Source organism: Notamacropus eugenii, chromosome 2, assembly GCF_028372415.1.
Source record: "Notamacropus eugenii isolate mMacEug1 chromosome 2, mMacEug1.pri_v2, whole genome shotgun sequence".
Lineage (NCBI taxonomy): Eukaryota > Metazoa > Chordata > Mammalia > Diprotodontia > Macropodidae > Notamacropus > Notamacropus eugenii.
In genome coordinates, this window is record NC_092873.1 from 217,690,446 (window position 1) to 217,762,534 (window position 72,089).

Below are 72,089 nucleotides of genomic sequence, written 5' to 3' on the forward strand. Positions count from 1 at the left end.
GAGAAGAAGAGGAAAGAAAGCATGCACAATTTTTGTTCTAGGAGTCTGACTGAGAAAGGAGGGAGTCTGAGGGACAGTAGAGACTATTTTTTTTTTGAATGAGGATGGAAGATTGGTATGTCTGCAGGCATGAGGGAAACAACAAATAGAGATGGAAAAGAGAAGGGGGAACATGACTAGAGTATATGGCAGTTTATGTCAATTAAATGGGGGAAAGACAATCATCCATATGTTTTCAAATAGATAATGGGAGAGAATTTTCACAAAGATATGGGACTGGAAGAGAGCGGGAAGAGACTGGGGAATGAAAAAGAGTCCAGTCTGGCTGATCCGGAATGTGAGAAAAGAGAAGTTTACCAAAATTAGGCTGAAAGGTAGATTTGTATACAATGCATTTCTGGGGACAAATTAATCTTATTTATTAAAGCATACACAGTGGAACCTCTTTTGACAACACTTGGCAATTTAGGTTATTTTATTTATTGGGAAAAAACTATATTTTTTAAGAAGTACTATACTTCAAATTATCTTCCCAGTTGTGAACTGCTTTACTCTTAATTAATTCAAAATAGTGAAAGGGTTTTACTGTGTGCTTTTAAAGAAGATTTCCACATAAACTGAGCCTGCAAGTGGAATTTCTATGAAATAGGAATGGTATGCTGCATCCATTTTACATTTAAAGAGTAAAAGAGTCAAGAAACTGAATCCAAGACAATTTAAATTATCTTTATTTTGGCTGCATAGTTACATTTCACTAAATTAGATAATTTTGTTTCCAATTAAAGTCTCATAGCTTGCCATGTAAACAGTGCATTCACTATTAAACTGCTGTACAAGAACATTATAAAATACAGAATCAGAATAGAAAGAATCCACTTTACAATATTTCAGATAATTGCACTAAAACAACATTAATTAAAAAGACTAATGGGTTCACTGGAAAAACACTTAATCCCCATTCTAATGAAGGATGATACAAAATGGCACAAACAAGAAAGAGCAAAACAATGAAAACAGGGCAAACTAGCCGGTGTAGTCAACAAAGTCAATTTTGATCCATGAACATAGTGACTCCCCAGTCAGATATGAAGGAAGGTAAATAAGAACCCACCAGAAAACTTAGGTTTCTGTATTCAGTGTAGTCAGTCATACAATGTGTTAAGCTCTCTGGAATCCAAAAATTATCAGCTAAAGCATCTTCATAATTTTTTCTCCAACTGAATGGTAAACATTTACAAAGATTATACTTCTCCAAATAGAGTTAAGAGCTAAATACAGCCTACATAATCACCACTGCCCATCACTACAGAGGTATTTATCAGGCACGCTACAGCAAATGCTTAATAAATACATAAAAGAAGTATGAGACAAATTAAGAACATGTCCATATATTGTTTTTCTGAGTTGATACAGGTATCAAAAGAAAGGATAATCCAAGAAAAAGTATATTGGCATCTTATGTCTTGAACTAAGCAGCACAGAGATTTGTTAACCAGTTTTTAAAGTTGTTTGACAATATTTCTTCCACTAGCCCAAACTGAAATAAAAATCAGATATTTTTCTTGGGCGAACAGAAAATTAGATATAAATATGTACAGCAATAGAGATGCACATATGACGAAGAGTTTTTAATAATGAAAACTAAGAGTCAACAACTTAAATAATAGACTGATAGTAAATTTAAATATGGACAAAAATTCAGTAACTGCTAAATTGAAGACTATGACAAGAGCAGAAAATTTTAGAAAACATTTCAATATTAGAAAATATTGTTTTTAAACCAAAGGAAACTTCCCAAATAAAAATGACAAGGTATGGAAACCATAATTTACTCCACAGCTATACAACAATAAAAACTACAATTAGAGCAATTTTCCCACATAATTGAGATGATGTAGTGCAACACTGCCTTCCTTTTAATTTGCTTTCAAAGATCCCCAAATGATGACTCCAAGAATCACCAGTCCAATGACAACAATAAAAATGATGATGCACAGGGTTTTTCGGGACTTGCGCTGCAGGTAGGAAAAAAAAAAAACACAAGATGAAAACAGTCATCTTGTTCTTTATCTTCATAAACCTAGCATATAGTCCCTATATTGCAACTAACAGAAAAAAAACCTCAGATGTTAATCAAGTATATATTTCTTACATTGCAACTGATAGAAAAATAAGCCTCCAGATGCCAATCTTGTCTTATTTGGAGAAAAGACAACTATTATTTTTTATATCTTCAAACAACATTTTGAAAAACTCTTCAATTTCTGTATTGCCATTGTTTATCCAAAAAAATGTACTTCAATTAGAATTATAATCAAGTTTCTAATTCCTAAGTGCAACAATTTCTTCAAATTCAAGGAACTTCTAGGTAGAGACTGAATGTGCTTAATTTTTTTTTAATGGTTAGGAAACAAATGAATAGTCTATGAACCCCATAATTGTGTTGAAATTACTTGTATTCTTAAATTTAGGTGTTGCTTAAAAACACAGAAATAGACATTTGCTTAATATGATTAATATTAGATTGCAGACTAATGTTATCTTTAATGGAGAAACACTAGACATCCTCCCAAATCAGGCATACAAAGGAAGGGTGCCCATCATTAGCATTATATTTGCTCTGTTTATAGAAATACTGATTATAGTGATTTGATAAAAGGAATAAGTATAGGCAAAAAAAGAAGCAAAATTGTCACCTGAAGACAATATAATAGTGTACTTAGAGAATCCTAGATATGGAAGGCAAAAAAAATTACTGAAACAATAACTTCAGTAAAGTAGTAGGATATAAGAGCCTCACAAAAATCAGTAGCTTTTTTGTATGTTACTAACAAAATGCATGAGAGAAAAACAGAAAAGAAAAATTCATTCAAAATAACTACGAAATCAACCTATCAAGGCACATTTAGGACTTAAATAGAACTACAAAAATTACAGAAGTAAAGGAAGACTTAATAGGAAAACATTAACTGCATGGCTGGATCATGTCAACATAATACAAGATAATGCAGTTACCTAAGTTACAGGTTTAGTGTCATGCCAATAAGGAGTTACTTTAGAGAAGTAGATATAATAACCAAAGTCGTCTGAAAGAAAAAAAAAGATCAAGAATCCCCAGGGGAAGGTGGGGTAAAAAAGGAGAAATGATGGGGACCTAATAAGATCACATGTCAAATTATACTTTAATAAAATAATCATCAGTAGTTGATACTGACTCAAGAATAGAAAAGCAGATCAACGAAGCAGATTAGGTATGTAAAGGAAAGCAACATTGAAAATCTTCATAACTCCAATCAATGCAGTGAGTAATCATGACTTCATTTCACAATATGGACAATGAAGCATTTCTCCCATCTTTTGGCAAAGATGTGATAGTATAGAGTATAGAATATAGACATGCCATATTCTATATACATATTAGAGTACAGAATAAGACATACATTTTTATTCATGGCCTATGTGTTAAAGGGTTTTGCTTGACTATGTTACAAGGGAGAATTACTATTTGGGGTCAGGAGGTGAATTAGTAGAAGTGATAGATCTGCAAAGAAAAAAGATATCAATAAAATGCAAAAAAAAATCACAGAAGGAAAAGTTCAGAAGGTGACAAGATAATCTTATTACTGCCTTGTTAAATGTAATGCATAATTTTATGAAACACAATGTATATACTAAAAGTGCATGGTTTCATGCACAATCAATTTTATCCACCTTTGCATATTGTTTCTGATTGATAAGTTCATTTAAAAAAGAAAATAAAAAATTAAGTGTTGTCATTAAATACTATTATAAGATTTCTTGTTTACTTTTAAAATTTAATGTTCTTAAGAAATTACTTGAGAAAAAGTGTTTTTTCTTAAAATATTAGCATTTTCAGAAAGGGCAGAAAGAAGGATGGAATGATAGAACCATAGTGAATCATGGAAACCCAGGGGTTTGAATTCTGGCCCAAGAGCAAAGAGGTGTATTGTCAAAATTTCTCATTTTTTAATGTAAATATAATGTTTGTCAACATCTTTCCCATCAACAGTACAGAAACCAAGTTAGAAGTTGTAAGTCCAAGATAAAAATGTAAAACAAAAAATTCCTAGATGATACATCAGACAGCATAAGACATTATGGGGTTGCCTTTTCCCATGTCCATAGGTTAGGAATTATGTTCCATTTCTTCAATCTGGACTCAAAAACAAGTTTTCACATTTCTTCTGTCTTAAAATATCATACCAATATGGAAAAGTCATTTTTCTTATTTTTAAAAAGAATAGAAAGATTTGTTAATATATTCCAAAGGGAATAGGAATGCCACAAAGGCCAAAGTTAAGCCTTTAGAATACAAGGATTTTGAGAATTCCAGAGACACAACCACTTCTCCCTTCTCCCCTGCCCCTAGAAGAACCAGATACATTAGATTCAGTGACACCTCCAAAATTATGTTATTGTCTTTTATAAAATCCCATCTCTTGCTAAGATCATAGAAATGATGACCTATGTGAATAAATAAAAGTATTTTAGGAGACAATGGTCCTAAACCTGCCCTCCTCATTTAGTCTCAGTTTCTCTCTTTCAGATCCTGAAGTTGTACACACTACGCTTCATGACTATTGAACAGGTTTCTAACTTCACTAGGGAAAGTCTTTGGCTACTAATGTAATAAGGATTTATAACAAGTTCCAAATCATTTGAGAATAGCTTTCATAGCAGAGCAGGTTTAAAATTAGGGCTCTCCTGAAAAAAAAAAAAGTCTTCTTTCTCTCTCCCATGTTCAATCCAACACAGTCACCTCTCCAAAATGTTTATTTTTTTTAAAATCTTCATGACAGAGAATATCTTCCTAATATCTTCCACCTAAAGAATCACTTTTACTTGAGGGAACTACGGCATGTTTGTTTGTTTTTAAATAAAAGGACTGTTAGCTTGAACCCTAGGGCTTTGCGTGAGGCTTTGTAGCAGATGCCTAAAGGAGAAAATCATCTATCAAATAAGTATGACCTTCTCTCCATCCACTTTTTAGAATCCTCTAGGACCAGATCTCTCATAATACAGCTCTTTGTAAATGTGTGGACCAGAATTCAAGCCCCTAAACTCCAAAGATTCATAAAAGTTCTATTTTTCAACTTACACCCTCTCAGGATCTCCAGAATCAACACGGTGGTAATTTTTTTTTAAGGACAGGGGTGGTGTTGGTTAAAAATGAACTAGTAAAATGTCCACCATTCACTGACAAAACTAATAATACTTGGTTGGGTACTACAGAGCTTACCAAGCTATCTGACCACCACTGTGCTTTCTGAATAACTCTAGGACAGAGAGCAGCAATCTCTTTAGTCTCTCAGGCTATTAAACAGTGTTGTGGGTGTCACCATTAGGCCCAAGGAAACAGACAAAAAAGGAGGTAGAGAAAAAGTAAGAGTAGATAGAAAGGAGAAAGGGAAAAGGAGAAAAGAAAGAAATGAAGGTGGTTCATTGACATGGAGTAATGGAATGCTATAGTTAAATGCGCTACTCTTGTCTTGAGTTACAAAGGCAATTCTGCTTTGTATTCCAACCAGTCTACTATTGTTAATAAGTAGGCCTACACTTTGCAGTCTCGCTGATGGCATGAAAAGAAATTAGTTATGAAACTTTTTCTAGGCTCTTTTCTGGTCCATTAAGTTCTAGATCTCCAAACCCTGCCCCCACCCCCCCCCCCGCTTTAAGATTTTTGCTTTAAAAAAGGAAACCAAAAATATAATTAGAAAGATTAATATTGAATATTGTAAGAGAAATATGTGAATTTGTATCATTACCTGATAATTCGCAGCCCTTGACAGCTGCTGGTTTGCCTGCTGGATATGTACCTCAGTATTTTCTACATTGGCTTCTATGCTGTCTTTAGAAAAACACAGACATGTATACATTAATTATGTTCTCCAGATGTGTACTTTCCAATTCTGGAATGACCCCAAGCGCTCCTCTTCACTCCACAAAGGTCACTGAAATCTTCAGGTTTCCTCAAAGCTGACCTAAGTTTGAGGTGATCTGAGTCTCTGGTTTTCAAAATGTAGTCATTATTGTTTATCACTATCTCAAGGCCAATACTGAATAATATGAGGAATAAAAATATGATCATTTACCTTTGTAATGGAATCCGAGTTCTTACTCTATCAATCTCTAATAACTCTCACAGAACAGACTACAAAATATGGTAATTAATATCAGGACTCATCGCCACCAGGAACCTAACAATTTATTCCCATCTCTTTCCCATCATTGAAGTCTTTACTGAATAGAAGTGAAATAACAATTGATCCTTCCCAAGAATGATACCTCACTCAGGACAAAGAAAACATGGACACCAAATGGAAAATCTGTACCACTCCCTGGTTTTAATAACAATAATAGCCATAATAGTTAACTTTTATATAGCATTTTAAGATTTGTAAAGTGCTATGTACATGTTATATCATTTTAAGGACTAAATGTTTGCCCATTGAACGTAGTTTGTTTTAGATGGCAGATTCCTGGATTTGAAAGATTATGTTCTATTTAATTTTTGAGCTCTCTTTCTCCCCCCTACCCATGTACATATATGTCTTTAATAATTACTATTTAAGATAAAAGGAACAGGAAAGTGTGTCATTCACCAGGTAATCGGCCCCAAGACTAATTCTATAAATTCTTGGGATGTTTTTCAGTGTCTTGCTGAGGTAGCAAAAAGGAACTACAGTGACTAGATTTAGTGTTTTTAAGTCACACAGCAAGGGTTAAAGTTGAATAATGTGACAATAAACACAAACTGGATCTGCTTTTGGATCACACATGGGATTGAAGATTAGAACTGGAAGGGACCTCAGCTCATTTAGTCTCATCCTTTCATTTTGCAGAGGAGGAAATTAAGTCCCCAAGAAATAAAGAGAGTTATCAAGATCTCACATACAGTCACTACAGACCCTGTGTTCTTTCCTCCATATCATTTTACCTTTAATATATGTCTTTCACATACTGGAAATGTCAGTTCCAGAAGTAGCTCAACTCAAAAAAATCATTTGAAGGCAATAAAAATCATTTACTTTTTAAAAAGACTTAACTTTAAAGAAAAAATACACATAAATAAAAGAATTCTCTCAAAAGAAATGCTGGATTAATCCACCAAAACCCAGTTTCCAAGACTGTTAGCCAGGGAGACCAGAACAAGTTAGTTATTAGATCAACTCAAATTGAGGTTGGGACAGGGGAAGGGGCTAGGAGATCTTACTGAGAGCTACTGAAAGTCAGCTAAGATTGTGCTCTTTTAGCAGGAGCAGCAGAAGGCCCCCTCCCTGGGTCTCCTGACATCATGATGCCTTTCACTACTGCCAGCAATAATCACTTGTGCCTCCAACAAATACAAGCCCAAACAAAGTCTGTTCCCATATGTGCAAAGTGCTGGAACTAAACAGCACAGTCAACATAAAGTCCTGTGAGACTGAGGAATGGGACTGATGTATGCCCCCAAGGGAGCCAAAAGAGAGGAAAAAAACAAAACCCTGGAGGGAAACCATTTATGAAATCAACTCTATGTTGAGGCATCTAAATCACATATGCTTACCTATCATATCTCCTTGTTCATGTATCATCATTCCTAAATCCTTAAATATTTCGTTTATATCCATAATATCAGCCTGATGAGGAAAGGATATGGTAGTTAGTTAGCAGCAGAAACTAAGACCTCACACCACCCCATTCCTACTATCTTGCTCCACCCCCACAAAATACACATAAATATACGTTTGTGCATTGGTATATGCCTCAAATCTGTAACAACATAGATAATTCCAGTGGAAAAGTTACTACTAGATTGAATAATTGAGAAACCACTCATCACCAGAGCCCAACCTCCTGAGGTATGGTTTGTGGTTTTTATCATGTTGCACAAACCATCCCTACTATCTATGATGGAAATTCTTGGGGCTCTGTTTAATAGCCATTGCTTCCTCCTTTACCACATGAAGAAGTTTTCCACCTATCTCCAAGTTCCTGTGTGCTTTATCCTTATTATTTACAACTGTTGCTCTCTGCAAATGAAAAAGAAATCCTTCCCCAGCTTGCTCACATTGCGCTCTAAGTGCTACACTACTCAGTTTGCCCCTCTCTTCCATTTTCCCCTGCCATTATGCTCCTTGGAGCTTCTATTTTGTGATTCACTAACATCACAAACTTTGTCCATGAGTTTCACCTCCATTCCTTTGCCTTAACTAAAATCTAACTTTCAGTTAAGAAAGACACCACTCCTCCTCTGTAAGGGTGCCCCTCCTCCTTTATCTTTTACACCGCTTTCAGAATTCTTTTACCACTGCCATCCAACAACTGTGCCTTCTTTGGAAACCATGCCTACTTATATTAACTCTCATCAAACCTCACTATCAAGTGACCTCCTTGACATACCCCACTTCCTACCACCATCTTTACTGACTTCAGCAACTATGATGATGGCTCTGATGATAAGCCTCTCTCAATGAGGGTACATTTCTGGGACATAATAAAGAACATGACAATTTTTCTGAAATGGTATAACGAGTACCCAACTTGATGACTCACATGGGGATAAGTGATATTGCCAGAAGAAAATTTGGAAAGCACTATTAAGGGATTATAAAGTTATGAGGAAGAAACCAAAATTATAAGGTCACACAGGTGGTGTTTTCTTCGCCACTGCCAAATGGAGACAGAGGCTTCAAATAAGAATGGCACTTTGTGAAGGGAACAGCTAGTTAAGAATATGTTGTCTGAGAAAAAGATTTGGATTTCTTGACCAGGATGAGTGATACCTTTGGGTAAAAAACAAATCAGCTGCACAGTGAAGATAGGGAAAACACAGCCAGATAATAGCTCACGTGAAAAAGACCTAAGGTTGATTTTTTTGTTTGTTTGTTTTTTGGGCATTGTAAGCTCAGTATAAATCAATAATGTAAAAAGAGCAAAAAGAAAAAAAAGTGAAGTCCATCTTTGTTTCCAATCATAAAAGCATAGTATCTAGAAAAACTCTTAACCTTTTTCTGGTCTCAGGATACCTTTACACTTTTAAAATTATTGAGGATCCCAAAGGGCTTTCATTAATGTGGGTTATATCTATCCAGGTTAACTATATTAATGCTTATGACTTCCCTATGAGATTCTAGTCAATTTACTCTGTATATACACAGCAAAGTCCTGATTAGTGTGAATAATTAATCCCCTCAAGTAGTTATTATTCAAAATATTATTCAAATTCACACTGCATATTCCCATTGAGCTTGAACTGTCACATTTTTTATAATCATAACTTTTATTAATGTACATTTCAAATGTATATGCAACCATTTCAGAGGACTCATTGTTTGCAGTAATAAGGACCTATAAATATCTTGTTTGCACATACTTGTTTGAATGATTTCTCTTCCATTAGACCATGAGTCTATGAAGGCAGAAATTATTTTTCCTTTTGTGTCCCTAGTGGTTAGAACATGGTGGGGGTACTTTGTTGTCATTACTGCTGTTGGAGATGCAAAAGCAAACAATCTGGGTATGATCTATATGGGAATTCTCTCTGAGAACACAGATTGCTACTCATCTATGAATTAGACAAGTCCTAGACACATAGAGACTAAGTGACTCATCCAGGGTCACAAAATTAGTATCAACAGTAGAATTTGAATCCAAGTCTTACTGATTCTAAGCCAGATCCCTCTATTATGAATTAAGAATAAGGCAATAGCATCTGTAATTATTTTAAATCAAGTGATTTTAAGGTAACTGGTATATTTAAAACATAAAAGTTCATTATAGGATCATCATCATAATGATAATGATCCTAATAGATCAGATTTATATAGGTTTACACAGCATTTTGGGTCTAAGAGGAACCTTACAGATCATCTAATTCCCCTTTGTATTTTACAAATGAAAAAATAGAGACATGGAAAATAAATGGTTTGCCCAAATTCACACAGGGACTAAGTGGCAGAGATTTCAAAGTCCAGTGATCTTTCACCTATACTATCCTGAATGCAATATCTTCCAAAGCACTTTCACTACTTATCATGAATAAATTAAGACACAAAATCTCTTTGGATCTCATCAATCATCACAGAACTATAAAATACCTCATAGGAAAATCCATTCCTTCTTAATTGTTTAAAGGTTTCCAAGCAAGAACAGTCCTTTGACCCCAGCAGAGGACACTGAAATGCACATGCTCCTTTCTTTCAAACTCTGATGAAATTTCTCCTAAGGCAGGGATGAGGAACCTGAGGCCGTGTGGCAACATGAGGCCTTCTAGGTCCTTGGGTACATGCATGCATGCTTCTGACTGAGTCCAAGTTTTATAGAACAAATTCTTTCATTAAGGGGATTTGTGCTGTGAAGTTTGGATTCAGTCAAGGGGCCACACTTGAGGCCCTAGAGGGCCACATATACCCTCAAGGACCACCGGTTCCCCACCCCTGTCCTAAGGTCTCTCCCTATCAGATTTTCACCTGGTCCCTCTTCAAAATTCTCATAGTACTCTCTGGAACTCTCTTCTGTCACTATAATGTTCTACTCTGCATCATGTTTATAATTATATAAATGCTTTATTTTCCACCCTGCACCCCAATTCATCACTACTTGATAATAAGCTTTTTGAGAATCAGTGCTATGCAATTTTTCATTTCTACCTCCCCCCCACATAGTGAGTGATTAAAAAATGTTTGGAAACAATAACTGGGTCACTGGTAGAAGAAAAATAGATTCTGCCAGAGGCCACTTAGAAATTTTTATATTTTGTTGTACCTTAGATAAGTTACATATACATATAAGACATTATCATACTGAATAATTTTCAGTATCATGAGGATATCTATATATAGAAAGTAACAGAAGAATTATGTAGTTCCAGATTCAAAGTAACTCAATGAAGGGAACCATCCAGAATCCATAGACTCTCCTTTGCATGTATTCCTCACAATTATTTTCTTGTGGTTCTAAATCACTAGGGGCTACCATGCTCATTTGATTGAAAAATATCCAATAACTTGACCCTTGACTTTTTTCCATAAATGCCCTATATGGTATTGTACCTTTTGTCTAAGTACAGCTTTCTTTTCTAAGAAAAATAGTCCATTTTTCCAAAAAGGAATGATTTTAATGTCTATACTTTACAGGTGACTTACTTATGTTTTTCCCTGACATTATTTTGCATCCTTTCCTCTCAACTTACTGCTCATCTTTAAGGCAATAAACCAGCCCTGGGAAGACCTTACTGCAAGTAGATTTGGCTGTTACAGATGGAGCAGACAGCAGAGCTTACTTCAAGCTGCCTAATGGAAGATTCTCTCTCTTGAATAAGGCGGAGATCATCTTCTGTAATGTCTTCATCCTGCAGCTGAGCTTGGGGTTGGGTGTGACTAGAGAAGAGGGAAGGAAAACACAGGTTGAATTTAGGAGAAAAAAAAATAACTAGGCTCATATTTTATGTATGAAGATTTGCTGGTGTAGAATTGCTTATGTGAAAGTTTTCTTAATAAAACATAAACATCAAACATGCCAAATTAATCTCTCTAGTTACAACACATTATGCTATTTCAGTTCACATTGGTCTTAGTCTCATTTCTACGATTCTGAGAAATATATTTGGAAACTGAATATTTCTTCAGGATTTAATTCATTATAGATTTGGCATATTTTTTTAATTTAAAAAAAACCCAGTCATCAGTTGTCAGCAATAATTTATTTTGGCCTTACCAATTTCCACTAAACCAAAATACTTTTTATTCAAGTGTTTTACAGATGACAATTGTTCTGAAATTTTTCTTTAAGGAATGGATGTTCAACACTTGTTTTCAATTTATTATCATCTTCGAAAGATGTTACATTCAAAGTTTTAATTTTGGCTAAAAGGGTTTCATTTCACTCAACAGTTACAAATTTGAACATATCTTTCAATTAACGTAATGGCAGGGCTCTCACCTACCTTTCCCAAGACACAAGATTCCCATCTTTAGAACTATCTTCAGGAAAACCACCCTGTATGATTTAATGATAAGATGGAATGTAAAGAGGGAAAAAGAAGAGAAAAATAGAAATAGGGAAGAAAAAGTTATGGTTATTTTACTATAATTATGAAAGTTATTGTAAAAAGATACCTAATATATGCTGTTATAAACCAGAATTTGTTTTAAATTCACCATTCTATTAAAAGAAACACAAAAAACTTAACTTAGTAATGTATTCGTAACATATGCTATGTAGAAAAAATGATAAATACTAATCTGACAAACATACAGTACTTCCTTAAAACCATTATCATCATTGATATCACTTCTATTCCTTTTCTAAGACAATTTAAAATCAGAACAACTGAAATTTTTGTGGTTTTATTTTGGATTCCCAATCTATCAAAATCATTCTTCATGATCATATTAATTTTATTTTTATTTATATAACATCTTTACTCAATTTACTTGAAAACTTTTCGTAATAATCATATAAGAGTGGCAGAACCCACAAAAAGACAGAGTAAAACAATTTTCCAAACTTAGAAGAATGGCGGGAAAGGTCTGTTGCACCAGGGTGTGAGTGAGAACACAGTTCAGAGCAGCCTGTGCCAGTGCAGACTGGGTCCCAGGAAACCAGGAGCAGGCCTTATGGTGACTGAATCAGTGACAACAGTGACAGTTTCCAGAACTCTGAACCCACAGATGGTGATCAGAAAATGCATCAGAAGGAGATTTACAGGGGTCTCTTTGCTGGCACCCGGTGCAGGACTCTGTTACATAGCTTATACGTGGATATGGGTCACAGACCTGGGTCTTAGTTACAGTGAGAGGAGGAGCACTGGCACAGCGGAGCTTGCAGCTCCGAGGGAATAGGGACCCCAGTCATAGTTCCGGGGTTGAAAATCCTGTACAGGTGGCAGGGCCAAAATGGTGGAGTAAAAGCAGGGACTTGCTCGAGCTTTTCCCCAAAAATGACTCTAAATAAATTCTAGAGCAGCAGAACTCACAAAATGACAGAGTGAAACAAATTTCCACTCCTACACAACCTGGAAGATAGACAGGAAAGGTCTATTGCTCTGCGCTGGGAGACGAGCACAGTCTAGTGTGGGCTGCGTAAGCACAGATGGGCCAGAACAGGCCTCAGGGAATGGAAGCACTGGCAGCTGTGGTCGTTTCCAGACTTCTCAACCCCAAAATGCCAAAGACAGCATAGAAGGTCAGGAAAGATCTGCTGGACCTGTGTGAGTGAGCAGAGTGGTCCAGCCCCAGGGCAGCAATAGTGGTGGGTGGCAGCAGTGGCATGAATGTGTCTGGAGCTCTCAGCCTGCAGACTGGGGGGATTGAATGGCTGATCAGAGAGAGACTGCAGGGATCTCTTTGCTGGCGCTGAGGCAAGATTCTCTTGCTTTGCCCATGCTTTGATTTGGGTTGCAGTCCTGGGTGGTGGTCCTGGGGTAAGGAGGAGCACAGGCATGGCAGAGCTTGTGGCAGCAGTGGAAAGTGAATTCTCCTCACAGTTCCAAGTCAGAAAAGAGTGCTTATGGTCACTCACAGACCAGAGCATGGACCAAGGAAAGTAGAAAACACCTCATACCAACTTGGAAGAGCTGAAAATTTACAGGTCCCTAGGAATATCTCAAAACCCCTGCAGCTTGGGATGGTACACGTCCCACAGTGGAAGCAGAGCCCTACCTTGACAAAGAATCAAAAAGTCAAATAATTGGCTGGGACAATGAGCAAACAGCAGGGAAAAAATCAGACTATAGAATTTTACTTTGGTGACAAGGAAGATCAAAACATATAACCAGAAGAAGACAACAAAGTCAAAATTCCTACATCCAAAGCCTCCAAGAAAATCCTGTGCAAAAGAAATCAGAGCACAGTATAGGGGAGTTGTAAAAACACCTCTCCCTAGGTCATACTACCCTGGAAAAGCCAAAAACTTAAAAGTCCCTAGAACTACCTCTGAAAACAGCTGTACAAAAACCCTTAAGCTTGGGAAAGTGCCTCTTCCACTCAGGAAGCAGAGCCCCACTTTAGCATACAGTTAAAAGTCAAGAAATAGGATGGAAAATGAGCAAACAGAAAAAAAAATTCTGTTACTATGGTGACAAGATCAAAACACACACTCAGAAGAAGACAATAAAGTCAAAATTCCTGTATCCAAAGCCTCAAAGAATAATAATCACACAACCAGAGAGGCAAGTATTAGCATCATTGCTTACGTGCACAAAACTTGACTGTGAAATTCAAGTTTTGGGCTGAACCATCTCCAAGAAGGAGGTACTCCACGAAGGGCAGGCTATTTGAAGAATTCTAAAATGTACTGACAGTGGAATAGACATAGGAATTATAAAATGCATTCTATTCCTTTGATTCTATAATTAGGTAGAGAAGAGGTAAAAATAAAAGAAGATGAAAGGCTTCTACTTTCAGGATGTACTTAGACCACATGCTTCAGAATCTGAAAACTTGCAAAGAAGAAATTCACCAAAATCTTCACTTTGCATGTGGCAGGTACTCAATAAACATTTTCTAAACATATGAATTTTAAAACTGTCAAACACTAAATGATTAAGAACTGAAACCCACACTAAGTAATCCTTAAGAAAGGATCATGGTATTTTTATTCTAACCATGAATTTTCAGATACTTACAGAGACCCTGGAACTGGCTCTTACTCTGGCAACAAAATCTTTCTCTTTTTCTGCAACTTGTCTTTGGACCTTCTGGAAGTTTGTTAGTGAAGTTGTGAATTCACCAACCAGGCGGTCTTTCTGTATTTTCCTTTGACGCTGCAGAAAAGAGAAATAGATTCGCTAGAATTAAGCTGTCCAGTCAACAAGATGTGCTAACATTTTGTTTTGTTTCATTTTTCCCTATTTCCACATTCATATTTAGTCACCAAAGAAGCAATTTTCCATTGGCAAAATACAAAGTAATTCTCAAGAGCATGAAGTTATTGCTTAGCTTTGAAATATCCCTAGCAACTTGTATATTACTTTGCATGTAGTAAGAATTTAACTGTTGGATGAAGAAATGAATGAATGATTTTTATTAGCATCCCCATGTGCTATGCATTTCCAGACTGCTGGATTTCTTACTGATGCTTACTATGCAGCTAGGTGTAATACTGGATAGAGTGCTGGGCTTGGAATCAGGAAGACTTAAGTTCAAATCTGGCCTCAGACACTTACTATCATGTGACTGTGCATAAGTCATTTAACCTTGCTTGCCTCAGTTTCCTCAACTGTAAAACAGGGATAATAACAGCAAGGTTGTTGCAAGGATCCAATGAAATAATACTTATTTAAATGCTTAGCCCAGTGTCTGGCACATAGTAGAAACTCTATAAATATTTATTCCTTTCCCCTTCCCTCGGCAGCACACTGAATAGGGTTCCGGACTTCGAGTCAAAAAGATCTGAGTTCCAATTTTGCCTCAGATAACTTTGTTCACAGGCAAGTTACTTAACCTCTGAGGTCTCCATTTCCTCTTCTGAAAAATGAGAATAGTGATTGCATCTACCTCACAGATTTATTGTGAGAATCAAATGAGATGATTTGTAAAACTCTGCAAACTTGAATTTTCTTTGCAAAAGCTAATTGTTGTTAACTTCTTAAATACTACAAAATGGTTTAAGAACTTTTTTATTAAAGACAAACACTCAATCACTTATCTTGGTGACACCTTCCAAACTTCACAGTATACAGACAAAACAATACAGAAAAAAAAGTAAAGAATACCCTAATCTGTAAGGATTGAAAGCAAAGTGTTTGGTGAACCAGGAACAGAAGCATCATGTATGTGGTTAATAATGGATTAGGGCCACTGCTTAGAAATAAATTATTTTTCTCTGTGAACTAACCTGCAACAACATTAAAAAAAAATGATGGGCAATATACTATTGAAATAAATTACAACACAATTCAATAATCTATTTTATTGTAATCGTCTAAAATGTCTAAATATTTCTAAAAGCTTGATTGATACCTGTTCACTCGGAGTGGTAGGCAGAGATCCAAACTCTTTTATGTACTTATCTGTTTCTTTGGCAAGTTGGTTTGTATACTGTTGCTTCTGTTGCCTGGTGAAAAAACAAAATTATTATAGTCAAAGAGTCCAGGAATACATTTAAGTCAACAACTCTGCTGTCCAAACCAACTCCAATGAGTGATTTTCTACATAAGAATTGTTTAAAGAGGGCCCTAAAAGACTGCAGAAAAAACATACTACGAGGTCTATTATATGATAAATAATGAGTGTCTATTCTGCTTACGGTTATTAATCACTGCAAGGTAGAAATAAAAACTAGTTAGTAACCTAAGGACCAGAGAACATCAGAGGTGGCAGGGACCTCTGAGTTCACCTAGACCAGCTCTGCCATTTTACAGATAAAGAAACTAAGGGTCAGATTGGACAAATGACTTACCTGAGTATAAAGCATCTTGTTAGTAACAAAGCCTGCAATAAAGTCAGGCCTCATGATTCACCGTCCAGTTCTCTTTTTCCTATATATTTTCAGAGAGACTAAGTTTTCATTTTATTTGTGTAATGTTTGTTAATAGTAAAGACTGCATTAATATTATCTGTGTGGAGACATTGAGAAAAGCAAAATATAACTTGTAAAGAGATGAGAATTTGGCAAAAGAGCACATGGAGCTGGAGAATGGGTGATAAAAATGTGCATTTAAGTAACTTTTTGAACTGTACCTGGTAATTCTTCTTGCAGCCGGCCAACAGTTCCTAAGTCTTGGATCTCACAGTTCAGTTTGCCAGAATGAAGACATTCAGGAAGTTTACTGAATTTCTAAAGACTAAATTATTATGAATTGGACTGCAGTTCTAATGGAAACCATTATGGTACTCATGGACTCAATGTTAATTTTCTCTGCATTTCTAAAGACTAAATTATTTGCGTTAGACTGGCTCAAATGGAAACCATAATGCTACTAGAAAATTCAAAGTTATGATATTTATGAATGTCCAGTAACTTTACAATATATTTATGGCCTTAGCAGCTGTCCATGTGCCAGGGGGGTATTCCAGTTGGCTATAACTGGTTACTTGGTGGTAATAATAATGATAACTGACTTATGCATTTTAAAGTTTGCTAAAAAGTTTATATGCATTATCTCAATGTGCCAGGGAGAGGCTGTACTGTTGACATTAAACAGATAAATAAATGAAGGCTCAAAGAGTCTAAAAGATTTGATCATGATCCCACAGAGAGTGTCAAAGGGAGGATTTGAATACAGGTCTTCCTGATTCCATGGCAGCTAGGCGACACAGTAGAAAGAACGCAGAGCCTGGAGTCAGGAAGACCTGAGTTAAATCCAGCTTCACACACTTATAGCTGTGTGACCTTGGGCAAGTTACTTAACCTTATTGGCCTCAGTTATCTCATCTATAAAATGAGCTGGAAAGGAAATGGAAAACTGAGCCAGTCTCTTTGCCAAGAAAATTATTAAGAGTTAGACATGACTAAAATCACTCAAGGTCAACATCAACAACTTCCTGATTCTGGGTCTAACAGTCGATCCATTACATTATGTTGCCTCATACTTCTAAGAAGAGGCTATCTAGTTTTTGTTTAAAAAACTTCAGTAAGAGTGAAACTACTGTCTCTAGGGCAGACCACTTCTACACATCTCTGTTAGTAAGTTATTCTTTAAATGGAACTGAAATAGTTTTCTTCAAACTTCTACCATCTAATTGTTTCTTCTACTGGATTCTGGGGCCAAGAACCCTCTTCCACATGATAGTTCTTCAAATACCTGTAGAAAGCTATCATGTCCCACCTTAATTTTCTCATCTTCATTCTTCAACTAAAGAACGTCCTATTCCTTAAATTACTCCTTAGGTGTAATGATCTCAAGGCAATTCACTATCTAGACTACTCCTTAGATAATCAACTTTTTTCCCCCTAAATGTAGTAACCAGAATAGAACATAACATTGCAAATGTAATCTGACCACAGCAGATACTCTTATCGCCTTCCCTTACTTACCTGGATACTATTCTTCTCAATGCAGCCTAACATAAGGTACTTTCCCTTTAAGATAATGCCCTTTTCATATGGAATAGTTTAGTGCAAATGGGGGCAGAAAAAGTAATATGTTAACTGCTAAAGTTGATAGTGTTGCATATTTTGATGTCTGAAAGGAGTGGGAAATGAATTCAATAAAAACTGGGAATAAATATGTATGTATATACATATATAAAGAAAATATTCAGATATGATTTAAGCAGCGTTGGAAGAAAATTAACTGTAGCACAAAGATAAAAGACTTAAATTACCTTGTGAAGAATGTAAGATGATGACTAACATTGTGGTTCAGGATAACAGTGGAACTAGGGAGGCATGAGTGAACTCATTCCTTCTACATATACACTCTAACAACACTAGTCAGGGCTGTTATGAGCAAGGAAGTTTTGGTGCATGCCTAAGGCAACTGGGGTTAACTTTGCCCCCAGATAGACTGATCTGAGACCTAATTCTGGACCCATTAGACAAAGACAGTATAAAAGTAGTTTTTGAAACATTGGCTGGGAGCACCTGACACCCCAGGGAATCTCCTTGTTAACTGAGGTATTAAAAAATGCTTTACTGAAGTCTAGGCATAACATTCCCCTTATCTTCCAATCTAATACTCTCATCAAGGGAATGGGGTTGGTCTGGCCTACCTTGTTCTTGAAAGACTTAACATCTTCTCTAGAGGTTTATTAGCTGTTCCTTTAAGAATATACTCTACAAGTTTTTGAGGAATTCAGTCAATAAACAAATAATTAACTGACCCATGTACCGTGTGGCAGGTATCATGCCAGACACTGGGGATACAAGTACAACGAATGAAACAATGACTGCTTCTAGGGAACTTATACTCTAATGAGGGAAAGGACAAATACACACACAGACACAATAAAGAGAATTAATACACCACACACACACACACACATATACACACACACACACACACACACACACACAGAGTAAAAGACAGCCCTAGTTCTCAAGAAGCTCACAGACTAATGGGGGAAACAATGACTAAAAAAGATATATGCAAGATAAATTGGGGGTACTCTACCCAGAGAAGACACTGATATTAAGAGGCGTCTGGAAAGGACACAAACAAATACAGCTGAGGGAACAGGAAAGGTTTTGTGTGGAAGGTGGTACTGAAGGTATATCTTGATGGAACAAAGAGATTCTAGGAGGCAAAGACAAAGAGGCAAAGCATTCCAGGCATGAGAAACAGGTGAGTAAATGAAAAGTCCAAAGATGGGAGATGGAGTGTTGCATGTACGGAACACAGAAAAGGTGAATCTGGCCAGACTGCAGAACTGCAGCACTTGAACAGGGGAATAATTCCAGTGAGGTTATAAAGATTTGTTGGAGTCAGGTTATACAGGGCTTTAAAAAGCTAAACAGGAGTTTATTCTATTTTATCCTAGAATAAGTAGGGAGTCTCTGAAGTTTAAAGAGTAGGGAAATGGTATGAGTAAAACTGCGGAAAGGAAAAATCACTTTGGCAGTTATTTCTCAAAGGTGGACTGGAGTAGGTAGAGGCGTGACAGAGAGACCAATTAGGAAACCACCGCAATAGTCTAGAAGAGAAGTGAAGAAAGCCAAAATCAATGTGACAGCTGTGTGAGTAGAGAAAGGGGGTAGATGTAACAGATAGTGTGGAACTAGAAATGGAAAGATTTAGCTGCTGATTAGATAGACAGGGTGAGGGAGAGGGAGGGGTTGCCCATAATGCCAAATCTGAAAACCTGCAAGAATGGATACAAACAGGGAAGTTTAGGAGGGTGGGTTTAACTAGGTAACTAGAGCTCATCAAGGGGAATCTAAGTCTGTCTCAGTCTTTATCAGCCCTTTTTGTTCTGTCATTTTCTGTGAAAAGATTTTTTTTTTTTTTTGGCAAAGAAACTAGGTGGCACAGCATATAGAGTGACGGACCTGGAGTCAGGAAGATCTAAATTCAAATCTGGCCTCAGACACTTAGAGCCATGGGGTCATTTAACCTGTCTGTGCCTCAGTTTCCTCATCCCTAAAATGGAAATAATAATAGCATTTTTCTTCCAGGGCTGAAGATTAATTGAGTTAATAAATGGATAATGCTTTGTGAAGTTTAAAGAGGCACACACACATATATATGCATATATGTACATATGTATATATGTTATATATAAACATATACATACATACATATACATTATATATAGCTAGCCAGAGCAGAAATGAACAAAATATGACTTGAGCAGCTCTTCCTTCTCTTAGTCACTTGTTATTGATATATTCACTTTTAACAGTGGTTCCATCTTCTCTTTCACTCTTTTGTTTTCCCCAAAATAACTTTTTAAAAATACCTTTTGGTCCTTAGGTTTCCTTGCCAGCTCATTCTTGGCTTCGCTAAACCTGTTACTATTATCGTAGGACCAATGCACTCTTTTGAGACCACCTTCCGTTAACTGCTATTGCTTCTATCTTCTGAGTATGTCCTTAAAAATGATCTAAGATGATTGAAGATTTCTCAGTTAATCGTCACCAATCTCTTTAGACTTGTTTTCTTTTTTCTTCTCTTTGCGTCTTCCTCATTCTTGAGAGTTTCTCATTCTTCCCAGCCTAACATCCCTGTCAAAAATTCAGCACAAGGTCCCTACCTTTTCTCTATTTCAACATTTTGAAACCTAATCTCCCATAATCTAGGGTGCACAAAACTATATCTGTTAATATTACATCTATACATATTCTTTCTCTGGCACAAATTCTAATGTGGAATGGTCTCTTTCCTCACCCATGTTATCAGTAACATCATCTTCCAAAATTATTTCCTCCTTGTTGAGAATCAAACCCAGAATAAAATTACTCCTAGTAGATACGTCTTTTATCTTTTGAGGGATAAAAGAATCATTAAGGAAAGGAAAGCAATTATTAGCTATTCTGTTGTTGGTAATGAGAGTTTCGATAAATGTAGAGGTAACTGAAGTCCACTATCACTATATGTCATACCTCTCTGTTGGGCTTGTGATTTCATCTTTTTTTTTTCTGTCAAGATATATCTGCCTACAGACAAATATGAGTTCATATGATTTTATTAAATTTCTTGGTATTTTACTTCTGTGAATTTCTGGAAATCACTAATGGAATTCTCTCTGTAGTTTTCTCCTTCATCTTCCTTTTTTCAGTTTAGAAACTTTCTGATTAAATTTCAAGGCCCCAGGGTAAAAATTCTTGGGAAAGGTTTCCACTCATTGCCACATGCATAACTAAACACAAGACAGGTGACCGATGAGTTGCTACATGAAAATGTTAATCAACTTGCTGAAGTTTTGTCAGCATTTCCTAATCATGCTAAGAAAGTCCAATGGGGAAAAAAAGATGAAAGATTGCTTAAACAACTTCTAAGAAGCATAGAATCAAATATTTCTTGTCACTTAAATACATTTTACTTGTGTGGTATTCCAGCACCTTACAACTTAGATGGTGGATTTTTTTTTTTTGATTCAGCCCCAAATACTACTTTAGACAGTAGATGTGAATGCATTTTTAATAAGTTGGAATATATGTTGAATGTGAGTAATCCTAAGAGAACTGCTGGCTTATATATTAGTGTTTTCAACAGAATTAACTGAATGAAGAACAGTAATTTTCTGATTTGAGATAGAGCACAGGGAATTTACTTTGTACCTACTCATATGTAATTGGTATCTCCTACATTAGAATGATAGTTCTTTATAGGTAGGGATTATTTCATTCATTCCCTTTTTATCCCTAGTGCCTGACACAGTTCTAGACACTATTCATATTAAAATTCCTGATAAAACTGAAAAATTACAAGAAAAATGTCTTTCTCTGGTGATAGTGACAGGATATAATTGGTTTTGGAGCTGGAAGACTGGTCACAATCTTGGTTTTGCTACCTTCCCTTTGTTACCTTGACAAGGAATTGGATCTTGCTCAGCTCCCTCATCTGTAAAATGAAGGGGCTTGCCTGAAGGAGCTATATACATCCCTTCCTTCTTTAAACCTGCATACAATAGATTCATAGATATGAATCGAAAGGAAGTGGTAAAGTCTAATCTTGATTGAAATCTGACTTCATCTTTCAACTTTTAGAAGTCATAAAATTATAAAATCCTGTAATTTATTAAAGTTCAATTCTAAACATTTAAGACTTCAATTTCTTATTAGCTTCATTGAAATAGCTTTAAACATAAAATGCATCACTCCCATTAAATTTTACTTTGTTTTCATGTTGTTCAGTTATTTCAGTTGTGACTCTTTGTGACCCCACTTGAGGTTTTCTTGGCAAAGATATTGGAGTGGTTTGCTATTTCCTTCTCCAGATCATTTTACGTATAAGGAAACCAAGGCAAAGAGGGTTAAGTGACTTGCCCAGGGTCACACAGCTAGTAAGTATCAGAGGCTAGATTTGAACTTCGGTCCTCCTGACTCCAGGCCCAGTGCTTCATCCACTGTGCCACCTAGCTGCTCTTTGTTTTCGTAAGCTTTCCCCTAAAACTGCAAATTCAAACTTTCCTTACACTCTTTCTTTTCTATTGCCTCCACCTCCACCTCTTTGTGTCTACTCTGAATATATTTTGTATTTAATTTTCAACATACATGCTATTTTCCCTCAATAAAGTTTAAATTTCTTTTGGATGGGAATTCTTTTTTTTTTTTTAATAGTGATTCCAGCACCTAATATGGTGCCTGGCACAGTTACCTCTTACTACATATTTAAGATGATAGTATCAAAATAGGTGACAGTCAAATTGTCAAGTCACACTTGGCCCTACTGCTTGTCCTCTTCTTTTTCTCTGCCTTATAGGTTTTACTTCTTGATTTGAATATTGGCTAGGAAATGCAAAATTTATTTACTTGAGATCTTCATTCCTCTGAAAAATCATTTCTAAAATTATCTGAACTTTATAAAATCTTATTAGAATCATAGAACACTGGATTTGGGAGAGAACATTAGAGGTTTAGAGCTGAGGCCCTGAGTAGGGAAGTGATTTATCCATGGGAGTTAAGAAGAAAGAAAAGGAACAAGTATCTTGACTCCCAGACTTGGACCCCACCTATCAATCAATGAATAAATATTTGTTAAGTGCCTAGTATGTGCCCACTGGGAACAAAATTACAATGAAGGACACAATCTCTACTCATAAGGACCTTACATTTGTTGAAAAATTAAGGTAAAATGAGGCAATAAAGTTGAGAGCATGTTCATTTTATTGGTGAGACCAGTAGCCAACAAGAAAATGATCTTGGACTCCAAGCCAAGACCACAAGATGGGGCTTACTAGCCTTCACATAGTTTTTTAAAACACACGAGAACAAAGAACAGGAAGCTACAGAAGGAAAACAATATGATTGGTTACAAAGTCTGAAGTGCCAGAGATGATGGGAAACAATATGATTGGATGGCAATCTGGAATGCAGGGCTAGCAATAATGCTTCCTTCCATCTTGTTGTTATGGAAAGCTCACTGGTGGTGTCCACCTGCATGGTTAGTGTCCTAGTGATAACAGATCACACTTTCTTGAAGGACAGCCAGTGTTGCAGAGATAGTATATCAGACTCCTTGGCATCCACTTGTACCCTTCAAGGATAACAGATTTCTTTTAGTTGTACAAGGGCAGCTAGTGGTACAGAGATAAAGGTTTTCTTTCCGTTAAAAAGATTTATAGGAAAACAACTTTTAAAACTTAATGCAGAAGAGGAAAACTGAACTTCTGGACTCATGAATTTCTGAACTTAACTCAGAGACAAAGAAACATGTCTCAGGTAGTTACAGAATAGAGCCAATTACAGAATGGAATCAAATATCAAATCAATGTTTGTTTTTCTCACAATTTAATATAGAAGATAATAAGTATGTATTATACGGAATGAATCCCCCATTATCTCAAATAGTTTTCTATATTCCATATATAGAATATATATATTTCTATATATACAGTCTCTTGAACACACTAATAATACTAAACCAGAAGTTTTCTTAGGATTATTCACATTTAATATGTTTCCAACTAATTAAAAATTTGGTGACTTATAGCATCAAAAGCAACATTGGGGCAGAACAAACCCCCACCATGTAGTTGTAAGGTGATGTACTATCACAATAATAAAATGTATGAAGGTGGCAAGAAACATTTGAGGGTGTAATTAGTGGCATGGCCACGAGCTGCCCCTTACCCCTCTCTGGGCATGAAGAGGGTAGGAAAAAGGAGTCATTTATTCCCATTATCCACTGAATGCTGCCATGTGACCTTTAGATCTTTTCACAGAATCTAATTTCTACCCATCAAATCCATAGCAGCCTACATAAAGAAAGAGCCCTTTGGCCCCTTCAGGCATAATGGCCTTCTCTGGAACCTACCAGAAGTCTTCTAGATAGTTTTTCAGAGAAGTCCCAGAACTAGATGAGAACTTGCCCTTGAGGTGACCCAAGAAGCCTGTGGTCCTACTCTAAGAGCCTGAAACCAACTGTTTCAAAAGTAAAGGTCCGCTAAGGTCCATGGGTATCACAATCATTTGTTACAACAGCTTATCCTAAAACATTTCCCAAATATAAACTTTGCAATCAATTTTGGAATGATGTGGTTTTTTTTTTTTTATAAAAGAGCAATAATGGATTTTAATGGAAAAGCTTGCATTTCATTTCATACATACTTCTCTTTAAACTAAGCCCTAAATAGCATATACTGCAAATAACACACTATATTGCAAAAAGACAAGGATATTCTTTGGTTGTTGGGGAAAAAAAAACACTTACAGTTGTTGTCTTAATTCAGGTGAGTCTTGAGGTGTTCCAAGTTGATTCAAAGATCTTTGTATTTCTGCAGCTAATAGAAAGAATGAGGAAAAAAAGATCCAAGTCAATAAATTATTTTGTGAAGAATGTTGCTTTATTGTATCAATAAAAAGTTTTTTGTATAATCAAAATGACACAATGAGCCATGAAATAGGGAATATAGTGATATAGTCACTCAAAAAATGTAGAAAGTCCATTTTGTACTAGGAATTCTCTTTCAGTGAGGTCTCCATTTCACAAATAGTCCAGTTGCTGCTTAAAAAATGTTATTTCAAATTCACCTGAATCAAAACTATTTTTATTAGTATTTTTAATACATGTAAATTTAGCTATGAACTAAATCTCAGCAGGTAGGTTTTATGTCTGAATTATTACTCAGAACTAATTTTCCATTAATTCTAGAGCTGTAAGCAATTTTGGAATTTATGGAGATCAATCTCCTATTCAACTTCCTATCTAGTACCTCTACCTATCACCTTGATTCCATTTTCTTCTACCTTTCGGGGACTTAGTTATAATACACACACACACACACACACACACACACACACACACACACAACCCCCTTCACTCTCAATTTACATTGTTTCCTTCAAGAACTTTCTTCAATCATACTTCAATCAATTGGCTGCCCCAACTTTTTCCTTCTATTTGATGCTTCCATATCCATGCCATTTATTGAACAGTTTGACTTTCAGTCTCCTCCCCCATTTTACTGAACCTATTTTCTCAAAGATCACCAATGATTTCGTTATGAGTAAATCAAAGATCTTTTCATATTGACTTCTCCTGCATTATTAGATACTACTGAACATTTTCCTCAATGACCTTATCTCATTCTGCTGTCCCCAATAACCTCTTTTTTGTTTCTCTTGTTCATTGGTTCTTCTTCCTGATTCCCTAAGTCAGATGTTCAAGGCTCTATTCGGAGTCTTTCCTCTTCTCTACCCTCTGCTTTTTTTTTTTTTTTTTGGCAATCTTATTCACTAACTGCTTTAATCACTAGCAGTGCCTCAATTTTCACATTTACTTATTATGCAGATCTAACTGTTAAAAAAGTTTGTTTTTTTCCCCTTTCTTCAAGTCTAAATCTGTCTTTCTGGAGAAAGAATGAATCCTCTTGCATCAAACAGAACGAACCCAATCCTTTTAATGCACGATGGTCCTTCAGCTACTTAAAAATACATATCATCCTGGTTCTACCATTTACCTGATATGTGACCTGGACTTAACCTCTCTAAGCTGAAATTTCTACATCCACAAACAAAGCGATATGGTAGAGCAGAAAAATCACTGGATCAGCAGTTGTAGGTTCAAATCCCAGCACTTCCACTTATTAGATATTTGACCTTGGGCAAGTCACCACTATCCCTTCACCTTCTCCTTCTGATTTTGTCCTAGGTAAAAATATTCCTAGTTACTGCTCCAATGCCCTAATACTTCACTCAGTTATCAGCAGATTAACTGAGATTCTAATACTTTACAAATAATGACCAAAAGACAAGGAAAGCAGATCCTATTCTTCCCAAACTGCCTCATTTCTATCACAGCTGGATGTCATTGCCCTATTTTTGTGTTAGTCATTTCATTTGTGTACTTTGTGACCCTATTTGGAGTTTTCTTGGCAAAGATACTGCAGTGGTTTGCCATTTCCTTCTCTAGAGCACTTGACAGATGAGGAAACTGAGGCAAACAGGGTTGAATGACTTGCCCAGGGTCACACAGCTAGTAAGTGTCTGAGACTGAATTTGAACTCAGCTCCTTCTGACTCCAAGCCTAGCATTGCCCTGCTCTATTTTAATTGTTTTTTAAATCCACCCAGCAGGTGGCAGAAGCTACACAAAACAGGCTCCAAAGCTTCCCCTGCTCTTCCATTTATTAGCTGTGTGACTAGTCCCTTAGCCTCAATATCTTCATCTCTAAAATGGGTACGATAATACTTGTGCTGCCTTGTAGGGCTGTTGGAGAATCATGTAAAAAATTGGGAGATGTAAATATATTCTATCACTTAGGGTTGGACAAGATAGATGAAATTCGATTCTGTCAATTTTGCTATTTTTTAGTGTCTCAGCTCATCTGTGTTATAAGGAAAGAATGAAAACTAATGGGTAAAAGATTTTCAGATCATTGTGGATTTAACTTCTTTGTTACACCTGTAATGGTGTAACAAATCTAAACATGGCAGATCAGAATTATGAAGGCTCAGAAACATTTCTTACAAACTTTCTTAATCTTTTTCATTTTTTTTTACTTAGAGTTTAAAAGAGACTGTTGGGCAATGATACAGAACTTATGGTAATGGTAAATTGGCATATGAATGTTTACAGTTGAGGCAAATAGTGCAAATCTTCCATAATTAATACCAAGATTATAAAATATGTAAATAGGTCAATCCTCCCAAAGTAGTTACAGGGTAGTATTTTGCTTTTGGTGCTTGTTTGCATTCTGTCTTACTATGAAAGTTAAACAGAATAAGAGAATTTAAGTTAAAAATAGCACTACCCCTAGGTACCCATAGCTCACAACAGCTTCATCAGAGAGTGTCAGCTCTCCAGTAAAGGGCAAGCCCTCCAGTTTTATATATGCATAAATAAAATATCAAATGGAAACAAGGTGTTAAACCCATCTTCAGAGTAGTGAGGTTTCACTCATTTCTAAGAGAAAAAAAATCCTGTATCCCCTTTTCCTTTGAAATGAGTGATTTATTCATAGGACTTAAATACTTTACAATTGTCATCATCTATTCATTTACTTATAGGATGGGGAAAGGGTGATATTCTAATTCCCAAGGCAATTCTGGAAATTTTTCTACAAATTACATTTCTTTATTGGCAAAAGAAGATGATGCAATGTGTTCCCTTTCCAAGCAAAGATTGAAAACTATGACTCCTGGCAGAAAACACAAACACACACACACATACACACACACACACACACACACACACACACATCTCACAGTAACTACTTCTATTTTGCTGGTTTCAAAAAAAAAAGTCAGACTGCTTTTTATAGCTGACTTTTCTTTCCCCTTCTGAACACAGGGAAGAATTTTCTATTTCTGATCTATTTTCACATTTTTAAAAATTAATTTATGTTTCGTTTTCAACAATCACTTCCATAACACCTTGAGTCCTAAATTTTCTCCCTTTCCCTCTTCTTCCTATTCCCCAAGATAGTGTGCAATCTGACGTCAGTTCTACATATATATTCATATTAAATACATTTTCACATTAGTCATGTTATAAAGAAGACTTACAATCAATGGGAGAAACCACAAAAAGGAAGAAACAAAATGAAATAACAACAAAAAAGAGAGCAAATAGTGTGCCTCCACCTGCATTCAGACTCTAAAGTTCTTTCTCTGGATGTGGACACTATTTTCCATCGTGAGTCTTTTGGAGCTGTCTTAGAGCCTCACTTGCTGAGAAAGAGCTAAGTCTATCAAAATAAGTTACTGCATATTGTGGCTGTTTCTGTGCATATTGTTCTCCTGGCTCTGCTCACTTCACTTAGCATCATTGATATAAGTCTTTCTAGGTTTTTCTGAAGTCTGCCTCTTCATCATTTCTTGTAACACAACAGTATTCCACTGCATTCATATATCACAACTTGTTCAGCCATTCTCCAAATGAAAGGCATTCCCTCAATTTCCAGTTCTTTCCCACCACAAAAAGAGATGCTATGAAGATTTTTGTATATGTTGGTCCTTTCCCCATTTTTATGATCTCTTTGGGAGACAGACCTGGAAGTAGCAGTGCTAGATCAAATGTTGTGCACAGTTTTATAGCCCTTTGGACATAGTTTCAAACTGCTCTCCAGAATGGTTGGATCAGTTCACAACTCCACTAATAATACATCAGTGTTCCAATTTTCCCACATCTTCTCCAACATTTATCATTTTCCTGTTTTGTCATGTTAGCCAATCTGATAGGTGTGAGGTGGTACCTCAGAGTCGTTTTGATTTGCATCTCTTTAATCAGTAGTGATTTAAAGCATTTTTTCATATGACTATAGATAGCTTTAATTTCTTCATCTGAAAACTGCCTGTTCATATCCTTTGCCCATTTATCAACTGGGGAATGACTTGAATTCTTATAAATTTGACTCAGTTCTTTATGTATTTTAGAAATGAGGCCTTTATCACAGACACTGGCTGTAAAAATTGTTTCCCAACTTTCTGCTTCTCTTCTAATCCTAGTTGCATTGGCTTTGTGCAAAAACTTTTCGATTTAATGTAATCAAAGTTATTAGTTTTTCATTTCATAATGTTCACAGATCTGACAGGTAGGCTATTCCTTGCTCTCTCCGTTTGCTTATAGTGTCAGTCTTTATATCTAAATCACATACCCACCTCTTTTCCCATTAAGGATATTTCCTTATGATTCTAATATATTTTCCATTTTCTGAAATATTGGAACTCTATTATGCAAAAAGGTACCTTGTCACATATAATTCGGGGTCATCCTTGTACTATATAGATACCATTCCATACTATTCCAAGATTCTAAAAATTGTATGAATTAGTCTTTCATCCCAACATTATTCTTTTTCTTCCTGGAGTGCTAGCTTATAAGATGGTCATTACCCATAGAAGAGATAAAGACTGTATATAATTCCTTTCCAGAAAAAAGGGTGAAAACAATAAAGGCTAATACTTACACAGTACCTCAAAGTTTGCAAAGCATGCAACAGAACTACTTTAAAAGGATGGATGTTTCCTTTGCCACCTCAACATTTACTTGTTCCTTCTTGTTAACCCAAAAATAAAGAGTTCTGTGGCAGTACATTGATTAAATCAATTCAACATTTATTAAATGGCTACTAGGGCAGCTAGGTGGTAGAGTGGATAGAGAGCTGGGATTGGCATCAGAAAGACTCATCTTGACCATAAAAAGCTACTACAGTGGTAGAGAGCACCTGCTTCTGACACAGACTGTATTACCTGGACAAATCACTTAACCTCCAAGTACGCCAGATAATTAACTCTTTAAGCTTATAAGGTAAAGAATACTTGCAGATATGCTTTGGTTAAAATAAACTTCCTAACCTGAAGTTGCCCATACTGATGAAATTACAAGTCCAGGAAAAATAAACAGAAAATTACAAATAAACATATTATAATAAAGAATGCAGAAATAATTCAATAATTGTTATGGATGAGTGATCTATAAATATATTTTATAGATACAATTATAATTGTTATAAACAATTTATAATCGTAAAAATACAAATAAATAGAATTTAGTAAGACCACTTAGTAGTAAAAATTTGCCACAGATCACCACTTGACAATAGATTGGTAGTTGAAAGAGTTGGTCTATGGAAAGAAAACTGAAATTGGAATCAGAGGATGGTTCAAGATGCAGTTCTGACACTTACTAGCCATATAAGAAGGAGAAAGGTATGATCTCTCTAAACCCTGGCTTATTCATCTAAAAAATGGAGATAACAGCATTTGCACTACTTACATCACAAGATTACTGTGAAAAAGGTATTTTGTAAACTGTCAAGTACTATGCAAACATAAGAAATTACTACTTACATATTATGAATTCCAGAACAGATTTATTTAAAAAGTATTAGTGAAAATTCTAATGAAATCTAAGAAAATTCAAATTTGCAAATAAAAAATTCTGTTTATTCATATGGCAACAAACAATTTTGACCTGACAGGATTCACCACTGGATTCTTTTCATTAGCAAGCTCTTCAATGCATTTACGTAATCCTTCTCTATAAAAGTTAGTACAACAAATGTAATTTTTATAAACCACTATTTTATACCAGTTATATCATTACTTCCTTTTCATTAATAGGGATTTTAATAATTTGCTTTATAAATGCAATCACTGAAAGACCATTTTTATAATCACAAAGCAATTCTAGTGTTTGATACACGTTTTTTAAAGTCAACATCTGTATAACTGGCATGCTTAACCTGGGCTTCACACATCCCTAAATCATGTATCCCTATTCATGTAAAGATTTTTCAGGAATTGATGAATTTCAATCAGAAAAAAATACATCTTTGTTTCAATATAAGTATTCCTTTATTACTCTATGTATTTTATTTTAAATATTTAAACATAATATTCTGAGAATGGATCCATAGGCTTAATAAGACTGACAAGGTAGGCTAAGACCTCCAAAGAGGTTAAGAATCTGTTTTAAGATATAAATTTTGGTCTGACAAACTCAAATCCACATATCCAATAATTCATTAAAAAAATACTCTTCTGCTATCCTCTAATACTTTTACTGTTTTAGAGAAAATACTCTTCAACAAAGGAGAGCTACACGGCTTTATACTATTAGAGACAGATTAATACTTTTATGCGTGTCTTTGCTGCCACCTGGTGGCAAAACTAAAAGAAACATCATGCTAGCTGACAAAGGGACCGACCATTTGCTACTAATAAAACTTACAAAATCCCCCAACACTTATTCCTAAAGTACATAAAATCCCTGGGAGGTGCTGCCGTCGTTCTCACCAAGATCTTGCTGTAATATGCATTTTGCATTGTAATTGTAATACTGTACACCAAAATGGCATTAAGTTGTAGGGGAAGTAAACACCCCTTCCCTATAGTACCCTCCCTTTTGCACCTGAATATCAACCAGGTCAGCTCTGGTATTAAGCAGACACAATCAAACAGAACTTTGTTTTTAGAAAATTCCAAAAAAGTCTAACAAGATAAGAATAAAGTTTCTCCAAATACCTAGAAGGAGGCTATGCTAATTATCTTTATTCTCATATCTTGGAGATTTGTGAGGATCCACTGAGAAGATACAAGCAAAGGCCCTTGGTAAAAAGTATTGTAGAATTTTCAGTTATCAGCAATGCCCCTAGTCCAGAGGGAAGAGGGTTAGCCATCCTTTGATAAGATCTCTAGAAGCTTTCAGCCACTGGTAGACTAGCAATAGCACCAGGCTAGGAGTCGAAAGACCTAACTCTCACTATACTGATCCCCATTAAAAAATAACAATAACAACCTCATTTTTACTTCCAGTCAGCTCTCTAGAGCCAGGTAGGTGATTCAGTGGATAGAGTCCAGGGCCTGGAGTCAGGAAGACCTAAGTGCAAATTGAGCCTCAGACACTTACAAGCTGTGTGACTCTGGGCAAATCACTTAGTCTCTGTCTTCCTCAGTTTCTTCTACCATAAAATGGGTCCTGGCTCTCACTGATGAACTATATATTTTGAGCAAATCACCTGAGTTCTGTTTGTTTCTTCATCACGACCCACCTTCTGTTACCTCTCACAGTGTTATGAAGATCAAAGGAGATATATGTCCTTGAAACTACTTTTTAAAATACATAAAATAAGAAATAATAATATATATTAATAATACCTAGCATTTTATATGGCACCTACTATATTGTGCTAAGTGTTTTATAAATATTATCTTATCTCATTTGATCCTCACAACAATCATGAGAGATGGGTTGCTTTTATTATTCCCATTTTACAGTTTAGGAAACTGAAGCAAAAAGGAGTTAAGTGATCACTCTAAGGTCACGTAAGGTAACATAAGCTGAGACTTAAGGGCAATTAAGTAGCATAGTGGATAGAATGCTAGTCCTGGAGTAAGGAAGATCTGTGCTCAAATCTGGCCTCAGACACCAGCTGTGTAAGCCAGGGCAAGTCTTAACCTTGTTTGCCTCAGTTTCCTCATCAGTAAAACGAGCTGGAGAAGGAAGTGGCAAACCCCTCCAATATCTTTGCCAAGAAAACCCCAAATTAGGTCACAAAAAGCTGGACATGAATGAATAATAACAAGCTAAAATTTAAACTCAGGTCTTCTTTACTTCAGGCCTGGAGCTTGGTCCACTGTGCCACCTAGTTGCCTCAGAATACAAGTCATTCTCAACAGCGATTTTACTAATATTAAACTTCGTGAGCAAGACCTGAGGGCTTTATCTAAGAAGAAGGGAAAGGAATAAGCATTTGTAGAGTGTTTACCATGTGCCAGGCACTGCCTAAGGGCTTTAATATTAACTTGCTCATTTTATGCAAGAGTAAACTGAGGAAGACAGAGGTCAAGTGATTTGACCAGGATCACACAGCTACTATGCGTCTTGAGGCTGAATTTGAACTTAGGTCTTCCTGACTCCATGCCCAGGGCTCTATCCACTGAATCACTTACCTGCCCCTCTGGATAGCTGACTGGAAGTAAAAATGAGGCTGTTACTATTATTTTTGTTGGGAATTAATAGATATTAAGCCTATAACAACTTAAATAATATCAACATGGAAAGGCAACAAAATTCTGGTCAAATATAACATTAGTACTATGTTATCAAAGTTGAGGGGCATGTCCATCTTTTGTTGCTAACAATTAATTATACTTTTCCTGAAATGTATCCCATATAGGGGCTTGATAGAGTTACTTTCCCCTCACCTCAGCCTCATAGAATTTCTAGCTTCCTTGAAAGCACAGCTCTGGTGCCAGTTCCAACAAAGGGCCTATCTCCACTCCCTTCCATTCCCTTATTAGTACTCTCTCCCATTTGAAATTACTTTACATTGTTTTGTATTTACTGTCTTGTGATAGGTTGTATCCCCTGCTCCCCAGACCCTTAGAATGCAAATATCTTGAAGAAAGAAGTTACTTATATTGCATTTTTATCTCTCAGCACCTAGAATAGTAATAGGCATAGCAGGTGCTTAAAAAATATTTCAATTAAATTTGTTAAGTCCTATCTATTCTATAAAAACATGATGTATCAAGTTAAGAAAAGTAAATGAAGTTAGTATTTTAAAATTAAAAAAATATTCTGGGGATAAAATTAAATTAAGAATTAATTCACTTAAGAATTTAAGAGAAATTCATTCCATTTTGAAAAAAAAACTTTACAAAAGTGGAAAAACTTTTCAAGAACACAGGAGCATTTGTTGGAGTCTAAAAACTTGCTATTGAAACAATTGCAATTCCTTCAATACTATCTCTATCCCATGATCAGTCTTGTGACATTATCACAGAGCAACAACTTAGCATCTTTATATCTCAAAGAACTGGCCTGACTTGTTTAGTGATAAAAAAAGAAGCAAGCTTGAATATGAAGAGAGTGAAGACTTGTGAAATCCCAGCATTCCAATTCACTGAATTGCAGGTTCCCATCTAACATGCTAGACCTCAAAAGGAAACAAACATCTAGCTCTTTATAGAAATACAATACTCCTACCTGAGCCCTGCTTTCTTTTCCCACCACTCAAGCAATCTAAATTTTGTTACAGGCTTCCAATTTAAAGTGACTTGATTCCTTTTAGAAATTCAAGGTGAGGAAAGAGATTATGAAAAAGGAATTTTTTAAAGGTTTAAATTTGCTGTGTTACAAGAGGCAGTATGACATAGCTGATAGAGAGGTGGCCTCTCTGTGGAAGTGAAATATAAGGAATAAGCAATAAAACCCATGGAATGTCCATATATGCAAATGTACAAAACATAAGCAAGATGAACTAGTGATCAATATAAGGAAGAAAATATGACTTCATAGGTGTCACTGATCCTTTGTTTCTGAATAAATAAAATCTATGACAGGAGTATGATTCTAGGACTATATAATGTATTCAAAAATTAAAAAAATAACTAAGTGGCAGGGGGAATAAGGCAATCTAGAGTAGAGTTGTATATGAAGAAGGTTTAGGTATATGAAGAAAGTTTACTCATATAAGTCATCCAGGTAATCAAAATGGGGAAGCACAGAATAAAAGATTAGTAGGGAGAATTTAAGTAAAGATAAAAGGTGATGGTTGTCTAGTTGTTCAATCACATCCAACTCTTCATGGCCCCATTTGGGGTTTTCTGGGAAAATATATTGGAATGGTTTGCCATTTCCTTCTCCAGTGGATTAAGGCAAACACAAGTTAAGTGACTTGCCCAGGGTCACACAATTAGTAAGTGTCTGAGGCTGGACCTGAACCTAGTTCTTCCTGACTCCTGGCCCAATGCTCTAGTGATTAGCCACCTAGCTACCTCCTAGGCAGACGGGGTCACACAGCTAGTAAGTGTCTGAGGTCAAATTCAAATTCACCTGAGTCTCTATCCACTGAGCTATGTAGCTGCCCCAAGGGTGATAGTACAAAGCAATATGGTCATCAGATTGGGGGGGGAGGGGGCGGGCAGACATTTCCATTCATTCTCTCTCCTTCTTCCCATCCCTCCCTTTCTATATCACTGTCTGTCCCTCTGTCTTTCTACATCACTGTCTGTCTTTCTCCCTCCCTCACATTTTCCTTCCCTCTTGACAGAAGGATTCATCTCACAGTGGTGTCACCTTGGACATAAGCTGGGTAAAATCAATGCTATATAAGACCTTATTTAAGTTTTGAGTTCAATCACCACTCACCCTAAGATGAAGGGGATAATATAAGGAAGATTATGCCGCAGAGGGTTGAGGAAAACATACATGCACTCTACTATATCTTTAAAGTAAAGATTCCTTTACAAAAAACTTTCCAGTATTAAGTGATTAAAAGGAACTGGGGTGCTAGTCACTTGTCCCTAACAAATGGAGGTAGAGACTCATGCCTATGGCAGAGATACCCCAACATCTACTTACCTTACCCTAGAATTTTAAAGAGTAGATACTTGGCTCTGCAGGACAGATATAAAAGAAAAAAATCAAGAATGACTTCAAGTTTTTGAGACTACGGAGATAAAAGAAAAAGAAACAGTGATAACATTGACAAGAGGTTGTATTTTTAGAGTTTAGTATCTAAAGCTATAGTAAGACAAATGGTGAGCAAAGGATTAGGTGTGATTTTTTTGTTTCTTTGTTCATTTAAAGTGCCTGGTAACCTCTGAGACAGCAGCAGGAAAAGTGTCAGATCACAGAAGGGTTATCACCAATAGCGCTAAATAAATCAATGCTCCTATATAGCTGGTAGCCATGAAGCAATCTCAGTAGGCATAAACAAGAAAGAGGGCTGCATCAGCGAAAGAAAAGAATGAGAAAAGTTCCGATAAGAAATTTCAGGCTTCTAGCAAGTTTTAAAACAGGAGACGCCTGTCTGCCTCGAGGGACAGACTGAAGATGCTACTAATGGAAGGAATAAGCACTAATACCTCAATTGTGGAGACACTAATCCCTCTCAGAGAGCTATTCAGTCTCCCACATGGCAACAATGTCTCCTGGCTTTCTGTGGATTTCAATGCAATTTATGGATATCAGTATGGATCATTTTTACTGAATCACCATTTTTATGTCCACTATTGAGGCACATGATTACAACAGCCTGTTATAGCAAATCTAAACTCCCAAGCATGGCCACGTACTAATTATACACATCCCTTTTGCCTAAGTACTGTTCTTCAGTACTTTCTGCTTGTGCATCAGCACACTTAGTGCCCTCCATCCAGCTTCAGAGGCTTACCATACGCCATCCAGTTTGTTTAAAATGCCTTCCACAGCTTACAAAAATCTATGAGCTGGAAGGGACCTAAGAGTTCATCTGGTCCAACCTGTACCTGAACAAGAATACCATCTGTCACATCCCAATTAATCTCCCAAGGCTACAGATACCACTTTGGAATAGTTACAACTGGAAGTTCTCCATGGCCTTAAGCCTAAATCAATTGCTGTAACAACTCCTACCTTCTGGTCTCTCAATTTTGCTCCCTGAAACCAAGCATAACAAGTGTAGTCCCTCCTCCACAAAGCAAGCTGTCATCATCCTCATGAGGCAGTATGTGGCTGTGGAAATACTGCCAGCCTGGGAACCAAAGCACCTGGGTTCAAATCCCATCTCTACATTTTGTTAGCTATGTGACCCTGGACAAAGTTTTTAACCTTTTGGGGTTTCAGTTTCTTCATCTATGAAACTGGGAGGCTTAGACTACACAGCCTCTAAGGTCCTTTCCAGTTCTGAATTAATGATGCAAAGACTCCGTGATACTGCTTTGTGACATTTAATCTCTATTTTGTATGAAAGCTTCCTGAGTTGTTTAAAACTCAGACATTTGCTTATAGATTCACAGAGCACTTACACATGGAGTTACAATTTAGATTTACTAATATGATCAAAATTCAGATAATTTTTAAAAGTTTCTCTACCTAGTGACTGATAAACCTAGATAAATGTATTTTTTAAATTCCATGATACATGATCAAGTCAATCACAGGACAAAGGAAGTTCTCTACTAATTCATTAGAACAATGCTTCCCAAACTTTCTTCTATAAAGCCTTTGTATTATTGAACAATAGTAGGAATTATATAATAACTAACATTTATATAGGGCTTTAAGATTTGCAAAGTATTTTGCATATTATCTCATTTGATCCTAATAATAACTTCCATAAGAGGCAAGAATTATTATTATCCCTATTTTTTCAGAAGAGGAAACTGAAGCTGACAGCTTAAATGATTGCACCAGGTTCACACAGGTAATAAATACTTAAGGCAGGATTCATACTCAGGTTTTCCTAACATCCAATCCAATACTCCATCCACTCTATCACCCAGGTATCTTTGAACAATGTGAATTATGGCTCCAGGAGAAAACTAGGCAAATGAAATCTCTCCTCTCTAAAATAATAAATGTAGAAATTATGTGTATATCACAGTGTTTACTGCATACACCATTTTTCTTCAGCATAAAAATAAACTTCCTTTCCTCTATATTGTTTCAAAATTTCTTCAATACCCCCTCTACTCCAAGGTACATTTCATACTCTTAAGACAAGTATCTGTAAGTCCTGTAAATATTTTTTCAAGTTGAAAAAAATGTTCCAGAGCCAAAATGGTTTGAGAAACAATAACCTAAATTTTCAAAGAAACAAAGTGGATAACTTGCCACAGTTGAAGGGTAAGACAAGAAAATAACTCTGAGGAGGTAGAGGTGATTTTGTTATTTTGTTTTTTCTTTGCTGTTGGGATGTTGTAAAATTTTTTTAAGTCTAAAATTAAATCAGTATGTAAAACTAGATTGAGGTACAATTAGACTTACTTCTCCCATCATTTTTTAAGAGGAAAAAGCCACTGTCATTCTGGAAATGTGTAATCAGATTGCCTTGCAAATCTAACATAGAAAGTATGTAACTGGCGTTTTAAATAAAAAACATCTCATTATCACAGTGAAATTAAAATTACATTAAAAACCAGCTCAAAATGTTGAGCTGTAAGCAATTTCTGAAGAACCTAAAGTATAAGGCACACTTACAGAAAATCACTCTTAAATACTCCATTTAAGACATCTGATGAAATATTCAATTTGCTAAAAAATCAGATCACCACTTTCCCTTTAAATTTTTCACAGAATTAAGATAAGAGCCATTGTTTTGAGGTGTATTACACTGATTAAAAGACACTGAACTAACTGAGCAAATGACAGGGAATCAGGATAATTGGAAGGCAAACCCTACTAGTACTCTCTCAGTATAAAATGAGCTCTTTAACCCATCATGAAATCTACAAACTGAATCTCATTATCAATTTGCAGTTGCATTTGAAATACAAAGAACAAATCAGATAAATAAAAATCATACATTTAATGTTAATGTATACCTCCCCATTAAATCTGAGTATTTTACATAAGTTAACATGTCGATATATCAATGAAACCTTGATCTCAATTCATCCATTCTAGTTCATGATTCTTATCTATGTCTTTCTACTAATCTTGGTTCTTGCTGAATCAATTCCCTAACCATTAGACAAAAATGCATACTGGAAACAGCAATCATTAAACTGATGGCTGTAGATGGTCTAAGAACCCAGTAGTTCTTAGCATCCTGTCCCTCATACTTTTTCAACAACACCATCATTACAAGAGTGCTAAGGAACCCCAAGACAATGAGAGCCATTTTTTATGTTACCTGTTTTATTCCCTCAACAAGTATTTAATAAGCACCTGCTGCATTTCAGATACTATGCCAGGTGTGAAGGATACAAAGTGAGAAATGAAACTGTCTCTGATCTCAAGGAGTTTACACCTTGGAGGAAGCAACATATACACACAAAAGCAAATATAGTTTGGTTTTAAATGTGATACAGAACAATTTGTATTTTATTCCAGAAGCATAAGGAAACTAACGGAAATTTTTGAACAAGGGAATGACTTGGTCAGACCTATGCTTCAGGCATGTAAATTTGGGGATTTCATTTTAACAGTTATGACTTGGAGAAGGGAGAAAATGGGGGAAAAAAACAATTAGGAAGCTCTTGCTATAGCCCAGGCACCAGGTAAAGAGGACAGGGAAGTACAGCAATGAATTTAGGTCATGGTGAGGGGGAAAGATTTTAAGAGTTACAAAGCGAATTCTTACAAAGAGAATTCTTACCCCATAGTTTCTCTTTTATCTGTCAAAGTGAAAAAGTTAGTGAAAAAATTAAATGCAGTTGTTCGAAATAATATGTCTGTTAAGATATGATTCAACCCAAACATACGATTGCTTATACTTCACTGCTTCACAAGAATAAGTTCTATTTTGTCTTCTGACAGAGAGGTGATGGACTCAGGATACAAAATGAAACAACATTTTTGGATTTCGCTAATGAGGGAATTAGTTTTGCTCATTATGAATATCTGTTATTTCATTATTATTGTCAATTCTGTAAAGCAATATGCATCTATATAATAAATGCCTCAGTTAAAAAAAATCAGTTTTTAGAGAAATTAAAAAACATCTAAGGTAAAACTCTCTTCTCTGAAAATTCAATAGCTTATGATAGTTAATATTCTTCTTCAACAGGATGGACTTTGGAATACTTTCTCCCTCCTCAAATTACTGCAGATTCATTAATTTTTGTATGTTGGGCTCTCTCTTCCAGCCAGTAGAATGAATGCTCCTTGAAGATGATGATTATTTTGTTTTCATCTCTATACTCCCAGCATAGTACCTTCAACATAGCAGACAATAAATATTTGTTGAATTGAATCACAGAATCTCAGAGCTGGAAGGCTTAGAAATTATTTAGCTCAACTCTTTCATTTAAGAAATAAGAACTCAAGGTTTCTTCATTGCCAAGGTTAAATGACTTTTAATAAGTGTTAAAATAACAAAGTTACTGAGAGGACTCAGGTTTAAATCTGGCCTTTGACTACTTGTGGGATGTTTAACAAATCAATATACCTCCCTGGGCCCCAGTTTTCTGGGGCTATAAAATAAGGGGCTATGACTAAATGGACTCCAAGGTTCTTTCCAGCTCTAAATTTGATCCTCTTTGATCCCAGGATTGAGATTCTGCCACCTTCTGGGTAGCAGAAGGGTGTTACTATTTGTCCTTTGTTCTCAAAGAAGACCAAGACATCAGGAAGGTGATGCCATAACTTGCAAGCGAATTGAATTTTAGGTGAGGGAGGGCTGTGCAAAGTAACCAGCTTCATGTTCTCCTCCAGAGCCATCAGAGTCCAGTGGCAAGATATAGATCAGGACAACTGGAGATGGCCCCCTACATCTCAAGTAGTTCACCCTTGTGGGAGACAAAGCCTATAAGGTTAGATTGAGACTATAATTTAAGGAGAAAATTGGGAAGAGGGAGTGATTTATATTATCTAGGTTAAGAAAATATTTTCATGCCTATCACTGATCTAAACCAGCACCTGTTATTTGAGCCAATGAAACTGTTTAATTACTGGACCTTGCCAAAAGAGATTTAAAAATCCAACCAGTATTTTCAGAAATAACATCCAAGGTAGGTTATTTGGAGAAAGTATAGCATACTTTTTCAAAATTCTTTATCTAACTACTTCTCTCCCATTTTTTACTACTGACCAACCCAAAGATAAACAACTCCACCTCTATTGTACATAAGCAGTTCCACCAACTTTTCAAGGAGAGAGGTGGAATGAGTTCAATTGTGTTTTTTTGTGTGGCTTTGTTTTGTCAATATTATGAGAATCTGGTGACCTGAGCTTCTTTTTGTGCAAAAATGGAGTAAAAGACATATTCCCTCTTCATATTGGAGTTTTTTATTTATATTGATAAAGAAAGGAAAAAAGAAAGAGAACAATCACAATTTCAAAGCAGCTTGATTAGTTTCTGAACTTACTTAGTAGTCTTATGGAGACAGTAGCTACATGTTAATCCATGTGCTAATCTTATTGTAAGGATGATATACATATTTTAATACATAGCAATATTGACTAGTATTTTAATGTTAAGTGGGCCTAGTCATCCTAACTAGTAGGCACATGGCAACTGGTCATCCTAATGTTGAAGATCATTTCAATTTGTTAGAGGCTCACAATCCACAAGAAAAAAAAAGTGAAAGGTAAAGCATAAGCTCAATGCTACTTAGAAATGTAGAGCCATTATTAACTTTCAGCCTTCCCAAGGTGACCAACCAAGAATTGTTTTTTAAAACACTAAAAATAGTTGAAGCCAACACTGTGATTACAAAGCAGAAGTGAAAAAGGAGGCTTGAAGAGATATGTTTCATCATTTGAAGTAAAGTGTTTTGTTTTTTTTTTTAAGAATTGCACTCTACAGCAATACCTTAATGGCTTTATTATGTGAAGCAGTAGAACATTATTAAGTTTCACAAGAGATGATCTCCAATATTCTACATGCTGAAATTCTTCTGCATATAGTCTATGTTATTCATTTTGTTCAGTTCATTTTTTTTCTCTTTCAGCACCCACCTCAATTCAGGAGAAGAAAGGAAGAAAGAAATAAAGAAACAAAAAAGGAAGAGAAGGAGGGAGGAAGGGAGGAAAGGAAAAAGGGGTAAGACAGAGAGAGTCTTATCTGCCTTTGGCTTTGTATACAAGTATTGTACGTTATTTCTTCAGGCTTCAGTGTCCAAGAAACCCAAATATCTAATATTCTTGGACAGAAGCTCTGCTGATTTATCTCCATGCAGCCTGACTACACTATCTACTTTTATATAAACCAGAGTGGACAGAAACTTGAGAAAAACTATACAGTTGTCATATGCCTACTAAAAAGGGTATGAAAAGTTAAATGGTCTAACTATAATATTTAAAATGACTAATTAGTTGGAGTTCATCAAAACTCTATATGATAATTAATTAAAGATTAGAAGGATTTCTGTCCCAAATGGGAGAATTAGGCAGGTTTGGCTCAAGGAAAAGCTTAATAACAATTCATTGGAATGAACCTCCTCAGGAAGGGGTAGGTTCCCCTCCACTGAGCCCCCTCAGGAGGCAGTGGATTCCCCTCCACTCGATGTCTACAAACAGAGACTGGATGACCATTTGGGGATATCATGGAAAGGTTTTCTGATCAGTCCAGGATGGACTAGATGGCTTTAGAAACCCCTTCCCATTCAAGTTCTTTGATTCACATCTCCTACTAAGAGTTCATTATAAGAATAAATAACATTCAAATGCTATTTTCTCTCCAACTGTCTTTTATAAGACTGTTAATTCACAAGGGCTCAGAAGATACTGATTTAGCTTGTGGAGGCATTTTAAAAGTTCTGAGGTTTTCATTATTCAAGCACAGAAAGTGCTATTAGGAACTTTTTTCCCCCAGAAAGTGAAGTGAAAGTTCACACTTCTGTGTTTCATTTCCACAAGGTTGCTGCACTGAATTTATGCCACATGTGACTGCTTACTATACTCCCAGCAAGTAGCACAGTGCTTTAGCACACAATAACCACTTAATAAATGATAACTGAATGATTTATCTAAGCCTCCTTCACAAACTCAGCTCTGGTACATGTAATTGAGAGGTAGTAAATAAGTTAGAAAACTCTGCTGTGGCTCAGGGTGTTGTATCTCAGGATATCTGGGCTTTGGTCGCTTAAAGATAGTCCTGAAACTTCATCTTCACTGGTTCAGAAACTTGACTTTTCCACTTCACTAGTCAGGAAACAGGCTATGTTTGGGGTGGGAGTGAGGGTATGAGGGGATGGGGACTGAATGATGCTAACCAAACTCATAGAAGATAGGTTCATTACCCAGAATGCCAATTTGCAATGGAGATGATAACAATGACCTTTCTTTAATGATTTGAGGTTGGCATGACATTTTGCATGTCAGTTCACTTGATTCTCACAAAAACTCTGTAAGGTATATACTCTTATTCTCATACTCATTTTATAAATCAGAAAACTGAGGCTAAAACAGTTTATCAGCTTTACTAGTCAGTAGGACAGATCTACTCAGGAGACCAAAGTACAGAAGACTGCTTTGTGGAATACAATTAGAACCAAGTTATAATGGATGTTATAATGTCATTGAAATAGGTAACTTGCTAAATTGCCCTCCTGTAACTCTAGGTGGTGGCATAGTAGATAGAATGCCAGGCCTAGAATTAAATCTGGTCACAGACACTTACTAGCTGTGTAACCTTGGGCAAATCTCTTAACCCTGTTTGCCTCATCTGTGAAAATGAGCTAGAAAAGGAAATGGCAAACCACTCCAGTATCTCTGCCAAGAAAATCCTGAAAGGGAGTCACAAAGAGTTGAACACCACTGAAAAAGGACTAAAAACTTTAGGTATGTTGACTTGTAAGTTCCTTAAGGGGAAGGACTATTTCTACTCTTCTCTGTGTATCCCCAGGACTAGTATAGTACCAGCCACTTAGTAGTCCCTTGTGGATTGATTGGTTTACCAGTCCTCTTCAATAGAATTAGAGTGCTTTTCCCTCTGAATTACAGGATTTAGAACTGGCAGAGACCTTAGGAATCAATGAGTCACAATCCCTCATTTTTATATATGAGAAAATTAAGGCCCTCAAAAGATCAAGTCACTTATCCAAGGTAACATAAGAAGAAAGTAGTAGACAGAGAAATATGTAACAATAAACACTTAAGGTAATTCAGTAGAAGGAAATCCACCCATTTCTGATTTCCTTTTCCACTGCAGACCCTATAATCTGGCATTATTTTTATTCTAGACTTCTCGAAGATCATCACTGGTACAATCTTAGCCGAGACTAAAGTTATAATTAATCAGATCACATCTTATTTTTTGCTGAAATTTTTTTTTTTTTTTTGAAACTGGGGCTCTTTATGAGATGATAGTTTGATTTGTTCAGTTTTTTACTGTGGCCAGTTCCCATCTCCTCAGGTAATCCTGTTGGCCTCCACTGCCAGAGGCTCACCATATCAGTGCCTGATTTAGCATGGACACTGGATTGCCCTTGGCCTACTGCAGCTCTCAATTACTGAGCTCAAAGAACCCACCAGCCTCTGCCTCCCAGGGAGCAGAAATCCAAAATATTATAGGCTTGCACCATCATCACACTAGGCAGTTCGCATCTTATCTTACAGTTATGAGATTTAGAATCTGCCATAATCTTACCACCAAGAATATATTCACAAATCAAACCCTTAAGGTGGGGTTGTTTCTGTAGCATTTCATCCATTTTATGTTGACTCCAGCTAGTTTCAATTTCAGGAGTCTAACATTTTTTCTTTCTTCAAATTCTAGGTCTTTATTATATTTGAAGTCATAAGCCTCTTATATCGTAATTATACCAATAAGTACTACGGCAAATACCTTCCTAGAAACACAGTTACCACCTAATTAACTCTCTCCCTTATGAACACTTAATAAGAAAACTCCAAATAGGCTCCTTTCTAGGACCAAGTCTTCTCCTACTTATTGTAAGCAGCCTATGTGTATTTCTCTGCAGTCACAAAAAGTACTAACTACTCCATTAAACATATTCATTATCTCATCTAAATCACAGAAGCATGGTAATAGCTAATATAGTTGACCAGGTTAAGGTCATCATCTTTAGAAATCATTCTTTGGTAATATGAAACCTACAGGCGAAATAGATAATCAGGAATTATATTAACTCTTTCCACCTACTAGAGTAGTCTTTAGTGAGTATTCTAGAGAACTCAATAATGCTATTTCAATATCCAGGAATTAAGATTTCATTTAAATCCCCCAACTTTACTAGCAGAAAAAGTTTACTCTTGTTAACTTCCTTTTTGAATGATTGCCCATTGAGATGACTCAAGAGCTTTTTTTGTTTGTTGATACCTGTTGTTCATAATGTTTCAGAAATGTCTGACTCTTCATGACCCCACACTTGGGGTTTTCTTGGCAAAGATACTGGAGTGGTTTGCCATTTCCTTCTCCAGCTCATTTTACAGATGGGGCAATTGAGACAAATAGGGTGAATCGATTTTGTCCAGGGTCACACAGCTAGTAAGTGCCAAGGGCCAGATTTAAATTCAGGTATTCCTGACTCCAGAACTGGTGTTCACTCCACCGAGACATTAGCTGACCCCCTTACTTACACCCCAAACCCTTACTCTAAAATTCAAAGTTGATGTCCTAGCCTTCTATTTCACTAAAATGAATGAGGCCATTCGAAAAGTTAACTCAATCCCCTTGCACTACTCCTTAAACTTTCTCTACTACACATTCTCTTCATTTCCTCTAGTCTCTACTTATCACTAAGTTAGACCTTAATTTTAAGTTTAGTCTTAACCTGCACCATCAAAGAGCTGTGTAATACTTAAATATGAGTGATTATCATAGTGATCATTACAATCCTCTCCCACCTCCTCCAGGAATTTGCTCTAAAAATCACTCCTTCTCTCTCAGACATTTTCATTCTATTCCATTTCATTCCATTCACTCTTTCCTATGATATATAAATGCGTTCAGGTATCCCCAACCTTGAAAAGCCTCCTTTGCCTATTCTACTATATCAGCCATGAACAAAACACTTCATCTCTTGGTTCTGGACTTTTTCTCTGGTTCTCCTCATGCCTGGAATGCTCTCTTTTCTCTGCTCCAACTACTGACCTCCCTGACTTCCTTAAAGTCCCAACTAAAATCCCACTTTCTGCAGGAAACCCTCTTAATTCCAGTACTTTTCCCTTTCTTTCCTATTTATCCTATATATAAGCTTGCTTTGTATTTATTTGTCTGTATGATGTCTCTCCCATTAGACTGTAGGCTCCTTGACAGAGCGACTGTCTTTTGTCTCCTTTTGTATCCCCAGCACTTAACAGAGAGCCTGGAACATAGTAGGCACTTAATAAATGTTGTTGTGTTTTTAAAGTATCATTCCATCTTCTCTTGGTTCTCCATTTTCCATATGTATCATAACTTCTTAAAAACTGTCTATACACAAAGCCTCCATTCCATACTATTCCCTTAATCACTTAATCTCAGTTACTAAATGACCTAATTAATGCCAAATCCAAGAACTTCTTTCAATATTTGGGACCACTGAATATCCTATCCATCTGCAGTTTCTCTTCTCTTGGCTTCAGAAAACCTCACCCCATCCAGTTCTCCTATCTCTTTAACTGTTACTTCTTTGTCTCTTTTGTTTACTCCTTTTCCTAATGCTACCAGATGCATGCTTTCCAAGGTTCTTTGCCTTGGTGGGATTCCTTTCATGTATGAGTTGGACCAGCTGACCCCTGAGGTCCCTTACAATTCAAGTCCTAGCTAAAACTCTCCCTTTTACTTTGTGTTTCCTAATCCCTGCCAATGCTAGTGCCTTGGAATGTTTAGCATAGTGCTTACCTTATAGTAAGCACTTACTAAATACTTAACATTCACTTGTCTTCCTTCTGCGATTATCTCCAATTTATCATATACACATATACATACACACACACTCACATATGTATGTCTTTGTACATAGTGTCCTTCCTCCCCATCAATTATCTCTTCTGTTAGACTGTACTCTAACACTGTCTTTCTTGGCAAACTGCTTTACACCAACATCTTTATTTATCACCTCCTAAAAAATAATTCCTGAGCTATTGTACTAGCCCTGGCCTCTCTATTTGAGTATCAAACTCAAATCCCCAAAGGCTGACAGGACATCCTGCCTACTGAATATTTCACTACAATTTCCAATGTCAAGGGAACACAGAACCTATTTCTCCACCTACCTGTGCCCCTCTCTCTTCTTAAAACTAATTACTTCATTGTGTCAATGGCAACATTACTTACCCAATTCCCTATTAACCTCCTGCTTGAAACCTTTTATTTTACCTGTCATATCTCATCTGCTACCAAGTCCTATTGATTTTCCTTATGCAATATCCCTTATATATGTCACTTCTGCTCTATTTCACTACAATCACCCTAATACAGTCCCTCTTTATGACCTGACAGGACTATTATAATACAGTTATCCCTTCCACATCACAGAGTGGGGGTGGGGGAGGAGGAGCATGGCATTCCCTCGATCTGGAAAATCTGTGTGAAATATTTTAGCTCTCCCTTCCCACCAGAGAAGAGGTCTGATTTTTTTTTTCTTTTTCTTTTACGGGGTGTAAACAGTGCCTTATTGTAAAATTTGGGTTGATTTCATACAATATGTATATCTTATGCATTTCTGAGTTTCTAAACATTTTCTGTGTTATCTGCAGGCCTTCATGAGTCATCTGCAGCTTCTGCCAAACTCTCCTCAATTTAATTTAATTTCTTATGCTGGCCCTTGAAATATCGAAACATGCTGGGCAAAGTCATGATGTGGAAGGAGGGATAAACTGTACCTTTCTAATTGGCCATTGTTTATACACGCTCTTTCTTTTCCAAGCATCCTTCATACTAGTTAATTTTCCTTAGGAAGAGATATGAATGCATTACTCCTGTGCTAACAACCTTTGCTTGACTCTTTGCTTCCTATAGGATCACTTTCATATTTCATATGTCATAAACCTGACAATCGGTTACCACTGTATCTTTCACAGTACTTCCAGACAAATAGGAGTACTCCTTATATGCATCCCATTTCTTACCTTGATGGCTCTATTTTTATTATTCTCTATGCTTGCAATGCCCTTCCTTCCTCCCCTGCACCTCTCGACTTTTCACCCATCCTTTAAAGCCCAATCTTCCCTGAACACTTCTCTTGGTAACATTCTTCTTTTTCTTTGTTGATTTGTTCTGAGGCCCTTGGACCTCACCTCACATGGCATCTTGTTTGTACCTCCACTATGTATCCTACATTATAGCTACATGTAACATATCTACTCCAATAGGGTACAAGCTCCTTATGGACAGGGACGGTATTCCCAACACACAATAGTATGCTCTTAATGGCTGCTGGATTTTGCTGAGAATCTGTTCTATAAGAGATGACAGTAACAACGTTATTTTGAAAATAAAAACTTAAATGTCAATTCACTCAGTTCTTAAAATGGCACAAGCTCAAATCTGCCATGTTTAGTTTTCCATATATACATATGCAAATATGCACGTATATACATATATATGCATGTGTGTGTGTGTAGATATGTAGGTATACAGACATATACAAGTTGTAAAATGATACTAAAAACTATTCCTAAGAATATCAAAATGTTCTATTGGATCAGGGATAACTGAGATAAAATCTGGCCTCAAACACACTAGCTGTGGGATCCTGGACAAGTCACTTAAACTCTATTTGCTTCAGTTTCCTCATCTATAAAACAGTAATAATAATAGTACCTACATCCTAGAGTTGTTATAAGGATCAAATGAGATGGTAATTGAAAAGCATGCAGTACAGTGCCTGGCACACAGTAAGTACTGTATGTTAACTATCATCATCATCACCATCATCAATATTACTATTGTTATTATTTTCTGGAAGTATTGTCAAGAAATAGTTTAGCAGGAATCTTGTATTACATTAACCTCAAGGATGATGAATAGACATAATTATATAAATATACCTACTTCTTTCTAATAACCTTACATATTTATGATCCCTGAGTTCATCAAAATGTTCCTTCAAACTCATCATATGTTGTTAGTATAACTCACATAATGTATGTAGTATAACTCACAAACTCACATTTCAAATGCATACTATACCCTACAGCAATATTTCATTGTGTTTGTCCTAAACTTACTTCTTTCAAGGGGAAATTTATAATTAGGAAATTCTGATATTGAGCATATTCCATATTCATTCCATACTGACCTTTCACAATTGACATCTATGTATTTTATTTTTTAAGTCTGTATTAGAGATATTTTAGTACTTTCTTACATTTCTACACCATCCTGTCAATCATTTGTTATCCTCCTCTGAATCTCTTTCTATGTGGTTATGAATTGAAAATAAAATAGACAGCATTTTAAAGATACAGCTTGAAATATTACTGCTGAACCATAAAACATGACATGAAAAAAAATTCAAAGAATCCTAGGTGATAGGAACAAATGCAAAGTGAAGTAGAACATTTATATGAGGAAACCAACACTATGAGGGAAAACAACTTTGAAGTGTTAACTTTTATCCATGCAGTAACCATGTTTCCAGAAGACATATGATGAAACATGTTACCTACCTTTTGATATGATACAGAACATACTGTTTTTGGTCATGGCCATTGTATAGATCAATTTTGCTTGACCATAATCATTTGCTACAAAGATTGCTTTTCTTTCTTTCTCTTGGTTTTGTATGGGTTCAGAATAGTGGGGAGAAAGGATTTAAAGAGGTCAGGGGAGTTATCAATAGTGATGCCAAAAGAAGGCATTAAACATTTTTAATCCATGGGACAGAAAGAAATTTAGAAGGGAGCACAGACAAGCAGGACTATTTAAAAAGTAATGTGTAGAATGTATTATATTGTAAATGGTACGAAATGAAGATTCATGGTTTCATGGAGAATCCTCTTTTTATGTCTGCTGTGTATATGGCAATGCTTCCCCTTTTTGGTGTTTAAGTTAATAATATATGCTTTAAGTGCATTCCAAAAAAAAATTCCAAATTCTAACTTACAACACTGTGTGATCTTCTGGATATTAGAAGAGATGCGTTGAGCCAACTGGGCTGGGTCGCCACCAATTCCTGGAGTATAAGACATAGCTGGTCTGTTCACTGACCAATCTCATCAGATGGGAGGGGAAAGATGAGAAGTTTTCTCTAAATGATCACCTAGAATAAAAGCAAAACAGAGCTGCATGATTACATATAGGAATAATTCATTTAGAAATTGATATTTTAAAAGCATCAACCAGAAAAGTGAAACTGATATCTTCAAATCAGCTTATAGGTAAGGATACAGAAATGGTGACTGGCTAACAGCCTGAACTATGCAGTCGGGCCCAAGTACAAAAAAAAAAAAAGTCAAGGAAGAATAAAGGATACTGATTTTTAAAGAAAAGTATCAAATTAAATATACACTTGATCTTAAGCAAAAGACTTCAAGCTTTTGTCCCCATTAAGTTGTGTTTAAACAAAAAATCTTTTTAATATATAAGGTTAGTGATTCTTTACATTTGTAAGGGAAGGGTATCTAAGACGAAGGATTGCTAGTTAACATCAAAAAAGTCATATAACACCAGACTGAGTGAGCTACCCAAATGTGGTCACCAATAAGCACACAAAAAGCCATCAAATTTGAAATGTTCCTCATATGCTACACTATTTCCCCAATCAATCCAGATTGCTATGTATGGATAGAGCGCTTAATGCAATGCTTTCTCAACCACTCTAGTCTTATGCTCCATGTTCCCTTATAATCTACCTTGGTATGCCTAAATTTACTGAATCTGCATTAAGAAATGAAGTGTTGGGATAAAGGTATGTACTACAGTGATGGTAAAGATGGGGCAAATTATAACAGGACATAGAGGCTATCTTCAGGGAACGAAAGGGAGGAATCTAATGTGAATTTAAAGTTTCAAGATTGGGGACCAGGAGACCAGCTTTGTCATTAATAGGAATAGGCAGACTGCTAAAGGGGAAAGCTAGTTTTAGAAGATAATTAATAATTTTTGACAGTCTGAGTTTGATGTTACAGCAGGTTGCTCATGGAAATGCCCTGGGAGCAGCTGGTAAAATGGGATTAGAGTAATGTCTATGTTGGAGCAGTAGTTTTGCAAGTTCCAAGTTTCAGGAAGGATTTAAAAGATCAATACCAATGGCATATAACAAAAAATCACGGTTTTTTTTTCCCCCTCTTCTTATGCTGTTTCTATGAAGAATTCTTTGAAATACCAAAAAAATATAAAAGACATTGGAAAAACAGGTGTTATAAATGATGATAAAAATGTTTTAAGATAGAAAAATTATAAACTCTAATTTGATATATGTACGATTCAACTAGAAAGTCAAAGGGTGACTTCTGTAGATAGAGGGAAGTAAAGAACAGAAAGAGTGAAAAGTAAGGACAGAAAACATAAATACAAGTATCATTCATACATAGGTGGATAATTGAAATCACAGGGGATGAATGCAAATAACATACAGAAGAATTTGAAAACAGGGACAAAATTTTCATGCTAGGAGACATTTCCAGATGAACTTTGGGGAGAAAAGAAGCCCATAGGGACACATACATAGGAGATACATCAATAGACACAGTGTCCCCAAAATCCAGCCTAAAAAAATATCAGGAAGGGAGGTCTGTCTTAAGTTTTCCAAAGAACAGAGAAGCTAGAAAATTCTGGCTAGAAAAGAAAATATTAAATTTGCCTAAGAAGGGGTCATTGAAACTAACATTTTATCTAAGTCATGATGGAACTTCATTTTTTTCAGAGATCAGATTTTAAAAGTAAGAAGCAATAGAGACAAGATGGTTAATAAAATGTTCAAAGAGTTTAGATGTGAATCAAATAAAAGAGGTGAAAGCATGTTCTATCCAACGTGATCCATGGCTATTTGCAAAAGAAATCTCTGGCCGGAATGCCTTTAGCTCCTGGGGGCATAATTGTAGTTCTCTAAGGACAAATCTACCTAATAGATCTAATTAACATCTAAATGTTAATTCTATTAAGTTCTATTTATGTTAAATTCTATTAAATGTTAAAATCTAAATAACATCTAATAAATAACAAAATCTGAGACAGAACATAAGCATATCAAAACTGATCACTTCTAAAGCATCTGAGTGGGTCAAAAGTGTTCACCCCATTACATCTCCAAGGCAAATCTAAATCTTCTTCAATCGCATGGAACCAGGCTAGGGTCAGTCCAGGCCAAAGGTCTATAGTGTGCAGAATTTTTGTTGTAATGTGTGCCAAGCTGGCTATATCATCATATTATTTTTCTGCCTCCGCAATGAAGCTGGTGTGGGTTTTGAGATTTAGGGCGACTACTCAGCAGGCTTAATTAGGTCTTCTGTACATTCAAAAAGTATCAAATATCCCTGGCTATATCTAGTTGAACTAGAACCACTTACAGGCAGATGGGAAGTGCACTGGGACTGGTGTCAGGAAGACCTGAGTTCAAATCCAGCCTCAACTATTTCTTAGCTGTGTGACTGGAAAATCTATCTGCCTCAGTGACTTCAACTGTAAAATGAGGATAATTATAACCCCAAAAAATCAAAGGGTTGTTTGTAAGAGTAAAATAATTTTTTCTAAAGCACTTAGCACAGTGTCTGTCATATTCTAGGTCCTTATTAAATGCTCATTTCCCTTCCTTTCCCTCTCCACTGAGGTTCAGTCAGAAGAATTCTGCTATTTCACTTCTTTTAAAACATTGATAAATCATTTCCCTAAGCCGATCCCCTCCCCAGTGATTTCTCCAGTAGTCTAGATGTAGACTACTTTCCCTATCTGAGGCCATCCATAATCAATATCTCTTCACAATCTCCTCTCCTACTTCTAATATCCATATTACTAATACCACAGACTTGCCAATATTCTAGGCTTGTAAACTTGGGATTATTTTTTAACCCACTTCTCAAAGAATCTTCTGTAAATAGCATTTCTCTTAATTTACAAGCTGATGGGACAAATCTAGGCATTAGCTGCATCATAACTAAACTCCATTAAGCTCTTTCCTCAGCCCCCTTCAATCAGCAGCTCTTTCCATTGCACAGACAGGTGTATAAGGTTGCCGACTTCAAAGATTCTGCTTTTCAGTTGGAGAGATAAGACACACCCAAAAAGAGAACAAAAAAGAAGACAGAACTGAATGCAAATGATGTGGTGAAGAGTGTGAAATACTGGGTGTTTCTGGGGGAGTGCCACAGGTGGAAGCTTTGTAGAGGACCAGAGATTCTAGCAGGGACTTGAAAAAAAAGGCCTTCATAAGTAGGAACTAGAAAGGTAGAGAGGACAAAGTAGGCAGTAATTGAAAAGAGCATGAGCTGGGTACTGTTCATTCTTCAGATAGTGGGATTCCTTTGACTTGAATACAAAGTCTGTGCTGGACAATAATGAAAAATAAGGTTCATTTTAAACAGAGAATTTTATTCAAGCCCTTCTGAACCACTTGTTGGTAACCCTATGATGATTCCCCAACATATTTAACATAGAATTCCAACTCCTTACTTCAAGATTTGTATCAATTCCCTTGTCTTTACCACATACTGTCCTTCAAAAAAAAGAAAAAGTGTTATTTGAAGCTAATAGGGAACAATGGGCTAAATCAGGAGTGGGGAATCTGGGGCCTCAAACCTACAGGTGGGCCCCTAGGTCCTTGCGTGTGGCCTTTTGACTGAGTCCAAGTTTTACAGAACAAATCTTTTTTATTAAGGGGATTTGTTCTGTGAAGTTTGGATTCAGTCAAAGGACCACACTTAAGGACCTGCAGGGTCACAAGGCCACAGGTTTCTCATTCTTGGGCTAAATAAAACTAATGGTATTCAGAATGAATCCGTGGCTAAGAGTGACATAGAATGCAAAAACAGATAGCTTAGAAGATCACAGACAAGTCACTTAAACTAACTTCATTAGTTTCTTGCTTAAAAATAGGCCCTAAGACTTAAATTCCCATATAACATAATCCATTATTGAATGTCTGTATAAGTTCATACTCCATAAAATGCAGTATTTGGTCAGAGCAATTTTTACCTAAGACTACTTTTTGAGATATTTTTTAAAGCTAAATGAGCTGGGATAGTGGGAAAAAAAGATAAGAAAAGAAAAAAAAGGGTGTGTGTGTTTTGTAATCTACAGGAACTAGGGTAAGAAGTAGTTCTAACAAAGGGAACAATTAAATAAAAGGTTCTCTTTTCTTGATAAATCTATGTATAAAAGTGAAAATTCATATTATGTTAAATGTTAAAGTGTGGCTAGCTCATGGGAGCCGGGATGTGCAGTACTCCAAACTGAAGCATTGACTGGGACCATGAATAAGCAATTAGAGCAGCTGATATTTATATAGCACTTTATGGGCATTAGCTCATTTGGTCCTCAAAACAACCCTGTGAGACGGGTGGTAGAGACATTATGACTCCCATTCTATGGATGAGAAAACTCACGCTCGAGCTGAGGATCACATGGCTGATAAATCGCTGAGCCAGCATTTGAACCCAGAGCTGACTGAAGGGAGGGGTGAGAAAAGGGGAGGAAAGACAGAAAGGGGGAAGGGGGAAAGGTAGAGAGGAGAAAAGGGAGAGGGGAAGAGAGAACAGGAGAAGGAGGAGAGGGAAAAGGAGAAAATAAGAGGGAGAGATAGACGAAGACAGAAACCAGGAGAGAGAATTCCATAAAAACAATGTTGCTACCATCTTCAATTAAGAAATATGATCAGTTATGTCCAGTGGCTTTTAGAATAGTAGAATGTAGAAGGATTGGTAACTATTCTAAACTATTCATAAAAAGGAATGAACATTTATGTAGTTTCTTTGGTTTATTTAGCTCCCAAAAATAAATTTTTTAAAAATTTAAAACTTTTCCACTTTTTATTTGTGGAAAGTTTAGATGGATATGGGAGACAGTTAGAGTCCCTTAAAACTGACCATATTAAACAGGAGGGGAGATTAAAAAAAACAAAAGCAGTTTTTTTTCTTTCAAATGTCTAGGCCACATGATCCCCTAAAGTGGATGAAACTTCAGTCAGTAAGGACATTCAAGAACTCTAAGCTCTTAGGATCTATTTTTCTTAGCTTAAAAAAAAAAAATTAAATTACCCATTTTTATATTCAATAGCACAATCAGTAAAGCCCCACCCCACCCCCAAATGTCTTTCCTGAGGGAATTACAGGTTTGGCAGAATTCCAAAGTAACAAAGTATCAGATTAAGTCTGTTACTTGGTTGAGGATAAAGTTACCAAATTAGTTGACAAAAGAAACAGAGCAGATTTAATCAACTTTAGTTTAGTTTAGTTTAATCAACATTAGTAATATGTTGTATCAAAGTCTGGGAACAAGTTTCCTCTCAGACAGTTTAACTAGGTCATATTTTTATTTGGCTAGAGGTCAATGTCATGGATGACTACTTGGTAAGCAACAGGATGAGACCTTGGCACTTTCATGAGGGTCTATTGCACTAAGCTGATGTTCAGAATGCAAATCATAGAATGGAACAAAAAACAAGCAGGTGTCATTTGCTTCTCATCCACCATCAGTTTCAACTCATTTCCTCCTTTACTGTCACTGCTAATGCATTGAATGAGGACTGTCCATAGAGTTAAGTTATTGGATGTTATCTATCCCTACCTACTGTTCTTTGAAGTGTTCTCTTTGTCTTTAGAATTCAAGCAAAGAACTGATCATTTCAAAATAAAAAAGTGATAAATAAGAAAAGAGGAACAAAAGTTGTGCACAGAAGAAGCACCTGCTCAAAGAAAAATAATTAAATGATGATAAAAATCTAAAAGATCATAAATTTCTGGGAACTTGAATATCAGAAATTCAAAGAGCTGGAACAATTTCAGAGTAGAAAAATATAAATGATAAGAAATGATTAAATATATTATATAAAGGGATTAGAGAAACAGTTACTTTAAGAATAGCCTGAACAAAGAAAACTGTGATTAGGGCATAAAAGCCAGTATTTTGCCACTTTACTTAAAATTATGATGAAATGCATAGTATACCATGACTGGCAGTGGAAGTTCAATTCAAAAAGCATTTATTATGTACTTAAGAGAAGGAAATACAAAGACAGGAAAAAACTTCCCGATTCTCTTGGCCCTCCAAAACCTCAGGCTCATTAATTTCAGAAAGAAAACTTTTAGACTTAGAAATTTCTTGCTATTTTTCTGATAACTTTTGGAAACATTTTATTTAGAAACTGGATCTCTTCTTATGACAAATTCATCAGTTTAGGAAACAGAATTACCAGCCCCAGATCCTACATTAAGGACGTTGGAAGCCTCTGATTTCACCTCTTCATTTTAGAGATGAACAAATCAAGGCCTTGGAGAGGTTAACCTGGCATTAAAAACTGAAGTCTTGAATGTAGGTCCTCTAACTCCAAATCCAGTATTTTTTCCAAATAAACTTAAGGATATAAAGATGACAAAGAAAGGCCTAAAAAAGGTGACAGAGGTTTCATGCTCCAAATAACAATCTTTGTTTTTTTTTCCTCCTTAAGCCATTTCTAAAGAACATTTTAAAGATAAACTAAAACTAGATTTTTCAAACAAAAGCTATTGTCCTAAAAATACCCTTCAATTATTAGACATACATAGTTTTTAAGTCTGAGTAAAAGTTTATTTATGGTGAAAATTTGCATGGGCACTTCAATTCAAAAACATTTATTACTAGGTGAAGTGCCACCATCAGTGTCTTCTTCAGAGGCACTACCATGATATGAAAAGGATCCTAAGTTCTTAAAGCCCATGCCAGTATAATATCTTGAAAGGATTTTTTGGAATGGGCCTGGGCACAGACTATATGTCTACTGGAGGAGAAAAAGCCTATTTAGAATCTTCAGGGTTGTCACTAGCATTACTGGAGGCAGAATGGTGAATTGTTTGACTGTAGAAACTCAAGAAGACTAAGGCATAAAAGACTTGTGACCAGTGACAGTGGAGATAATTCTCACACCAGTAAAATTATTGATCTTCTAGGCACTGAAGCATAGGCAGTGCACTAAGCTAGGTGCTTAGTTATAAACATAAACAAATTGTACTTAAAGGAGCTTAAACAATGACAACAAATCAATCTCACTGATTTCTTAGATTCTAGTACTCTGGGACATGTGTTGATTTTTTGTTGGTTTTTTAGTATGCCAGCACTTAATACAGGGCCTGTCACATAGTTAACACAAAATAAATGTTTGTTGGTTTACTGGAAAGCCAGTCACCATGAAGGTAGGATTTATGTGCCCTCTCCCCTTGAGGCCACTGAATTCATAACAATTAGAGAAGGATGGCTACCAAAGCTAGGTGTTGAAGTGGATAGAATACTGGGCTTGAAAACAGAAAGACTCACTTTGAGTTCAAATATAGCCTCTAAGTATACATAATAGATCTGCAGTTTCATGTGCAATCATCATTTTTTAAAATTTTAAAAATCACACCTTGTTAAGGAAATGCTTATTTTATTCCATAAATTAAGAATAAATAAATTTTTAAAAAATTAAAATCAAACCAAGCCTCAGATACTTATGAGTTGTGACCCCGGGCAAGTCACTTAACCCTGTCTGCCTCAATTCCTCATCTGCAAAATAAGCTGGAGAAGGAAATGGCAAACCACTCCAGTATCTCTGCCAAGCCAAGCCTAAAATAAGGTCATAGAGAGTCAGACACATCTGAAACGACTCAATGACAACACAGAAGAACCAGAATTTAAGAATGCCTTCAAGGACCAAACTCTCTCATTTGATGAATTTGGTTCTGATAGTTAGAACATGTTTTATTTCTTCTGTTATTTGAAAAAGCTTTAGAATGCTATTATCAGAACACTGATAATAAAGACAGACAGAAAGCATGAAGTATAATGTAGAAATACTTAAGTCTTATCAAATTTCAAGTGCCTTTTAAAAAAAGCATCAATTGCATCTGGTCTAGAAGGACCTGAACACTAGAAGGTGTTTATTATGGTTGTTACTGTGGTGGTCTGGTGTAGTAGTTAGACCTGGGTTCAAGTCTTGCCTCTGATGTACACACCCTGAACGATTCATTTAATCTATCACCGTTCTAGGCAACTCTCTAAAACTACAAATTTCAGGGAACGTGCTAATATGCATTGGTAGAAGCAGTTTCCACATGTGGGAGTTCTCTATGTCAATGAAATGGCAGGTTCAATACCTATCCCTTATTGTTATTATTCCGTAACAATATGTAGTCGACAAACTTGTTCCCCAGTATAGAAAGTATCATAGACTATTTGGAGATTCTCTCTCTAGAGCTTTTTTTTTTTTTTTAAAAACATCTGCTTCACTTCAGAGCTCTTCTAGCCCATCCAAAATCTCTTCAATCTCAGCTTACATTACCATAAAGATTTTTCATGTTCACCACAACTTTCACCACAACAAGCACCCAAATTTGGGATCAATTAGAATTCCATATTTAAGTTCATTCTTACTTTATTCACACCTGTATTACTTGTGTGCACCAAATATTTGGAACTTAGAGAAAACTAGTGACTAGAATTTAGAGGATTTGTGTCATGAGGAGTAAAGTAAAGTGACCAGAGGGGAGAAAAAAACAAAGATGGGACAGAGTGTTAGTGAGTTAATATGGTCTCTTATTAACTGATGTGGAAACTAAGAATCCAGAACATAATCCTGCAGTCACAAGTTTGAAGCAACCTGCTACTGCTGCTCATTCCATATCACAAGACTTAAGTCAGAACCATTATCAATCTTTGCACAGGTGTGGCACAGGCTAGTCCAGAAGGGCTGCCTGCTAAGCTATCAGGACTTTACCAAGCTGAGAAGTATTTCACAAAACTGGAAAAAAAATGATTTGCTTGAGTCCACACATAGGCAGGAAGTTGTTCTGAACAAGCATAGCTGGAATATATTGGAGGCAGTGCAAACAACGTCAACCTCAATACATTTAAGATAACTACTCAATTTAAAATAACTTGAAAGGTTAAAAAAAATGTGATGTAACCCAGGCAATGCATTTTTTTATTTACGGGAAATGTAAGAAAAAAAGTGACTAGGAAGAACATGGACTCTGCTTTGTTTCAAAAACTCATAATAATCAACTTTTTAAAAAAGTAACTGAAAATTAAAAATTTTAACCAAAGTCAACAAAAGAACTTAACCGAACGTGTGACTTCCTGACAATACAAATTATGGTTCATTTATTTCAGTACAGTAGTCTATTTTTTTCAGTTCCTGAATGATACTTGGAGACTTGTTTATTAAACACAAGTTGAAAAGAGGAAGAGGTCAACTCCATCCCTCAGGGGCACAATTATGAATTTCTCGTCAGCTAGCTCCGCCAGGGTTTGTGGCAATGTTTCCCAGCAGAACTTTTAATCAGGGGACGGAACACCACGAGCTGTTTCCCTATCTCCTGACTTCACGTGTGCAGTGGTCTTTGTGCATGGTGCTCATGCCCGGATGAGCAAAGAAAGAGAAGCCTTGGGAGGGCTCAGGCAGAGGGACAGGAGTGTTACACCAAGTCACATTCCCCTGGTGCCCGCATGGGCACTGGCTTTACTCTCCAGTGCCCTCTCAGCAACAGGTTCAGGTGGCAGCGCTTTGGGAATACAGAGGCGACAGGGACCGCAGGAGCACAGGCAGAGACCGGGGAACACAACTGGGGCGGGCGCCGGCTCACCCCGGGAGGGAGAGGCCAGTCGGCCGTCCCGGGGCCAGCTGGGCTGGGCGGGAATGCGGAACTAGCCCCCCATCCCCCATCCCCCCGGCCTTCTGTCAGGTCCGGAAAAAACGCCCGTCAGCCCCGAGGCAGCTAGAAACTGCTCAGGCCTCCTCCGCCCCGGCCCCCGCCAAGGGGGAAGGGAGGCGGGGACAAGCAGCGCCCGGTCCGTGGCTGCGACTCCCGCGGCACAGGCCGCCCTGTCCAGGAGCTGCGGCAAAACCCAGGGCGGCGGCCAACGGACAGCGCCTTACACCCCGCCGGAGGAAGGCTGCGGAGACCCCGCAGGCGGCGGGCAGGCCGCAAGGGCAGCGGCGCCGCTCCGCGGGCGCCAGACGGCCCAGGGGCCCCAGACGTCCTCTTACCGAGACCTCCACCTTCTCCTCCTCCTCCACCGACGGCCACCCCTAAGCGTCCCGGAAGGCACCCGGCTGAATTTCTCAGCTGATGGGCGGTGGTTCGCAGCAGCCGCCTCCCTGCTGCGCTGGCCCGGCCGCAGAGCCCAGGAAAGGGGGCGGGCCCCGAGCTCTCTCATTGGCCCCGAGGGCTGAGTGACACGCACCCTTTCCTGCCCGCCCCGCCCTTTTTTCTGCGCGAAGCAGGGAGTCGGCGAGCAGACGTAGCTGAGCCCTTCGGTAGGTGTGTACTGTCAGGAGCCAGCTTACCTGTCCGTCTCCTTTACCGGGAAGAAAGCCGCCGCCGCCCTCTGCGGACGCAGAAGATCCCAACCTGTTGGTGTGAAGCATGGGCATGATTAAATTGCATTTCATTGCCAAAAGAATCCCTTTTCCACGGACCCCTTGGCAGTTATGGCAATGAACGTGTCCGGAACTTCCATTCCGACTCACCCTTAGGTAGGAAGCGCGCTCTGGGGCTCAGGGTGGAGTCAGAGCCCGCCCTTTCTGCCCAGTTTTCTCCGCCTAGAAATGGGAAGAGAGAGACGATTATTGCTTTTGACTTTGTGCTGACGGAGACAAAGATGTCACAGTTTTGGCCTGAAAATGGAGACAAAGATGTCACAGTTTGGGCTTGAAAATGTAAAGGCGCAGAAGAAAAGTAACATCCAGAGTGTGATGGCGGTCAGATAGCCAAGAAGCGTTTGTTGTGCTAAATGCTAGGGACACAAAATAGGGGACCCCCCCAAAAAGAGTTCCTGATCTCTAAAAGCTCAGTCTAAGATAACGGGGAAGGGGGAAGACAACATGTAAATAAGTAGACAAAATAACTAGGTCAATTTAAGATATATAAATAAACAGATAGACTGTATGGATCTCTATATGTGTATATACAGACTATCTGTATACATCTTATATTCACCTAGATTACATATGTGGATAGATATGTGTATTTACCTACATTACTGATGCTGATAGTGGACCCCTCTTCCAACATCATATTTTCCCTTGCCTCAAAACACTATCCCTGACAATTTTTTACCCCAGCCTAGCAATAACTCATCAGCGGGCCCCAGTAAGACAAACTATGTTTCTCCCTTCCAAGAACAATCTGACCTTTGTAGAATTTCTCTTGTAAAAACAAGACTCTCTTGTACCAGCAGAATCATCATGTATTGTTTCCCAAAGTTATAGTATACAACCCAGAAGTCAAACTATAGATATCAACTCTCAAAGCTATCTTGCTGCAGAGGGACCAAAAAAACACAGATGAGAAACCCCTTCCTTCCCCTGACTTCCAGTAGTGAATGAGGCCTGTGTGTTATATGTTATCACCTAATTAGCATATCTGCCAGATAATCTACTACATTTCCTATAAAAGTTTAGCATCATTCCTGTTTAAGTTGCAAGTTTCTTAAGGAGCTCTGTCAGTCATATTTGCATTACAATAAACTTTTGCAATCTTGATTTAAAGATTACCCAAGTTCCTGAATTAATTTCAGACAACCCTCTTCTGTACTTCAGTCCTTAAAGGGTCCCTGAACCTCTCAAACCACATCATTAAAACACATATATTTACAGATAAGTCTATTTATAGTATCATATTTCCATATATTACACATGAATATATATTTACGCATATATAATCTGGAAGGGTACTCTGTGTTATCATTTGGGAGTAATAGGCAAAGCCATCCTGTAGAAAGCAGAATTTAAAATGAGTCTTAGGGATTCATTTTTGAGGTGAAGATAGGAGTGAGAGGACAGAGCATTCCAGGCATGGGGGAGAACCAGTGCAAAGGTATGGAGATGAAAAACAGAATATGCTACTTGAGGGTATGTAGTAGTAATGGTAATTTAAGGTTAATAGTAGGTGGAGGGAAGAGTTAAAGATCTTCACTACCTGCCCATTGATAAGCCTCAATACCTTTTGTTAATTTCTACTGAGACACTGGTTCAGAGGGTCCTGCCCTCTAGCTCTGAAAAGTGTATAAATACTCTGAGATGAAGTTTTGTTTTGGGGCTTAGTTTTTGAAGGAAGGTTTGTGTGCCATATAAGACTCTGGTAAGCCACTAAGGAGTCTGCTGGCTTTGAAAACCCACATATTGGTGCTTCTCTCTCTTCTAACTATGCATAGATGGTCAGACAGTTGGATCTGTCTGTTGATCTTTATTTCTCTGTTTGTATTTTCTCTGAAGTTCAGGGTGCTGACTTTTCCCCCTAAACCAAGTGAATGATGTATATGCTTTGATTAAAGTAGGTTGTTGACCCTTTAAAAGTTACTTTCCTTTTAGAAAAACAGATCTAAGAACCTATATAGCAGGCCTTCCTATGTATGCTGGGGTCCTTGCTGTTACAATATTAGCCCAGTATAACTGGGGCAAGAATGAATGGAGGAGAGTAAAATGTCAGAAGACTAAAAAGGTATAAAGGGCTTTAAATGCCTGGAGAAAGGCAAGTCTTTCTAATCCTAATGTGAAATTACTGTAAAGTCAGAAAAACCAGACAAACTTTTGTTGTGTTTGAGAAATGCTGTCTGACATGGAAAGATAATAGATGCTTTGCTCAAAGTAAATAAAATGTAGATGGTGGATGAGAAGGTCAACTTGGAAAGGTTACAGGGGTGAGGTCATTGTTTGGACTCATTGTGCTGGCTAGAAAAATATTTTGATTGAATTTTTCCTTGGAAGGTAAGACTCACATCTTATTGTGACCACTGATCAACAAAGGGAGCAACAAGAAATACAATTTTCTGTATGGTACTAGACCCTCTCACCCTAAAGCACATATAATGAGCTTAAGCAAAATTAATTAATTAGAACAAACAAATCCATCATGAAGACTTGTACTAACACCTACTGTAGAAAATGAAATAGATGAGGTGGGAATATACATATGAACACAAATACATACATATAGTATTATGCATGAAGATGAAGTGGGGAAGAGGGAGAGAGACAGATTACTTTGTGTCAATAATGAATCTATCTATGAAATGAATCTCTGACTTCAAGACAAAAGTGGGTATAAGGAGAATGGTAAGATTAGATAGAGAATATGGTACAATAATAAGAAACCAAAAGGCACAGAGGCTTATAGACTATTCAGAAGTTTCATGCTCATATGCTAGTAACTTATAAAGAAGTTAGAGGAATTTTTTTTGATGATCACCTTTTAAAGGCCAATGAGGTGCCTTCCAACTCTCAAGTTCTGTAATTCTATGAAACTGACTGTGTCTTAACAGAAAGGAAGTGAGTGGTCTTTATCACATATTTGTTTTAGAAATATCTGTTTCCTTTAGAACAGCTATTCTCAAAGTATGATCTGAGAATTCCTGTAGGTCCTAGAGAGACCCTTTCAAGTGGTTTGCAAGGTCAAAGTTATTTTCACAATAATACTAAGATGTTATTTGCTTTTTTCACTATCCTTTCACAATTGTATAGTGCAGTTTTCCACTGATATGTGAAATGAAGATTTGGCTGCAATAATGAAGATATCTCATCTACAGAATTGTATTTGGACAAATGTATGAACATGGTTAAACCTGATGTTTTGCTTGTATTCCAGCAAATCACTGAAGAACTTTATGTGAATTCTTGGCAACAAACACAAATGGTGCTGAAATACACAAAGTGTTGAATAACTTTTTTGAATCTCATGGCTTATCCTGGAGCAACTGTGTTGACTTTTGTGCTGATGTTACAAAATTCTAGATAAAACTCCTAGTGCCACAGCACAAATCAAGGGATGGACTCTAAACTTTACCAGTAGTCATTGTATTCATCATCCCCATTCACCTGCAATGAAAAAAAAAGTTTAACTTAAGAATGTCCTTGATGAAGTAATAGAAAATATTAATTTTATTAAATCTCAACATTTCAGTAATGTCTTTTTAGTATTCTGTGTGACAAAATGGGAAGTATATATATAAACCATTTCTGCTGCATGCTGAAGAGTGATGGTTGTCTCCAGGAAGACTACTTGTGCAATCATGTGAGTTGCCAGATGAACAAGCACTTTTTTTCATAGATCACCATTTTTACTTGAATGAAATAAGACACACTATTGTTATTCAGACTTGGATACATGGTAGTTTTTTTTTTTTCCAGAAATAAGTGCAATGGTCTGCTTACTTCAAGGAAAACAATTGATAGAATTTGTTGCTAAAGACAAAATTTAAAATGTCAACAAAAATAGAATTTTGGAAAATGTGTGTCTACCAAAAATGAGTTTGAAAGTTTTCCAACACTTAAAGATTTTTCTGATGAGATTAGGGGTGATATAAATAAATATGATTTTACAATGTTGTATAATGAAATGCATCAACATTTGGAAGTTATGTATAATTTAGTGAACCAATATTTTCCAAATGATCAAAGCAGGATGCTATAAAACCATGAATGAGTAAAGGATCCATTCAAAGCACAATATGGAACAATGACTTTTAATATAGCAGTATAAAAACTTTATTGATAATGTTTTGGATTCATACCTTTGTCAATTACCACTACATTTGTAACAGTAACTGGTCAAGTTTTGATATAGCATCAAAGAAGATATTCACAATTATGAAATGCTTCAATCTTTTCTTTTTTTTAATATATAATTTATTTATTTTTCAATTCTCAACATTCACTTCCACAAGAATTTGAATTCAAAATTTTCACACCAACTCTCCCTACCCCCTACCTAGGACAGTATGCACCCCATCCACCCCTTCTTCCAGTCTGTCCTCTCTTCTTTTACCCACCCTTCTTCCATTCCCTTTCCCCTCTATTTTCCTGTAGGGCAAAATAGATTTCTATACTCCATTGCCTGTATATCTTAACTTCCAGTTGTATGCAATGTTTCTCTCTTTTCCAAACGTATCTGTGTGAGGCTGAATTCTCTTCAAACACTTCAACCAAAATAGCATCTAACAATAGACTTAATGCAGAAGAGGATATGAAAATCCATTAGTTTTCTACTAAGTCAGATATTAAAGAGATTTGCACAAATGTAAAAATGGAGAGAGTGGAGCCAAAGTGGCAGAATAAGGCAGGAACTAGTCTGAACTCCACCAAAATCACCACCAAAGAACTATAAATAACACCTCAAAACAAATTCTGGAGCAACACAACCAAGAAAAGAAAAGGGTGAAATATTTTTTCAGTAGCTGGAATCTAGCCCAAGCCAACTTAGAAGATTGGCAGGAAAAATATATCCTGTTGAGGTAAGGGGGGAAGGGGCACAGTCCAGTGCAAGTGAAGTCTAGGCAAGCTAGAAGCAGGCCACACCCCAGCAAGCCAGTAGCAAGAACCCAAGCCCTGAGACTAGGCAACAGAGAGGCACTGTGCAAGAAAGCATGGGGCAGTGTCCCCTTCACCCCAAGAGTGGAGCCCAACTTTAACAGCAAGTTAAAAGGCATGAAATAGGCTAGAATATAAGCAACAAAGCAAAACAAAAACTTTATCATAGAAAGTTACTATGAAGACAGGGAAGATCAAACACAAGTCCAGAAGGGGACAGCAATGTCAAAATAGTTACATCTAAAGCTTCAAAAAAAAAATGTGAGCTAATCTCAGGCCCAAAAAGAATTCCTGAAAGAGATCAAAAACAATTTTAAAAATCAAACAAGAGAGGCAGAAGAAAAATTAGGGAGAAAAAAATGGGAGTGATACAAAAGAATCATGAAAAAAGAATCAACAGCTTCATAAGAGAAGCAAAAAAAAAACATTAAAAAAATGTATAAAAATTCATTGAAAAAACAATTCCTTAAAAAGTAGAATTGGCAAAATGGAAAAGAATGTACAAAATCTCACTGAAAAAAATTCTTAAAAGTTAGAATTGGGCAAGTGGAAGCTAATGACTCTATGAGACATCAAGAATCAATAAAACAAAATCAAAATAATGGAAAAAAAGAAGAAAATGTGAAATATCTCATTGGAAAAACAACTGAACTGGAAAATAGATCCAGGAGAGATAATATAAGAATTCTTGGGCCACCCCAAAATCATGATTAAATAAAAATATCCTGGACATCATATTTTGACAAATTATGAAGGAAAACTACACTGATATCCTTGAACCAGAGGGTAAAGAAGAAATAGAAAGAATCCATGCAAAATGAAAAATTCCAGATATATTATAGCCAAGTTCCAGAGCTCCCAAGTTAAGGAGAAAATACTGCAAGCATCCAGAAAGAAACATTTGATACCATGGATCCACAATCAGACTAACACAGGACATAGCACGTTCTACAACACAGGACTGGAGAGCTCAGAATATGATATTATGGCAGGCAAAGGAGCTAGGACTATAACTGAGAATTACATACCCAGTGAAACTGAATATAATGCTTGGGGAGGAGGGGGGGGAATGGAAGGGGGGAAATTAAATAGAGAACTTTCAAGCATGTGATGAGAAGACCAGAGCTGAACAGAAAATTTGATTTTCAAATACTAGACTCAAGAGAAGAATAAAAAGTAAATAGGAAAGATAAAACATAAGGGATTCAATAAAGTTAAATTGTAAATAGGAAAGATAAAACATAAGGGATTCAATAAAGTTAAATTGTTTATATTACTACATGGGAAGATGATACTTGCAACTCTTAAGAATTTTATCACTATTAGGGCACTAAGAAGGAGTATACATAGACAGAGGGCACAGGTATAAATTGACTATAATGGGATGATGTTAAAAAAATAATTAAGGGGAGAGAAAGAGGATTGGTCTGAGAAAAGAAGAAAGGGAGAGGTAGAATTGAATAAATTATGTCACATGAAGAGGCATGAAAGATCCATGGATGGAAAGAAGAGGAGTGGTGGTGGGCAATGCTTGAACTTTACCTCTCATCAGAATTGTCTCAAAGAGGGAATAACATACACACTCAATTGGGTACAGCAATCTATCTCACCCTATAGGGAAGAAGAAGGGAAGGGGGATAAGAGAGGAGAGGATGACTGGTAAAAGGGAGAGTCAATTGGGAGAGGCATTGGTCAGAAGCAAAACTCTTTTGACGAGGGACTGGGTAAAATGAGAGACAAGGAGAGAGACAAGGAGAGAGAGAGAGAGAGAGAGACAGAGAGAGAGAGAGAGAGAGAGAGAGAGAGAGAGAGAGAGAGAAAGAGACAGAGAGAGACAGAGAGAGACAGAGACAGAGAGACAGAGACAGAGAGAGACAGAGACAGAGAGACAGAGAGAGACAGAGAGAGAGAAAGAGAGAGACAGAGAAAGGATAAATGGGAAAGAAAGGATGGGGCAAATACAAAGTAATCATAAGTGTGAATGTGAATGGGATGAACTCATCTCTAAAATGGAAATGCATAGCAGAGTGGATTAAAAAGAATCCTACAATATCTTGTTTACAAGAAACACATCTGAAGCAAAGAGGTACGTAGAGAGGAAAGGTAAGGGACTGGAGCAGAATCTACTATGGTTCAGCAGAAATAAAACAAACAAACAAAAAAAGCCAAACCAGGGGGGGCTATCATGATCTTAGATGAAGCAAAAGCAAAAATAGGTCTAATTAAAAGAGATATGGCAGAAAGCTGCATGTTGCTAAAAGACATAAGACATTGATGTAATATCACTACTAAACATATATGTACCAAATGGTATAGCATCCAAATTTTTAAAGAAGTTATGAGTTACAGGAGAAAACAGTAAAACAAAAGTAGTTGGGGACCTCAGCTTTCCCACTCAGACCTGGATAAATCTAACAAAAAAATAAACAAGAAAGAAAGAAAGAAGGTGAATAGAATTTTAGAAAATTTAGGTATGATAGACCTCTGGAGAAAATTGAATGGAAATGCAAAGGAATATATCTTTTTCTCAGTGGTAAATGGCACCTACACAAAAATTGACCATGTGTTAGGGGATAAAAACAACAATCAAACACAGAAAAGTAAAACTATTAAATGCATCCTTTTCAGATCATGATGTAACAAAAATTACATGCAATAAAGAGCCATGAAAAGAGGTTAAAATTAGTTGGAAACTGAAAAACCTAATCCCAAAGAGAACAACAAAGAACAAATCATAGAAACAATCAATAATTTCATTAGAGAATGACAACAATGAGACAACATAGCAAATCTGTGGGATGCAGTCAAAGCAGTGGTTAGGGGGAAATTTATATCTCTACATGCTTATATTAGTGAAAGAAAGAAAGAGCAGATCAATGAATTGGGCATGCAAGTAGAAAAAGAACAAGTTAAAAACCTCCAATTAATACCAAATTGGAAATTTTAAAAATCAAAGGAGAGAGAAAGTAAGAAAACTATTGAATTAATAACTAAAACCAGATGCTGGTTTTATGAAACCACCAATAAAATAAATAAACCATTAGTTAACTTGATTTAAAAAAAAGAAAGAAGAAAACCAAATTACCAGTTTCAAAAATGAAAAGGGCAAATTCACTACCAATGAAGAGGAAATTAAAGCAATTATCAGGTGCTATTTTGCCCAATTGTATGCCAATAAATTTGACAATCTAAGCAAAGTGGACAAATATTTACAAAAATATAAACTGTCCAGCTTAACAGAAGAGGAAATAGAATATTTAAATAACCCTATCTTAGAAAAAGGAAATTAGTCAAGCTATCAATAAACTCCCTAGAAAAAATTCCCAGAGCCATATGGATTTACAAGTGAAATATATTTTAAATGAAACATTTAAGGGATAATTAATTCCAATATTATAGAAACTATTTGGAAAAATAGGCAAAGAATGATTCCTACCACAATCCTTTTATGACACGAAAATGATGCTGATACCTAAACCAGGAAGAGCAAGAAGAGAAAGAAAACTATAGACCAATTTCCCTAACGATTACTCATGTGAAAATTTTAAATAAAATACTACCAAGGAGATTATAGCAACATTAGGGAAATTATCAGTATGATTGACCATATCAATAATAAAAGCAACAGAAGTCATATGATTATTTCAATAGATACAGACTTTTTAAAAACAAAATATAACACTCATTTCTGTTAGAAACACTAGAGAGAGTAAGAATAAAGGGAACTTCCCTAGCAATGATGCCTATTATTGTCACAATTATTCAATATTGTACTTGCTGTTGTTTGTCCTTCATTCTCAAAGAGGACCAGCAATGTTATGCTATAAGTGCTAGATAAAGCAATGAGAAGAAAAATAAATTAAAGGAATTAGAAAAGGTACCAAGGAAACAAAATTATCACTCTTTGCAGATGATACAATGGTATATTTAGAGAATCAACTAAAAAAAAAACTTGCTCAAGTAATTAATAGCCATAGTAAAGTAGCAGGATATAAAATAAACCCACACAAATCATCAGCACTTCTATATATTACCAACTAATTCTAGCAGCAACTGTTAGACAGTGAGTTTCCATTTAAAATAATAGCAGACAACATAAAATACTTGAGAGTCTATCTACCAAGACAACCTCAGGAACTATATGAACAGAATTACAAAACACTTTTCAGCCAGATTTAAACAACTGGAATTGCTCATGGATAAACCTAGCCAATATAATAAAAATGACAATTCCACCTAAATTAGTTTACTTGTTTAGTGCCATACCAATCAAACAAAAAATATTTTATAGAGCTGGAAAAAATAATAATATTCTTCTGGAAGAACAAAAGGTCAAGAATATCAAGAGAATTAATAAAACAAAATAATGTGAAAGAAGGTGGTCTAGCCATAGCAGATTTCAAACTATATTGTAACGTGGTAATTATCAAAACAATCTGGTGTTGGCTAAGAAATAGAATGGTATGTGATATATGGTGGTGGTAAATGGTTAAAGTAATCTAGCATTTGACAAGCTGAAAGACCCAAGTTTTCGGGGCAAGAACTCACTACTTGACAAAAACTGCTGGGAAAACTGGAAAACAGGCAGAAAACTACGTAAAGAACATTATTTATACCGCATACCAAGATGAGGTCAAAATAGGTACATTATTTAGACATAAAGGGTGATACCATAAGCACATTAGAGGAGCATGGAATAATTGACCTGTCAGATCTATGGAGAAGGAAAGAACTCATGACCAAACAAGAGATAGAGTATGTTATTGAAATGGATAATTTTGATGACAGTAAATTAAAAAGGTTTTGCTCAAACAAAACCAGTGCAACCAAGGTTAGAAGAAAAGTAGAAAGCTGAGGGGGATGGGGTTAAAGCAAGTTTCTCTCATAAAGACCTTATTTCTCAATATTTAGAAAACTCAGTCATATTTAGAAGAATACAAGCCATTATACAATTCTCAAATTGTCAAAAGATATGAACAGGCAGTTTTCAGAAGAAATGAAAGCTATTTATAGTCAAATGAAAAAATGCTCTGAATTACTGTTGATTAGAGAAAGGCAAATTTAAACAACACTGAGGTAACACTTTGTACCTATCAGACTGCTTAACATAACAGAAAAGGAAAATGATAAATGTTGGAGGGGATATGGGATAATTGGGATGCTAATGCCCTGTTGGTGGAGTTGTGAACTGATCCAATCATTCTGGAGAGCAATTTGAAACTATGACCAAAGGGCTATAAAACTGTGTGTACCCTTTGATTCAGCAATACCACTAAAAGGTCTCTATCCCAAAGAGAGAGGAAAAAGGGAGGGAGAACCTATTTGTTTAAAAATATTTATAGTAGCTCCTTTTGTGGTGTCAAAGAATTGGAAATTGAGGAGATTCCTATTGATTGGGGAATGACTGCACAAGTTGTGACATATTGTGATGGAATACTATTGGTCTATAAGAAATAATGAACAGGATGCTTTCAGAAAAACATGGAAAGACTTACATGAACTTATGCAAACTGAAGTAAATGGAAACAGGAGAATACCATACACAATAACAACAATATTGTACAATGATCAACTGTGAATGACTTAGCTTTTCTGAGCAATACCATGATTCAAGAAAATTCTGAAGGACTCATGATAAATACCATCTAACTCCAGAGAAAGAACTGATAGAGTCTGAATGCAGAATGAAGCATGCTACTTTTCACTTTATTTTTTTATGGTTTTTTTTGTGGAGACAGGGGGTATGTGTTTTCCTTTACAAAATGACTAACACAGAAATATGTTTTACATGACTGCACATGTATAACTAACTGTCTCAGGGAGTATGGTGGGCAAAGAGGGAGAGAGAATTTGAAACCCAAAATTGTTAAAAATGAATGCTAAACTTGTTTTTACATGTGACTGGAAAAAATAAATATTAAAAACAAATGTAAAAATGGTTTAAAAAAACATTGATAAAACAATACCACTCTTCTTAATTTTTTTGTTTGAAAAAATACAGCTATTTTCATTAAAAACATTGAATCACATAATAGTATTTGATTTTATTGTTTTATAATGAGTTGACATATAGATTAAAATTTTATCAGTTTTAGTTTCTAAAATGATGGATATTGACAAATATAAGTTACATAAGCAAAAACTCTTTAAGGTTTTCAATAGTTTTTAAGAATGTAAAGAGGTGTTGAGACCAAATCTGACTGCTCAATTAGAGAAATGGTCAAAATCAAATTAAAAGGAAAAGATAAAGATGAGAGGTGGCTCTAAAATGATCTATTCAAAAAGTTATCAGTATAGAAAAATGGGGAATGAATAAAAAAGTGTGTGCATATGCATTTTGATTAACTTTAATTTCTTATAGGATTCTAACTGAGCAAGCCTTTGTAAAAGTTACTTATAAAATATTACAAAGATAGCTTAGACTTTAGAGCACCACCTCACAAAACAATGTAAAGTTCTGGAGGAATATAGACCAAAATATTAGTAGCAGCATTTGGGAGAGGGAGATGGTAGAGAATAGTGATAGTAATACTAAAAAAGAAGAAAAAGACCAAAAATGAAAAAATCATTTAAAAATTAACAGAAGAGAATAGAAGGAATTGATAAGTGACAAAAACAAGTTGGATAACATTGGAATTACTATGTTAAATATAAAATATAAAACAAAAACCCAACAAACTATAATAGAGGTTCAGTTTCATACTCAGTCTTTGGTTTGGTTTGGTTTGGTTTTTCCTTACATTTTGTTGCTATCTTCCAGTAGTCCTTCAGCCAATCAGGAGTCATATCACCCCCCCCACATATGTAGGACTGAAGGGCTATTTTTCAGGGGACTACTAAACCCACCTGGGGGGGTATAAAAATGTTTTACTGGCTACATAAAACATATTTGCCTATGTATACCTATATAATTAGATGTGTACATGTAATGTACATATACACATTGTACACATCACACATGTACCTGTACATATGTGCATATATGTATATAAATATGCATATGCACTATGGATTTGTATGTATACATGTCTATAAAAATACTGAGAGGTGATTATTTTTCATTATATTAATAACCAATTATTAAATTAGGATTAAGATTTTTCCTTTCTATTTTCTAATTCAGAGAGTAGCCCTTGTAGGTCATTTAGCTAGTATCTGAAGGACAAGGTTGATATTTCAAGGTACATGTTCTGCAGTTTTGGGCAAACCCCATCCAACTAGGGGACCTCACTTTTGTTTATAGTGTAAACAGAACTTAATCTAGGTGCATTTCAGCCCTAAAGCACTGGGACCATGTGA

The 72,089-nt window shown here is 36.3% G+C and overlaps 1 protein-coding gene across 3 annotated transcripts; it reads right to left on the bottom strand.

Moving 5' to 3' along the window:
• Positions 1–705: 705 nt before the first annotated feature.
• STX7 (syntaxin 7) lies at positions 706–59,976 on the bottom strand. 3 transcript variants are annotated; one of them, XM_072643353.1, is made up of 11 exons: positions 59,955–59,976; positions 59,772–59,835; positions 49,425–49,580; positions 24,761–24,830; positions 15,966–16,059; positions 14,630–14,767; positions 11,948–12,000; positions 11,285–11,381; positions 7,568–7,640; positions 5,787–5,869; positions 706–2,015 (listed from the first exon to the last, which is right to left on the bottom strand). In XM_072643353.1, the coding sequence occupies exons 3-11, from the start codon at positions 49,507–49,509 to the stop codon at positions 1,917–1,919; spliced, it is 792 nt and encodes a 263-aa protein (XP_072499454.1). In that variant the 5' UTR covers positions 49,510–49,580; positions 59,772–59,835; positions 59,955–59,976; the 3' UTR covers positions 706–1,916. The 3 variants fall into 3 exon arrangements, with proteins under 3 accessions (XP_072499454.1, XP_072499453.1, XP_072499452.1); XM_072643352.1 differs by having other exon boundaries at positions 59,772–59,971; XM_072643351.1 differs by lacking the exons at positions 59,772–59,835; positions 59,955–59,976 and adding an exon at positions 59,472–59,590.
• Between the last annotated feature and the right edge of the window lie 12,113 nt (positions 59,977–72,089).

Coding starts and splice junctions, on each gene's coding strand:
- STX7 (XM_072643353.1), bottom strand. CDS start 49,509: ATGTCTTATACTCCAGGAATTGGTGGCGACCCAGCCCAGTTGGCTCAA. Junction 14,768..15,965: donor CTACCACTCCGAGTGAACAG/GTATCAATCAAG, acceptor TCTTTTCTGCAG/CGTCAAAGGAAAATACAGAA. Junction 11,382..11,947: donor AATCTTGTGTCTTGGGAAAG/GTAGGTGAGAGC, acceptor CCTCTTCTCTAG/TCACACCCAACCCCAAGCTC.